At 44.9% G+C, this 72,089-nt stretch overlaps 1 protein-coding gene across 2 annotated transcripts; it reads right to left on the bottom strand.

The window, feature by feature from the left end:
- Window positions 1-16,664: 16,664 nt before the first annotated feature.
- On the bottom strand, window positions 16,665-46,834 carry LOC149440781 (uncharacterized). 2 transcript variants are annotated; one of them, XM_089658153.1, is made up of 3 exons: window positions 46,782-46,834; window positions 42,449-42,522; window positions 16,665-17,281 (listed from the first exon to the last, which is right to left on the bottom strand). In XM_089658153.1, the coding sequence occupies exon 3, from the start codon at window positions 17,277-17,279 to the stop codon at window positions 16,755-16,757; it is 525 nt and encodes a 174-aa protein (XP_089514279.1). In that variant the 5' UTR covers window positions 17,280-17,281; window positions 42,449-42,522; window positions 46,782-46,834; the 3' UTR covers window positions 16,665-16,754. The 2 variants fall into 2 exon arrangements, with proteins under 2 accessions (XP_089514279.1, XP_089514280.1); XM_089658154.1 differs by having other exon boundaries at window positions 16,665-17,284; window positions 46,782-46,815.
- Between the last annotated feature and the right edge of the window lie 25,255 nt (window positions 46,835-72,089).

Raw genomic sequence — 72,089 nt, 5'->3', positions numbered from 1 at the left:
AAATGAACCAATATCCAATGAATGGAAGAGATGGTTCAGAGACTGTAAGGATGTGAAGAAAAAAGCTAGATGGTGCTGGAAGTCCTCCAGCCAGGAAATGAGGCAGGTTCCATCTCACTTTCTGAATCATCTAATGCACACTGTGAGAAGCATACAGTATGCAGTGAAATCAGATTAAGTAATTTCAGTTCAGGAGCCTGTACAACTGTGCAAAACTAAAGGTAGAAGTTGGAGTTCAGTGTTAAAGTGCGATCTCTGTTGTATGTTGTTTTATTGTAATACTCTGCCAAGTCTATGCTAAGTGGCCCAACAGTCGGACAAGAAGGGGTTCAACGTTAAACTGTGTAAGTGGTTCTTTACTGATAGAGCGGTAAGTACGCAGAACCCCCTTCCACAGTAGGTTCACTGGAGAGCGTACAAAAGTTCAAAAAAACATTTAAGTGTTTCTTAGCAAACACAATTTCCAGGAATATGAAAAATTGTAGTCTCATACAAAGACCATCAGTTTTAACTGGATGGGCCGATATTTTTATTCAACTACATAACTTTACAGAAACGCACACAGATCCAAAAGCAGATGTTCTTGATGCATTGCTGCATTGGGTTGGAGACATCACTGTATGTAGTAAACGTTCTGATTATTAAAAATACTGCAGTTGCAGTAATGAAAAACCTGCAATTGGAATGCGGCTTTTTTTTTTTTTCTATCTACATAACTATGGTTATCTGCATGTCAGGAATGTGGACGTCATGCCGAAGTTTTAGTTTCCTTTCCTCCACCTTGGAACTCTTCTGTTTTTGTCTGATGGTTTGTATTTAAAGTACGCCCTTTTACTGGAAATAGAAAAATAAACTTCAGAGGACTGATGTGATTTTTGTATGTACTACATGCAAAGCAGAGTATTTTTCATGTGAAATACTGAAAGTCACAGAATAACATGAAGCAAACTTTAATGTGACATTAAATCTTCATTTTCTTTTAAATTAAAATAACAAACATGTTATACTCACCTGCTCTGTGCAATGGTTTTGTACAGAGCATCCCCGATCCTCTCCTTCTGGGGTCCCCCGCTGGGGCTCCAGGCTCCTCCTCTTCAGCAAGTGTCTCTATGGAAAGCCGATTTCCATGTGGGCACCCGTGTGTGCTCACTTCCGAGCCACCCTGCCTGCATCTATTAACACAGACCAGGTGGCTTGACCCCCCCCCCCCCAGCTCCCTCGTCACAGCATTTGATCTCAGTGAGCAGCAAGACAGCGAAGAGAGCCATTGCTCTCTTGCACTTCCCTAGAGGAGATCCAGCTCAGGTAAGAATAAGGGGGTACGGGGGGGCTTGGGGGATCCTGCAGCACAGAAGGTTTTTTACCTTAATGCAGAGAATGCAGTAAGGCTATCAAACTCAAGGCTTTAGAACACTTTAAACACTTCCAGCCATAGATACACATACTGTACATGTGGCCTCTCAGTGGATGGCCTTTAACACCGAGAGCCCACATATATGCATCACTATGTAAACATTTTTCTGTGCAGGGCTACCGGAAAGCTCCCAATGCATACTTGTGTAGAGGTAGCCCCATAGGAGCCAGCAATTTGTAAGTCCTAAGATCTTTTTCCACTAACTCCAGGCAGCCATTCTGTCTCTCTCAAGAAACAGTCTAGGGTGTTGGGTGTTTGTGAGAAGTACAGTCAAAGCTCATTTGGCTGTACTTCCCCTGTGGCTCACAGGAGTGCAGTTTGTTCTGTACTCCCATGACCCATTTCTGACGTCACAGAGCCAATCCAGGCTGGATAATAATCCTGACAATATGCTCGGGATCCACCCAGGAGCCTGGATCAGCACTTGGCTCAGCCTTTCATTGATCCGCTGAGAGCCTGGGGCCAGCCTCTCCACAGCCCTCACTCCAGTGAACATGGAGGTGGGGGCAGAGCATCCAGCAGTGACTGACAGTCACAGCCCTCTGCTCAGAGTGGCAGGGAGAACTGAGTGATCAGCATTCTTTGATCACTCAGTTCTCACCCTTAGAGTGATGCTGTATCCACCTAGGTAATTATGATTTCTAAAAAGAAAAAAAAACATACTTCTCTTTTAAAGATTGAACTTGGATGAGGATTGGGGAAAGTAGAATGCTCCAGTAACACAAAAGGGGGTGGCAGCACTCAGTCTCTAGGATCTCTCCCTGTCTGTACTCACAGGACACCTTGGAATAAATGGTCACCTCCAACCAATATCCTACAGGCAGCTTCTCCCAGTGATAGCAGACTAAATCTCAGATGACAGCCCTCTCCATCAGCCTTCAGTGGTAAACAGTCACTTCAGGCCTTCTAGTCTCCCAGCTTAGGCCAATACAAGATCATGGCAGGATTGACAGGAAAGGCAGATGAGCCCCCAGGCGAAGATTTCCCCTTAGGAAGAAGATGAGGATCCAAAGTATTTATGCTTTCTCCCATAATCCTCTGGCTGAACCTCCTAGGGATTGGCTGGGGCTTTGTAAATATTAAGCTTCTCATTAATATCCTCCCACCTCTATTTTCCAGAAATCCTCCAGGTGAATAGGGAGAAGCAAACAATCATGCAGCCTCTGGACCTCGGAACAGACCAAATTAATCGAACCTAGCTCCATTGGTTACAGTGAGATAAACTAAATTTACCTATTCTAACACTTAACTGAAAACCCCAACAGAATTCCATCCTCACTGGGTACAGCGAGCCAAACTAAATTTACCTAACAGAACAAATGAAGCCCATTAACTACAATGGGCACAAACTAGATTTATCTATCCTAGCACCGAACTTGGAGGGTGCTTAGCTTGCAATTGGGAGCTTTCTGATCATGTGACCACTCCAATCACAGCAGTCACATGATCAATATGCCATCCTTCACCTCCATTTATAACCTCTTAAAGCGCCGAGAGGCAGTGGTGGGAATGGGTCAATACAACAAGCTGCCTTTCATTGTTTACAAGTTTGTTTTTTTTTAGTGTTACTAAACCCAGGAACTGCATTCACTATATCTGGTCTCCCCGGACCCTGCATTCACTATATCTGGTCTCCCCGGACCCTGCATTCACTATATTTGGTCTCCCCGGACCCTGCATTCACTATATTTGGTCTCCCCGGACCCCGCATTCACTATATCTGGTCTCCTACAGTACACACAACATAGAAGTGCAATAAGTTTAGTAAATTTAAAATGCTAAATACCTTTTCTCATCAGCAGTATATAGTTTTGTGACTTCTATCAGTGTCCAGCAGAGCACTGGTTAAAGCTTGTAGGAGTTTTCATTCTCCTGTAGGAGGATGCAGAACCCCTGACCTCTGTCTAGACAGCACTGATTGGTCAGCAGGGGTGCCCAGGCATCTGGGTGAGTCGGATGTGGGGAAGGAGGGTGATTGGTGTGGCAGGGGGACAATTACTGGAAACGATCCCCTGTATGGCTCTTTCTGCAGCAGCTGAAAGCTGGCCTCTCCATCCCTCCCACTGGCTTTCAGCTGCTGCAGAGAGAGCCATACAGGGGATCGGTTCCAGTAAATGCCTTCAGTCACGCCCATCACCCTCCCTATGCACCATACGTTTCTCCCTGCTGCCCAGGCCCCCCTGTGTGCCCCTACCACTGCAGTGCTTCCGGCTTCCCTCCTCTCCTTCCCACCAGCAGCTGTAAGCACACAATAGGATCCTTCAGGATGGAGAGTGGGGGAGGGGTCAAGTAAATATGTCACATTTACCAGCCCCTTCCTTTCTTCAATGCACTTACCTGCCCAGGGATCCATCAGTGTCCTCACCTCAAGCCGATTCTTCATTTGGCTGACGGGTGCTGGTGCCGCCATCTTGACTAAGGGAGACTGGCAGTGAAACCTTGTGGCTTCAGCCAGTTTCCTACTGTGCATGACCGAACTGCGCTGAGCTTTGTGAATGGCTTACAGTGTTCTGGGACCTGTGAAATGTTTTAGAGGGCTGCAGGATTCAGGAGGGGGGCCTGTCAAAACCAGGTGCCCACTCCCCCCAGAAGACAGCGAAGGGGGGGGACCAGATAAGCGAAACTTCCACATTTGGGTGGAACCCTGCTTTAAGTGTTAGGAATAGGGTGTAGGTTAAAGGATGCGTTCAACATTGGAAGATGTTACATGTTCCATTCATTTTTTGGGTGGAATATGTAACGTGTTCCAAGATCTGCAACCTCTCCCCTTCCCTGTGACAGGTATGCCATTCCTTCAGAGCACATGTGCCGGTGATGTCACCAGCTGCTGCTCCGTAGAATATCTGCTAAACGGCGCATGTCTAGGAGATATTCATTTTACCTAAATATAAGTTTTATTATAAGCTTACCTCTAGGTAAAAATAGAAATGAGAGATGACTACGACTTTAACCCTTTGGAAGCACCTGTTTACATGATGTCACTATTTGAAAACAGTACGGTACTACTTGGCTCCACCCACATGGCCTTGTCATTCCTTCACAGTTTCCTGTAAATGAATGCCTACAAGTACCATCATCCATTGTGGTTGGCAGCTTGTAGATCTTAGTCCTCATGCATACAGGACATTTTAAAAATGGACCTCCTCTTGGCATCAGAGTTTTGTCAGATAAAAAATGCCTAAAGCTTGTAAAAGTGTCTAATGCTTTTTCACGTGTTTAGGCACATTTACAGGCGTCAAGGGCTTGAGTGTTAATTCATTTAATTGGCCAGAATAATAATTTAGCTGGTCTACACAATTTCAGGCTGCAGTGGGGACAAATACTAAGAGACGGTGAACATTAGGATCAACCAGGTTTTTTGCAGAATAAAGAATCCCATAGTGACTGAGAGTGTATGAACAGCGTGTACTGACAGTTTTTAATAATGGGGGTTTAATGACAATTTAGGTGTTGGATAATGGGGGCGCTTGAGAGTTGTGGGCCCATTTTAGGGGTTAGGTTAAATGCGGACTCCGCCTGTTAAAATAGTTTTAAAAAAAATAGGTCTAGAAGGTATTGGAATACAAAAAGCTGCTGTGGTTGCCACTTTTAATCTGGAGTTATCAATTGTACTTTTTTTCTACCACAAAATGCCTCTAATCTTTTAGGATGAACGACAGCCAGTGTTAATGAACTAAGCCCAGGTTGTGGATACACCCCCTGGGGGTTTGTCATGATGTTAGTCTAAACTCTCTATGGGCAGCACCGTGGCTAAATGGTTAGCACTTCCGCCTGGCAGTACTAGGGTCGTTGGTTCGAATTCCAACCACGGCACCACCTGCCTGGAGTTTGCATGTTCTCCCTGTGCCTGCATGGGATTCCTCCCACACTCCGAAAGACATGCTGGCAGGTTAATTGGCTCCTGTCTAAATTGGCCCTAGTATGCGTATCTATGAATGTAAGTTAGGAACCTTAGATTGTATGCCCCTTTAGGGTTAGGGACTGATGTGAATGTATAATATATACATATGTAAAGCGCAGTGTAAATTGACAGAGCTATATAAAAACCTGAAATTAATAAATAAACTCAAAGTACTCCTTGACAGCATGAGGCTCATTATGTGGATGCCACACTGCCATAGGAATATACAAGGAAAAAGGTGAAAGGCCTATGATGTCAGTGGACTGTCCAGAAGACTGCAGGAGTAAAGGTATGTATAATGTGATTTTGTGATGCCAGTATTCAGGGTTAAATAACATCCAATCAACCCACTTCTTGTGAGCTTAGAGCATGGATACACCCCCATCCTAGTTTGTCACCACATCAGCCTGGGCTCACAGTACTCCTGGACAGCTTAGATGTAATCACGAGATTGCCACACTGACCAGGAATAAGGACCACCATTGTTAAGGGAGAAGTAGAAGGACACATGGGGGTTTATTTACTAAAGCTGGAGAGTCCAAAATCAGACTCCCTTCTGCATAGAAACCAATCAGGCTCCTTAAGTAGGCTCCTTAAGAATCAATTTAAAGAACTAGGCTGCAAGTTGAAGGGAAGGACCTCCAAGGTGATATTCTCTGAAATATTACCTGTGTAAGAGGGAAGGATTTGGGTTTCTAGAGCACTGGGCTGACTTTTCATTGTGGGTGCAACCTATATGCTAGAGATGGTCTGCACCTAAATGGAAGGGGGTCTGCTGTGCTGGGGGAGAGGTTTATGGGAGGGCTGGAGGAGTATTTAAACTAGGATCGAGGGGGGAGGGAGAATTAGATAATAACGTGGTAGACCGATCAGACAGGGGTCAGTACTTATTGGTGGGTGGAATGGGGAAAGATGAGGGGAAGGCTATGGCAGATGATAAGAAGGTTCCCATGTTAGAAACAACCAGTGGAATTGGTACCATTTGTATGAAAATAAAAAATATGCAACATACGTGTGAACGAGGTGTCAATCAATTCAAGTGTCTGTTCACCAATGCCAGAAGTCTGCCAAGCAAAATAGGTGAGTTGGAAGCTTTGTTGCATGAAGAGAACTATGATTTAATTGGTATTGTTGAATCTTGGCTTCATTCTTCGCATGACTGGGCCATTATAATTCCTGGCTATGTGCTCTTTCAGAGAGACAGAGTAAATAGGAAAGGTGGCGGTGTCTTGTCTCTATGTGAGAAGTGATCTCAGACCGAGTGTGAAAGAGGACCTAGTTGATGGAGAGTGTGATGAGGCTGAAGCATTTTGGGTGGAACTGCACATGGGGGTGTGTACTACAAAGGTAATCATTGGAGTTTGTTATAGGCCTCCCAGTGTTAATGAAGAGGTGGATACTCAGCTCCTTGCACAGATCGAAAGGGCTGCAAGGACTGGGACAGTGATAATAATGGGGGATTTTAACTACCCGGAATTTGACTGGAGTAATGGTACTGCAGGATCCGTTAAAGGACAACAATTTTTAAACCTACTACAGGACACTTTTATGGTACAGTTCATAGATGCCTCTACTAGGAATGATGCTCTGCTGGACCTGGTAATCTCAAACCATGCAGAGCTTATTACAAATGTCCATATAAAAGAACGTCTGGGTAGCAGTGACCATAACACGATTTCATTTATTGTTAGCTGTAAACAGCGAGCACATACGGGAAAAATAAAAATGCTCAATTTCAAGAGAGCTAATTTTCCAAGGCTGAGAGCTGCTCTCCAAGATTTAGACTGGGAGGGAATATTGGCATTGATGAACACAACACTGAAATGGGAGTTCTTCAAAAAGACCGTGAACACACTGCAAAATATATTCCCATGGGCAACAAGTTTAAAAGGCTAAAAATCAAACCTGTGTCTTACAGCCAAAGTTAAAAATGCTATAGATAATGAGAAAAGAGCTTTTATTCAATATAAAAATGAAGGAACACTATCATCACTTAAACATTACAAAGAATATGCAAAAAGGAAATAAAGACCGCCAAAATTGAAAAGGAACGACAGATTGCAAAAGATAGCAGGACCAAACAGAAAAAAATTCTTCAAATATATTAATAGTAAAAAGGTCCGGTCTGAGCACGTAGGCCCTTTACAAAATAATCTAGAGTTGGTGACTGGGGACAAAGAGAAGGCAAATTTATTTAATACCTTCTTCAGCTCTGTGTATACAAAGGAGCATGGGGGAGCTCTTGTTCATAATGGGCATGGTATTGACACAGCTCCAGATGATCCACATTGGCTCACAATTGATATGATCCAAAAATATTTAGACGGTATAAAGGTGAATAAAGCACCTGGACTGGATGGCATACACCCACGGGTCCTTAAAGAATTGAGCTCTGTCATTTCAAAGCCATTGTTTCTAATTTTTAGGGACTCTTTAATGGCTGGCATAGTACCACTGGATTGACGTAAGGCCAATGTGGTGCCAATATTTAAAAAGTGGTCAAAATCTTTACCAAGTAATTATAGACCTGTTAGTTTAACTTCTATAGTTGGGAAGATACTGGAGAGTTTAATAAAAGACCACATAGATGAGTTCTTGCTGGAAAAAAATATTTTAAGCAACAGACAGCATGGATTCATGAAAGACAGAAGCTGTCAAACAAATCTGATTTCTTTTTATGAGGGGGTGAGCAAAACCTTGGACAGAGGGGTGGTGGTGGACGTGGTACACTTGGACAGAGGGGTGGCGGTGGACGTGGTATACTTGGACAGAGGGGTGGCGGTGGACGTGGTATACTTGGACAGAGGGGTGGCGGTGGACGTGGTATACTTGGACGTGGTATACTTGGACAGAGGGGTGGCGGTGGACGTGGTATACTTGGGTTTTGCAAAAGTGTTTGACACAGTTCCCCACACACGGCTAATGTGTAAGGTAAAGTCTACAGGCTTGGAAAAATCTGTATGTAAATGGAGAGAAAACTGGCCAAAAGATCATATTCAAAGAGTAGTGGTTAATGATTCATACTCTGAATGGTCTGGGGTTGTCAGTGGTGTACCCCAAGGTTCAGTGTTGAGACCCTTACTTTTTAATATAGTTATAAACGATATAGGGCCTGAGATTAACAATCCCATTTCAGTCTTTGCAGATGACACCAAACTGTGCCGTGGAATAACGTCCTTACAGGATGTCTCCAACTTACAAGCCAACCTCAATGCTCTGTGTAATTGGGCAACTATGTGGCAAATGAGGTTTAATGTTGATAAATGTAAGGTTCTGCACTTGGGGGCTAAGAATATGCATGCATCATACATACTAGGGGGGTACAGCTGGGCGAATCAATGGTGGAGAAGGATCTGGGGGTTCTGGTAGATCACAAGCTTAATAATAGCATGCAATCCCAAGCTGCAGTTTCTAAAGCAAGCAAAATCCTCTCTTGTATTAAAAGATGTATAAACTCCAGAGATAAGAGATATCATATTACCCCGGTACAAATCATTATTAAGACCTCATCTGAAATATGCAGTTCAGTTTTGGGCACCAATTCACAAAAAAAGAACATTGGGGAACTGGAGAAAGTACAGAGAAGGGAAACCAAACTGATAAGAGGCATGGAGGAGCTCAGTTATGAGGAAAGATTAGAGGAACTGAAATTATTCTTTCTTGAGAAGAGGAGATTAAGGGGGGATATGATCTCCATGTATAATACATAAGGGGGGATATGATCTCCATGTATAATACATAAGGGGGGATATGATCTCCATGTATAATACATAAGGGGGGATATGATCTCCATGTATAATACATAAGGGGGGATATGATCAACATGTATAATACATAAGGGGGGGATATGATCTCCATGTATAATACATAAGGGGGGATATGATCAACATGTATAACACATAAGGGGGATATGATCTCCATGTATAATACATAAGGGGGGGATATGATCTCCATGTATAATACATAAGGGGGATATGATCACCATGTATAATATATAAGGGGGGATATGATCTCCATGTATAATACATAAGGGGGGATATGATCAACATGTATAAATACATCAGTGGTTCATATAGAGAACTCAGTGTAGAGCTATTCACCTTGAGGTCATCACAGAGGACAAGGGGGCACTCTTTAAGTCTGGAGGAAAAGAAATGTAATCTCCAAATACGGCAAGGTTTCTTCACAGTAAGAGCTGTGAAAATGTGGAAAAGACTCCCTCAAGAGTTGGTTCTGGCCAGCTGCGTGGATTGCTTTAAAAAAGTCCTGGATTCTTTCCTAGATACACAGAATATAACTGGATACTAACATTTATAGGTAAAGTTGATCCAGGGAATATCCTATTGCCTCTCGGGGAACCAGGAAGGAATTTTTTTCCCCTGCAGGAGCAAATTGGATCATGCTTTGCTGGAGTTTTTTGCCTTCCTCTGGATCAACTATGGGTGTAGGATTATAACATTTTTGTTATTTATTTATTTTTTTGGTTGAACTGGATGGACGTTTGTCTTTTTTCAGCCAGACTAACTATGTAACTCTGTAACTTCCACCAGGATAATGCACCATGTCACAAAGCTCAAATCGTCTCAAACTGGTTTCTTGAACATGACAATGAGTTCACTGTACTTCAATGGCCTCCACAGTCACCAGATATCAATCCAGTAGAACACCTTCGTGATGTGGCGGAAAAGGAGATTCGCATCATGGATGTGCAGCCGACAAATCTGCAGCAACTGCGTGATGATATTATGTCAATATGGACCAAAATCTCTGAGGAATGTTTCCAACACCTTGTTGAAGCTATGCAATGAAGAATTAAGGCAGTTCTGAAGGCAAAAGGGGGTCCAACCCGGTACTAGCAAGGAGTACCTAATAAAGTTGCCGGTGATCCTGATTAGAGATGAGCGAATCGAACCAGGCGAACCGGAATTCGATACGAATTTCAGGAAAAATTCAATTCGCGTCGAATCCGAAATTTTGCCTACTTCGGGTGCGCGAATCGAAATTTTCCCGATCAGCCGGCAAAAGTGTCCCTGCAGAGAGCTGCGCTATTTCTGACATTTCTCTGACAGTTCCTTCACATGTACAGCGGTTGAAACATTGTATCTATTAGTTTCCATTTAGGATACAGATGTTTCAACCGCTGTACATGTGAAGGAGCTGTCAGAGAACTGTCAGAAATAGAGGAACTCTGCACATACACTTTTTGCCGGCTTGGAATTATTCTTATTTTCATCCTACTTCTTCTTCTTCATCCTCATCCTCATCCTCTTCTTCTTCTGAGGATGAGGATGAGGATGAAGAAGAAGAAGAAGAAGAAGTAGGATGAAAATAAGAATAATTCCAAGCCGGCAAAAAGTGTATCTGCAGAGCTCCTCTAAGTGTATCTGCAGAATGTCATTTATGGAAAAAAATAGATACAATGTTTCAACCGCTGTATGGAGTGAATGTCCCAGAACTGTCAGAAATAGTCTATTTCTGACAGTTCTATGACATTCCCTCCATACAGCGGTTGAAACATTGTATCTATTTGTTTCCATAAATGGATCCGTTGAAACCGCTGTATGGAGTGAATGTCCCAGAACTGTCAGAAATAGACAGAAACTGTCACAGAACTGTCCTTCTTCTCATCCTTCTCCTTCTTCTCATCCTTCTTCTCATCCTTCTCCTTCTTCTCATCCTTCTCCTTCTTCTCATCCTTCTCCTTCTCCTTCTTCTCATCCTTCTCCTTCTTCTCATCCTTCTTCTCATCCTTCTTCTCATCCTTCTCCTTCTTCTCATCCTTCTCCTTCTTCTCATCCTTCTCCTTCTCCTTCTTCTCATCCTTCTCCTTCTTCTCATCCTTCTCCTTCTTCTCATCCTTCTCCTTCTCCTTCTTCTCATCCTTCTCCTTCTCCTTCTTCTCATCCTTCTCATTCTCCATCTTCTCATCCTTCTCCTTCTCCTTCTTCTCATCCTTCTCCTTCTGCTTCTCCTTCTCCTTCTTCTCATCCTTCTCCTTCTTCTCATCCCTCTCCTTCTTCTCATCCTTCTCCTTCTTCTCATCCTTCTCCTTCTCCTTCTTCTCATCCTTCTCCTTCTTCTCATCCTTCTTCTCATCCTTCTCCTTCTTCTCATCCTTCTTCTCATCCTTCTCCTTCTTCTCATCCTTCTCCTTCTTCTCATCCTTCTCCTTCTCCTTCTTCTCATCCTTCTCCTTCTTCTCATCCTTCTCCTTCTTCTCATCCTTCTCCTTCTCCTTCTTCTCATCCTTCTCCTTCTCCATCTTCTCATCGTTCTCCTTCTCCTTCTTCTCATCCTTCTCCTTCTCCTTCTTCTCATCCTTCTCCTTCTTCTCATCCTTCTCCTTCTCCTTCTTCTCATCCTTCTCCTTCTCCTTCTTCTCATCCTTCTCCTTCTCCTTCCTCATCTCCAAGGGCATTTAAATTAAAGGTACAGTGTTCTGCACTAATTTAAAGGCTCTCTGAAGCCTAGAAACCCTTTTTATAAGTCATCTTCGTAGCGAATAAATTCACATCGAATCAAATTTCTTCCTGAAATTCGCCGAATCAGCCGAATCGAATTTTTGAATACTTCGCTCATCTCTAATCCTGATCTTGGCAGTGTAATAATAAGACATGCCAAGACATGGGATGGCATTAGAACATCCATCCATACTAAACGATTGAATGATAGTCTGTGACTGATGTATAAACATATAACAAACTTTCACAAGTCTCCATGTTCAAGCAGTGATCAGATATACATCAAATTAAATTTAAAAAAAAGGTGAGGTGCAAACAGATATCTATGGAGATGTGAGGTTGATAGATTTAGCACAACAATAATTAAATAAATCGGGTCCTGGCAATTTGATTTTAAAACTTGTGTTGAGCCGTACTTGCAGGGTCATGCACAACTCAAATTTTGGCCGATTCAGCATTGGTCAAAAATTCAAGTTGTCTACAAGGACCTTTAGACCAGAGGCATGTAAAAAACATTTTTTTATTGAATACCTAATTGCATTTAGTTGTCTTTTATATCTGCCGGGGAATACAGGCTCATTTCCCATGTCCCTTTTCAAGTACCCCTTAAGCACCACACCTAAAACACACAAAGGAGATTACACTGCAGCACATCAAAATAGCCTTGGCAAGCTGTGCCTGATACTGCACACCCACTTGAGCCCCAGGGTCTTCTGCCTTTACCCCTTTTTATACTAGAGCACTATTTGGAGATGTCTTGTCTATGTATAATAATAATGTCTTGGTTTCACAATTATATCTTTTAGCATTTGTATTCTACCCTAAAGTTTTATATATTATTTTTTCAGGGTAGCTAGGGATTACATTTGGTAGCAGAATTGGATAAATTAGTTATTTTTCTATTTTTTTTTTTTTTTTTTTTTTTAAGAAAATTGGAAAATTAAAGGCAATACATGTCTTGTATTTTTCCCCAACACAACATTTTTGTAAATTATTATTAAACAAAAATTAAAATACTCCTGCGCAACCAAAACTGTGTCAGTGTATTCCAAACGTTCAGTGTTAAATGCACTGTTGCTGAAGTCTAACAAGTGTCCCACATGTAACACCGCAATGTAAATAAAAAGTGACTCAGCTAAAGGTCTGTTATTCAAAAAAAACTATAAATGCATATAATTACAAATCTAGGAAGTCCATAAAGCGAATGAATATCTTCTAGTACACAATCTAACCAGCAGTTCACCTGATAAAGTGCAAAGTTAGGGGTTAATTTACTAAAGTGACTGAGTGAAAAATTTGTTGCAGATCTGCATAGAATTCAATCAGCTTCCAGATTTTTGTTTTTTTTTGTCAACGCTTAATTGAACAAGCTGAATTTAGAAGCTGATTTGCTACCATGCACAGCTGCACCAGATTTTGCACTCTCCAGTTTTTTAGCAAATCAACCCTATAGTGTCCACTTATAAATTTCATATATCTTTACAATTTTCTATGATGCTACAAGCCACTATGTGATGTGCTTGATGAGCCACACTGAATGACGTAACGTGTAAGGGGTGGAGCCGGTGATGCAGAGAGTATACATGGAGATCTGGGCGGAAGATACATATACACAACGCTGTTTAAAGATTTAAGGGGACATTGGCAAGTGCATTATTGCATTACACACACCCACCAGCTGCAGCCTCTAATGACAGCACCACCTGTGGTGATCCTGACCTATATCCAAGCTCTTCACCTGCAATGCACCAGTTTTGTGCACTACAGGCATGAGCACTGCATTATGTGAGGAGGTCACATGCTCTCTCTCATTGCTGGAAGTATAGTATGGGGTATATACACAGAAGAAAAAGCAGCAAGGGGCACTGGAAGGGGTAACTAAAAAGTGCACAGGGTGGGCTTTAGCCACTAGCCTACTGGGCACTTATACCCCCTTCCTGCCCAGGCAAATTTTCAGCTTTCAGTGCTGTCGCACTTTGAATGACAATTGTTCGATCATGCATCACCCATATGAAATTTTTATCATTTTTTTGAGACAGATAGAGCTTTCTTGTGGTGGTATTTAATCACCTCTGGGGGTTTTTTATTTTTTGGTAAACAAACCAAAAACAACTGAAAATTTTGAAAAAAAAAAGTTTTTTCTTAGTTTTTGTTTTAAAATTTTGTAAATAAGTGATTTTTCTCCTTCACTGATATGCGCTAATGAGGCTTCAGTGATGGGCACTGATAGGTGGCACTGATGTGGAGGCACTGGTAGGTGGCACTGATGGGCAGTGACAGGCATCACTGATGGGCACTGAAAGGCAGTACTCATATATGGTACTGATAGGCGGCACTGACTGGCACTGTTAGGTGGCACTGACTGGCACTGATAGTCGGCACTGACTGGCACTGATAGGTGGCACTGACTGGCATTGATAGGTGGCACTGACTGGCGCTGATAGGTGACACTGAAAGGCAGCTCAGATGAGCACTGATATGTGGCATTGATGTGGCACTGATGGGCACTGGCACGTGGCACTGATGAGCACTGACAGCTGGCACTGATGGACACTGACAGCTGGCACTGCTGGGGCTACACTGATCATCAGGGCACACTGATCATCAGTGCCCTGATGATCAGTGTACATGGCTCCTCCGAGGAATGCTGATTACCGGCTCTCCTCTCGAGCTGTCAGCGTGACAGCTCGTGAGGAGAGAAATGCCAATAACCGGCATTTCCCTATTTACATGAGATCAGCTGTGATTGGACACAGCTGATCACATGACTGAGCTGAAATCTTCGTCTCTTTTCATTGATCGGTGATCCGCTGTGTCCGAGGGACACAGCGCACCTCCGATCGCCACCCTGCGCACTCCCGGAGCCGCGCATGTGCAGTTAGAATGGGAGGACGTCATATGACGTCTTTCCAGAACGAGAGAACCGCCTTGCGCCTGTCATTGCCTTATATGGTGGGCGGGAGGTGGATAACTGGGAAAGGTGACAGTATACTGTATCTATAAGGCTAAATATTATATTCTTACCTAAGTACAACCAATGAACATTATCAGTGTTATAATAAGACAAGTTGCAGTGTCTAAACTGCTTTGAGGCTTGGATAAATCTTGTAAGGTATAACAAAATTGACATTCTGTAACTACACTGCTCAATAAATTAAAGGAAGACATTTTAATCAGAGTATAGCATCAAGCCAATGAAACTCCTGGGATATTGATCTGGTCAGGTAAGTAGTAGAGGGAGTTGTTAATCAGTTTCAGCTGCTTTGGTGTTAATGAAATTAATAACAGGTGCACTAGATGGGCAACAATGCGATGATCCCCAAAACAGGAATGGTTTTACAAGTGGAGGCCACTGACATTTTTTTCCCTACTCATGTTCTCTGACTGTTTTTTTTACTAGTTTTGCATTTGGCTAGGGTCAGTGTCACCACTGGTAGCATGAGGCAATACCTGGACCCTACAGAGGTTGCACAGGCAGTCCGACTCCTCCAGGATGGAACATCAATTTGTGCCATTGCCAGAAGGTTTGCTGTGTCTCCCAGCACAGTCTCAAGAGCATGGAGGAGATTCCAGGAGACAGGCAATTACTCTAGGAGAGCTGGACAGGACTGTAGAAGGTCCTTAACCCATCAGCAGGGCCAATATCTGCTCCTTTGTGCAAGGAGGAACAGGATGAGCACTACCAGAGCCCTACAAAATGACCTCCAGCAGGCCACTGGTGTGAATGTCTCTGACCAAACAATCAGAAACAGACTTCATGAGGGTGGCCTGAGGGCCTGATGTCCTCTAGGGGGACCTGTGCTCACTGCCCGGCACCATAGAGCTCGATTGGCATTTGCCATTGAACACCAGAATTGGCAGGTCTGCCACTGGCTCCCTGTGCTTTTCACAGATGAGAGCAGGTTTACCCTGAAAACATGTGACAGACGTGAAAGGGTCTGGAGAAGACGTGGAGAACATTATGCTGCCTGTAACATCATTCTGCATGACCATTTTGGTGATGGGTCAGTGATGGTCTGGGGAGGCATATCCATGGAGGGATGCACAGACCTCTACAGGCTAGACAATAGCACCCTGACTACCATTAGGTATCGGGATAAAATCTTTGGATCCATTGTCAAAATTTAAATTTCTTTAAATTTTTTTCCATTGTCAGACCCTACACTGATGCAGTGGGTCCTGGGTTCCTCTTGGTGCATGACAATGCCCAGCCTCATGTGGCGAGAGTATGCAGGCAGTTCCTGGAGGATGAAGGAATTGATACCATTGAATGGCCCCCATGCTCGCCTGACCTAAATCCAATAGAACACCTTTGGGATATCATGTTTCAGTCCACCGAACAACACCAGGTTGCACCTCAGACTGAGCTCAGTGATGCCCTGCTCCAGGTCTGGGAGGAAATACCCCAGGACACCATCCATCATCTCATTAGGAGCATGGCCCGACATTGTCAGGCATGCATACAAGCACATGGGGGCCATACAAACTACTGAGGACCATTTTGAGTTGCTGCAATGAAATTTCAGCAAAGTGAACTAGCCTGTTGCATCATTTTTTCACTTTGATTTTCGGGGTGTCTTTGATTTCAGTCCTATGTAGGTTTAGAATTTTCATTTCCATCAAACAATGGGGCATCCTTATGTTTCTAACACATTACCCAGTCTATATCAGTATAGATATCCAGCATGAGATTTTTTCCCCATTGAGATCTGATGTGTTTTCAAAGTGTTCCTTTAATTTTTTGACCTGTGTATATTTGTAGTTCATTAGAGACATCTAAAAAAAAGTGATTTTCATGGAAGATCTGTAGTGCATATAGTTTATACAGTACATAGGAGAGAGATTTAAATGTTTTTGACAGTTTGAAGAAAACCACAAAGGATGCAGATTGAAACTGAAAAGTACATTTTAATGGCATACAATTACAAAAGAAAGCCATTACAATTGCATATCCTATATATTCTGGAAAATTAAATTTTTATTTTGCATTCTGTAGAACCAACAGCTCAAGATATGGCTTTACAGCTTTAGGGGCTTGGGCTATACCGACAACCTTGATCCTCTTGGGATCCCAAACACAATCTTCCTCCAAATCACTTTTAACCATCCCACAATATGGAGGTACCCATGCGGTATCATAGCCATAATCATGCCATGTCTTTTGCTTAGGGTGACCTTGTCTGTCAATTTTTATGACCTTCCCTACATTAACCCTCAGTTTCAAAACAACCTGATCACTTTTATCATCCAAGGGGTAACGTTGAGCTTTTTCTTTAGCTCTACTAACGTAGACACCTCTTCCAAGCATGCCATCTGCTGACTGAGAAAATCCTTTCTTGATGATGCTCTGAGCTGCAGACACTGTAGTGCCATGGTACATGACATAGATCTTTCCATCAGTTGGCTGTTGTGTGCCTTGGAGAATTATTTCTTCAAAGTAAGGCAATCTCTCCTCTTCCCATAAATCCCTAGTGTAATTTGTGGTAAATCCAAAGTAGGCCATTGCTGCTGGAAGAAAAGTAAATAAAAACATGTTTTTTAAAGCAATTACATTGTCATCAAGTGGAATGTTGCTACTCTTCATGACATTGGTTTCTCTAAAATACAATGCTGAATCTATTTATTTAGTATGTCTTGTAAAGATAATATATATAACTGAGAAGTCCAAATAGAATGTCAGGATCTATTACATATATTCCATACTTAAAGTTAAACTCAGTTTTGGATAAGGTATGAAGAGAGTAAAATTGTCTGTCAGAATTGTATTGCTTCTTGAGTTGGGTAGATTTCCTCTTAATTGCTGTCACGCTGTCATTGGGATAGTGAGTGTGGGGAAATCCCACTAAAAGGGTCACAAACACCAATAAAAACTGTTTCTTATTAGGCCAACAGTTACCAGATTTTAAAAATTAAATGCGTGGACATCTTATTGATCATGTCCACAAAACCATACCCTCATTTGTAGTCGCACCTACAAATTAACCCCCACCCATTTTTTGACACCCCATGAAACAATTGGTCACAGATTTTTGAAAAAATAGCAGGGTTTGTAGGTAAAAAAACTATTTACCTTGGGTGCCATGAGAAGATGAATAATGCAGTGGGTGCAAAGTGCCATGGGAAATTGTGAATGTGGCCACAATGTGTTGACAGCGAGCGGGGGCTTAAAAAAGTAGTCAAAAAACCCTGCAGGCTATGCTACTATGGATCAATAGAGTGTAAAGCATAGAGTTCAGGGGTCAGGATTAAGTAATACACAGAGTTCAGTTGTCAATAACAATGTACACAGTTTAGGGGTTAGGATTAAATAATGCATAGAGCAGAAATCAGGGATAAGTAAAATACAGAGTTCAGGGGTTATATTTAAGTAACTGACAGAGTCTAGGGGTCAAGAATAAGTCATTTACAGAGTCCAGGGGTCAATATTAGGTAACTGACAGTCTAGGGGTCAAGAATAAGTAACATACAGAGTTCAGGGGTCAGATTTAGGTAACTGACGGAGTCTAGGGGTTAAGAATAAGTCATTTACAGAGTTCAGGGGTCAATATTAGGTAACTGACAGTCTAGGGGTCAAGAATAAGTAACGTACAGAGTTCAGGGGTCAGATTTAAGTAACTGACAGAGTCTAGGGGTCAAGAATAAGTAACTTACAGAGTCCAGGGGTCAGGATTAAGTAACACACAGAGTGCAGGGGTCAGGAATATGTAATGCAGAGAGTTCAGGGTCAGTATTAAGTAACGAACAGAGTGCAGGGGTCAGGATTAAGTAATACATAGAGCTTGGGGTCAGTATTAAGTAACGAACAGAGTGCAGGGGTCAGGATTAAGTAATACATAGAGCTTGGGGTCAGTATTAAGTAACAATCAGAGTGCAGGGGTCAGGATTAAGTAATACATAGAGTAGGATCAAGTACCTTTGTGTGTTGCTTAATCTTGATCCCTGAACTCTGCATTGATTAATCCTGACCCCTCATGGGTCAGAATTAAATCATGCAGAAATTTCAGATGTCAGGTTTTAACAGTTCCGGGGCCATACACTTATTCACAGATTGCGGCTTGTGTCTGTCATCCCCAGGTTCCCAGCGCCTAGAATTGTTTCTGGGAGTGAGGTAGACTGTAATCCCCAGGAGATGACACTGTAACTTTTCAATGCATAGCTCAAATTCAGCAAACTGCACAAGCATCAGTTTATAAATTGCATTGGTAGATTAGAGTACCCTGTGCATGCATGGCCATTCATGCTGCCACGCATGCACAGACTACATCAGCTGAGGTGTGCAAAGCATCAGTCCAAAATGGCAAGGTTGGAGCATGAATGGCCATACACATGCAGAGTGCTCTACCGGGGCCATTTTTGATGTGATTTTTGTAAATTGTGATGATTTTGAGATAAGCACTGAGAATTTTACAACGGTAGCTCCCTGAGATAAAATCCAGGGACACCCATTTAATGGAGATAAGACCCACATAATAGGGACTATCCCTGGGAATGGCAATAATAATGTTTTCATTACATTTGCATTCCTTCAAGCCCTGATTAGAAATTAGCCTGCCTATGTAACACCCCTTGTTACCATAAAAATACAATAATATTAATGTGATACCTGCGTAATCATGTATATAAAAAACTTCAAACGCACTGATAAACAGAACAGTGATTTGGAAAGATGCTGATTGTATCTTTTTGTGTCTGTTCCCTACTGCAGTAGTTATTATAAATTTGGAACCACTAATCAATATGAGGATAGGAGTTGCCTATCTATAACATTTTCAGTATTAATGGTCAGAACTAGAGATGAGCGAAGAAATGAAAAATTCGATTCGACTGATTCGGCGAATTCGTGGACAATATTCGATTCGAGTCGAATAAATTCGCTGTGAATTTAACTTAAAAAAGGGTGTTTCTAGGCTTCAGAGAGACTTAATATTAGTGCAGAACACTGTACCTTTAATTTAAATGCCCTTGGAGTCTGCTGGGGAAGAGAAATAATACTGTCAGTCAGTATGACATGCAGATGAGTGCCGTCGATCTTAGAATCACCGCACACTTCACTCATTTGGGCAGTCACGGGGCCAAAACCAGAGTGTGGAGCCACAGTGTGGCGGTGGAGGCAGCAGCAATGGGAGGCCATACAGCACCCTATGACAAAAATGGAAACCACCAGCAGTGTGAGGAGACCTGAAAGTGGCACATGGCAGAGTGTGGCGATAGAGACAGCAGCAATGGGAGGCCGTACAGGGACCCATGACACACTCTGGACCTGGCAGCAGCATGAGGAGGCGGTACAGGGGCCCATGACAGATTACGGGCTTGGCAGCAGCATGAGGAGTCGGTACAGGGGCCCATGGCAGATTACGGGCCTGGCAGCAGCAATGGGAGGCCGTACAGGGACCCATGACACACTCTGGACCTGGCAGCAGCATGGGGAGGCGGTACAGGGGCCCATGACAGATTACGGGCCTGGCAGCAGCATGAGGAGTCGGTACGGGGGCCCATGACACACTCTGGACCTGGCAGCAGCATGAGGAGGCGGTACAGGGGCGCATGACAGATTACGAGCCTGGCAGCAGCAACTTGGACAGGAGGACGTTCAGCTTCTGCACCGTCGGGTGCGTGCTCGCAAACTGTTGTCTCTTGGAAACGGATTCCAAGAAAGACTGCTGACGGAATCCGTGAAGAGGAGTAGCAGGAGAAGGAGCATCTGAACGAGCGGAATATGCCAACAAGCGACAACAGTGGCCCATGACAGATTACGGGCCTGGCAGCAGCATGAGGAGTCGGTACGGGGGCCCATGGCAGATTACGGGCCTGGCAGCAGCTATGGGAGGCCCGTAATCTGCCAGCACCCTATGACAAAAAATGGAACCCACCAGCAGTGTGAGGAGACCTGAAAGTGGCACATGGCAGAGTGTGGCGATGGAGACAGCAGCAATGGGAGGCCGTACAGGGACCCATGAGAGACTCTGGACCTGGCAGCAGCATGAGGAGGCGGTATAGGGGCCCATGGCAGATTAGGGGCCTGGCAGCAGCTATGGGAGGCCCGTAATCTGCCAGCACCCTATGACAAAAAATGGAACACACCAGCAGTGTGAGGAGACCTGAAAGTGGCACATGGCAGAGTGTGGCGATGGAGGCAGCAGCAATGGGAGGCCGTACAGGGACCCATGAGAGACTCTGGACTTGGCAGCAGCATGAGGAGGCGGTATAGGGGCCCATGGCAGATTAGGGGCCTGGCAGCAGCTATGGGAGGCCCGTAATCTGCCAGCACCCTATGACAAAAAATGGAACACACCAGCAGTGTGAGGAGACCTGAAAGTGGCACATGTTTGGGGCATGATTCATGGCGGATTTAGTCAGTTGTGTCAGGAACTGGTGGTTTGAAATCCAGACTAATCCACGCCTGATTCATTTTCACAAACGTGAGTCTCTCCACACTTTGGGTGGACAGTCGTGTCCTCCGCGGAGTTGCAATACCTCCTGCCGCACTAAACACGCGCTCCGATGCCACGCTACTGGCCGGGCATGACAGCCTTTCAAGGGCAAATTCAGCTAGTTGGGGCCAAAGGTCAAGTTTCGTTGCCCAGTAGTCAAGGGGATTGTCTACCTCGGTTGGCAGGGTGCTGTCCAAGTAGGCCTAAGCCTGTTGTTTGAGCTCCTGCTCCAGGTCCACCTGATGCTGCTGCTGCTGCTGCGGCTGGTTAGTAGTTTCCTCACTGCGCTGGTGAAGAAAGCTACTCATCATCGACTGCAGACTGAGGCAGCCGCTGCTGGTGGAGCTGCCACTGCTCCTACCACCCCACCCCTCCCCTGCTGCCATGGCAGCGGAACACGAGCGCACAGGGCCCACAGTGTCTGAGGATGGACGTTGGCGCAGACAGGCAGAGACCAGCTGACTACATAGGTGTTTTTTATAGTACGTTATTTTGGCCTCCCTCTCAGCAGGTGTGAAAAAGGCCACCATTTTTGAACGGTAGCGAGGGTCCAACAAGGTGGACAGCCAAAAGTCATCCCTCTGTCTGATGGTTATTATTCGGCTGTCGCTACGCAAGCAACCGAGCATGCTATGGGCCATTTGTGCCAAGGAATGCGAGGGACTCCCTGCCTCCATCTCCACAGCATACTGCCACGGTGCGTCTAGGTCCTCTGTCTCCTCTTCCTCCTCCTCTACCAGATGCTCCTGCTCCTCCACTCCTGTCCGCTGAGTGGAAAAACCACCCATTTCACTCAATAATTCCTGAGCACCAATGTCCTCCTCTACCTCCTCCTCTTCTTCCAGTCCTGCCCCCACAGGGGCCATGTGGCGTTGAGATCTGTGCGCCACGTCTACCGCACCCTGACCAGCCATTGTTAACAGCATTTGTTCCAGGACGTGCAACAGAGGAATGACGTCGTTCATCCCATAGTCCTGCCGACTCACGAATAGCGTGGCCTCCTCAAAGGGCCTGAGCAAGCGCAGGTGTCACGCATGAGCTGCCAATGGCTGACATCTAAGTTACACAGGGAGTACCTTTATCTGCTTTTAACATCAGGAAATCTGTGATGGCCTTTTGCTGTTCGTAAAGGCGGTCTAACATATGTAGGGTTGAATTCCACCTTGTTGCAACGTCACAGCATGAGGAGTCGGTATAGGGGCCCATGGCAGATTAGGGGCCTGGCAGCAGTTATGGGAGGCCCATAATCTGCCAGCACCCTATGACAAAAAATGGAACACACCAGCAGTGTGAGGAGACCTGAAAGTGGCACATGGCAGAGTGTGGCGATGGAGACAGCAGCAATGGGAGGCCGTACAGGGACCCATGAGAGACTCTGGACCTGGCAGCAGCATGAGGAGGCGGTATATAGGGGCCTACGGCAGATTAGGGGCCTGGCAGCAGCTATAGGAGGCCCGTAATCTGCCAGCACCCTATGTCAAAAAATTCAACACACCAGCAGTGTGTGAGGAGACCTGAAAGTGGCACATGGCAGAGTGTGGCGATGGAGACAGCAGCAATGGGAGGCCGTACAGGGACCCATGACAGACTCTGGACTTGGCAGCAGCATGAGGAGGCGGTATATAGGGGCTTATGGCAGATTAGGGGCCTGGCAGCAGCTATAGGAGGCCCGTAATCTGCCAGCACCCTATGTCAAAAAATTCAACACACCAGCAGTGTGAGGAGACCTGAAAGTGGCACATGGCAGAGTGTGGCGATGGAGACAGCAGCAATGGGAGGCCGTACAGGGACCCATGACAGACTCTGAACTTGGCAGCAGCATGAGGAGGCGGTATATAGGGGCCCATGGCAGATTAGGGGCCTGGCAGCAGCTATAGGAGGCCCGTAATCTGCCAGCACCCTATGTCAAAAAATTCAACACACCAGCAGTGTGAGGAGACCTGAAAGTGGCACATGGCAGAGTGTGGCGATGGAGACAGCAGCAATGGGAGGCCGTACAGGGACCCATGACAGACTCTGGACTTGGCAGCAGCATGAGGAGGCGGTATATAGGGGCCCATGGCAGATTAGGGGCCTGGCAGCAGCTATGGGAGGCCCGTAATCTGCCAGCACCCTATGTCAAAAAATTCTACACACCAGCAGTGTGTGAGGAGACCTGAAAGTGGCACATGGCAGAGTGTGGCGATGGAGACAGCAGCAATGGGAGGCCGTACAGGGACCCATGACAGACTCTGGACTTGGCAGCAGCATGAGGAGGCGGTATATAGGGGCCCATGGCAGATTAGGGGCCTGGCAGCAGCTATGGGAGGCCCGTAATCTGCCAGCACCCTATGTCAAAAAATTCAACACACCAGCAGTGTGTGAGGAGACCTGAAAGTGGCACATGGCAGAGTGTGGCGATGGAGAAAGCAGCAATGGGAGGCCGTACAGGGACCCATGAGAGACTCTGGACCTGGCAGCAGCATGAGGAGGCGGTATATAGGGGCCTATGGCAGATTAGGGGCCTGGCAGCAGCTATGTGAGGCCCGTAATCTGCCTGCACCCTATGTCAAAAAATTAAACACACCAGCAGTGTGAAGAGACCTGAAAGTGGCACATGGCAGAGTGTGGCGATGGAGACAGCAGCAATGGGAGGCCGTACAGGGACCATGACAGACTCTGGACTTGGCAGCAGCATGAGGAGGCGGTATATAGGGGCCCATGGCAGATTAGGGGCCTGGCAGCAGCTATGTGAGGCCCGTAATCTGCCTGCACCCTATGTCAAAAAATTAAACACACCAGCAGTGTGAAGAGACCTGAAAGTGGCACATGGCAGAGTGTGGCGATGGAGACAGCAGCAATGGGAGGCCGTACAGGGACCATGACAGACTCTGGACTTGGCAGCAGCATGAGGAGGCGGTATATAGGGGCCCATGGCAGATTAGGGGCCTGGCAGCAGCTATGTGAGGCCCGTAATCTGCCTGCACCCTATGTCCAAAAATTTAACACACCAGCAGTGTGAAGAGACCTGAAAGTGGCACATGGCAGCAGAGTGTGGCGATGGAGACAGCAGCAATGGGAGGCCGTACAGGGACCATGACAGACTCTGGACTTGGCAGCAGCATGAGGAGGCGGTATATAGGGGCCCATGGCAGATTAGGGGCCTGGCAGCAGCTATGTGAGGCCCGTAATCTGCCTGCACCCTATGTCAAAAAATTAAACACACCAGCAGTGTGAAGAGACCTGAAAGTGGCACATGGCAGCAGAGTGTGGCGATGGAGACAGCAGCAATGGGAGGCCGTACAGGGACCCATGAGAGACTCTAGACTTGGCAGCAGCATGAGGAGGCGGTATATAGGGGCCCATGGCAGATTAGGGGCCTGGCAGCAGCTATGTGAGGCCCGTAATCTGCCTGCACCCTATGTCAAAAAATTAAACACACCAGCAGTGTGAAGAGACCTGAAAGTGGCACATGGCAGAGTGTGGCGATGGAGACAGCAGCAATGGGAGGCCGTACAGGGACCATGACAGACTCTGGACTTGGCAGCAGCATGAGGAGGCGGTATATAGGGGCCCATGGCAGATTAGGGGCCTGGCAGCAGCTATGTGAGGCCCGTAATCTGCCTGCACCCTATGTCAAAAAATTTAACACACCAGCAGTGTGAAGAGACCTGAAAGTGGCACATGGCAGCAGAGTGTGGCGATGGAGACAGCAGCAATGGGAGGCCGTACAGGGACCATGACAGACTCTGGACTTGGCAGCAGCATGAGGAGGCGGTATATAGGGGCCCATGGCAGATTAGGGGCCTGGCAGCAGCTATGGGAGGCCCGTAATCTGCCAGCACCCTATGTCAAAAAATTTAACACACCAGCAGTGTGAAGAGACCTGAAAGTGGCACATGGCATGAGAGACTCTGGACCTGGCAGCAGCAGGAGGAGGCGGTATAGGGGCCCATGGCTGATTAGGGGCCTGGCAGCAGCTATGTGAGGCCCGTTATCTTGCAGCACCCTATGTCAAAAAATTTAACACACCAGCAGTGTGAAGAGACCTGAAAGTGGCACATGGCAGCAGAGTGTGGCGATGGAGACAGCAGCAATGGGAGGCCGTACAGGGACCCATGACAGACTCTGGACCTGGCAGCAGCAGGAGGAGGTGGTATATAGGGGCCCATGGCAGATTAGGGGCCTGGCAGCAGCTATGTGAGGCCCGTAATCTGCCTGCACCCTATGTCAAAAAATTTAACACACCAGCAGTGTGAAGAGACCTGAAAGTGGCACATGGCAGCAGAGTGTGGCGATGGAGACAGCAGCAATGGGAGGCCGTACAGGGACCCATGAGAGACTCTGGACCTGGCAGCAGCAGGAGGAGGTGGTATATAGGGGCCTATGGCAGATTAGGGGCCTGGCAGCAGCTATAGGAGGCCCGTAATCTGCCAGCACCCTATGTCAAAAAATTCAACACACCAGCAGTGTGAGGAGACCTGAAAGTGGCACATGTTTGAGGCATGATTCATGGCGGATTTAGTCAGTTGTGTCAGGAACTGGTGGTTTGAAATCCAGACTAATCCACGCCTGATTCATTTTCACAAACGTGAGTCTCTCCACACTTTGGGTGGACAGTCGTGTCCTCCGCGGAGTTACAATACCTCCTGCCGCACTAAACACGCGCTCCGATGCCACGCTACTGGCCGGGCATGACAGCCTTTCAAGGGCAAATTCAGCTAGTTGGGGCCAAAGGTCAAGTTTCGTTGCCCAGTAGTCAAGGGGATTGTCTACCTCGGTTGGCAGGGTGCTGTCCAAGTAGGCCCAAGCCTGTTGTTTGAGCTCCTGCTCCAGGTCCACCTGATGCTGCTGCTGCTGCTGCGGCTGGTTAGTAGTTTCCTCACTGCGCTGGTGAAGAAAGCTACTCATCATCGACTGCAGACTGAGGCAGCCGCTGCTGGTGGAGCTGCCACTGCTCCTACCACCCCACCCCTCCCCTGCTGCCATGCCAGCGGAACGCGAGCGCACAGGGCCCACAGTGTCTGAGGATGGACGATGGCGCACAAAGGCAGAGACCAACTGACTACATAGGTGGTTTTTATAGTACGTAATTTTGGCCTCCCTCTCAGCAGGTGTGAAAAAGGCCACCATTTTGGACCGGTAGCGAGGGTCCAACAAGGTGGACAGCCAAAAGTCATCCCTCTGTCTGATGGTTATTATTCGGCTGTCGCTACGCAAGCAACCGAGCATGCTATGGGCCATTTGTGCCAAGGAATGCGAGGGACTCCCTGCCTCCATCTCCACAGCATACTGCCACGGTGCGTCTGGGTCCTCTGTCTCCTCCTCCTCCTCCTCTACCAGATGCTCCTGCTCCTCCACTCCTGTCCGCTGAGTGGAAAAACCACCCATTTCACTCAATAATTCCTGAGCACAAATGTCCTCCTCTACCTCCTCCTCTTCTTCCTGTCCTGCCCCCACAGGGGTCATGTGGCGTTGAGATCTGTGCGCCACGTCTACCGCACCCTGACCAGCCATTGTTAACAGCATTTGTTCCAGGACGTGCAACAGAGGAATGACGTCGTTCATCCCATAGTCCTGCCGACTCACGAATAGCGTGGCCTCCTCAAAGGGCCTGAGCAAGCGGCAGGTGTCACGCATGAGCTGCCAATGGCTGACATCTAAGTTACACAGGGGAGTACCTTTATCCGCTTGTAACATCAGGAAATCGGTGATGGCCTTTCGCTGCTCGTAAAGGCGGTCTAACATGTGTAGGGTTGAATTCCACCTTGTTGCAACGTCGCAGATCAGGCGATGCTGTGGAATTCCGTTCTGCCGCTGCAGCTCAATGAGGGTGTTCTTTGCGGTGTAGGAATGGCTGAAATGCATGCACAGTTTACGTGACATTTTAAGGATGTCTTGCAGTGGGATGGTGGATTTTAGGAACCGCTTGACAACCAGATTGAACACGTGAGCCATGCATGGCGCATGGCACAACCTTCCTTGACGCAGAGCAGACACCATGTTCTTTCCGTTGTCAGTCAACATGGTTCCGATTTTTAGTTTGCGCGGAGACAGCCATCTGTCGATTTCTCTGTTCATTACACTCAGCAGTTCCTCCCCTGTGTGACTACGTTCGCCAAGGCATACCAGGTGCAGCACAGCGTGACACCGTTGCGCCCTGCACATGTGATATGCCGGTCGGGTAATGGGACTTGGCACGGGGGTGGCGGCTGAGGACACGGCGGAAAAAGAGGTGGTAGAGGCGGACATGCTTGCTGGACCAAGGACGTGCAAACGTGGAGGCAAAAGCGTCGTGACCTGTCCAAGTTGCTGGTGCGGCTGTGCCGGCACCACGTTCACCCAGTGGGCCGTAAATGACATGTACTGTCCCTGACCGTAGTTACAGCTCCACACGTCGGCGCTGCCGTGCACTTTGGCAGAGACCGACATGCTCAAAGACTGGCCCACCATCTCTTCTACATGTGAATGCAGGGCTGGCACTGCCTTTTGGGCAAAGAAATGACGGCTTGGCACTCTCCACCGCGGCGCGGCACAAGCCATCATTTCTCGGAAAGGTGCTGAGTCCACCAGTTGGAAAGGGAGGGACTGCAGCACCAGCAACTTGGACAGGAGGACGTTCAGCTTTTGCACCGTCGGGTGCGTGCTCGCAAACTGTTGTCTCTTGGATACGGATTCCAAGAAAGACTGTTGACGGAATCCGAGAAGAGGAGTAGCAGGAGAAGGAGCATCTGAACGAGCGGAAGATGCCAATGAGCGACAACTCCCCTCAGCAGAGGTGTTGGAGCCTTGACTGGCTGATAGAGGGCGATTGACGACGTCGGGTGACGGAGCAAGTAACGGAGCGGGTGATGGAGCGGGGGCTGGGGCAGGCAGAACCGCCGTATGTTTATCACGGTTTTCCCAGGCCACCGAATGGTGACGCTGCATATGCTGACGCAACGCTGTAGTCCCAACATGGGCCCCCTGGCCACGCTTGCATTTCTGGCCACATAGTCGACATACGGCTACGTTTACTTCCTCGGGCGGCTTGAGGAAAAATTGCCACACCACCGAGTAGGAAACTTTGCCCCCGCTACTCTTCACTGGCTGACTGCTACTTCCTCCGTGCGCACCGGCACCACTACTGGCCGTGGTGGTAGGCTGCAGTGGAGCTGGTGCTCTACTCCGTGGACGTTTGGCTCCACTGACACTGATGCGACCCTGCTGCTGTCTCCTGGGCAACCCACCGACTGTTTTGCTCGCTGCCAAGCTGCCACCCTCTTCTCCTGATGATGCGGAAGAAATTGCCTGATGACGACGAGGCTGCCAAGTGCGATCAACCTCCTCATCATCAAGTAGGGTCTCCGCCTCACTACTAGCCCCCTCGGCTGCGTCTGGGTCAGGAGACAGACCTGTCTCTAGACCGGCTACCGAGCCACTCTCCTCGCCAGTACTTGTTCGCTTGGCTGCTGAAAAGGCCGATGTCTCCCCCCGTTCCTGACCGCCCTCTGTTAGCTCTTCCTCACTGTACAGTGGGGCTGAGCCCACAGCATGCGATACTTCGCTTGGTGAGGGAACAGCAAAGGACAGGGGCAGGTAGAGGACACGTGATTTCAGTGGGCTTGGTCCCGGGCCATGCCAACTAACGGTTGTGTCTGACGTACCCACCGACCGTTGGCTGTAGGTGTCAGAGGTGACCTGGGAAGAGGAAGACGACCGAGCCAACCAATCAATGACGGCAGGGTTGTCGGTGGAGACACGACCGCTGGATGACACCGGGAGCACTGGCCTCTGGCTGCGAATACTGCTGCCTCGACCCCTTCCTCTGCTGCCACGTCTGCTCGCTCCTAAAACATTGCCTCCTCTGCCACTCCTCTGCATGTTGTCTGACATACTATTTAATTCAACGATTAGGTGTCCCTGAGTAACAATTCTCTGGCACTCAGTAACAATTCTGTCTGTCCCTGAGTAACAATTCTCTGGCACTCAGTAACAATTCTGTCTGTCCCTGAGTAACAATTCTCTGGCACTCAGTAACAATTCTGTCTGTCCCTGAGTATGAATTCTGTGGCCCTGAGTAACAATTCTGTGTCTGCGCGAGTAACAATTCTGTGTCTGTGCAAGTAACAATTTTGTGTCTGTGCGAGTAACAATTCTCTGGCACTCAGTAACAATTCTGTCTGTCCCTGAGTATGAATTCTGTGGCCCTGAGTAACAATTCTGTGTCTGTGCGAGTAACAATTCTGTGTCTGTGCGAGTAACAATTCTGTGTCTGTGCAAGTAACAATTTTGTGTCTGTGCGAGTAACAATTCTCTGGCACTCAGTAACAATTCTGTCTGTCCCTGAGTAACAATTCTCTGGCACTCAGTAACAATTCTGTCTGTCCCTGAGTAACAATTCTCTGGCACTCAGTAACAATTCTGTCTGTCCCTGAGTAACAATTCTCTGGCACTCAGTAACAATTCTGTCTGTCCCTGAGTAACAATTCTCTGGCACTCAGTAACAATTCTGTCTGTCCCTGAGTATGAATTCTGTGGCCCTGAGTAACAATTCTGTGTCTGTGCGAGTAACAATTCTGTGTCTGTGCAAGTAACAATTTTGTGTCTGTGCGAGTAACAATTCTCTGGCACTCAGTAACAATTCTGTCTGTCCCTGAGTAACAATTCTCTGGCACTCAGTAACAATTCTGTCTGTCCCTGAGTAACAATTCTCTGGCACTCAGTAACAATTCTGTCTGTCCCTGAGTATGAATTCTGTGGCCCTGAGTAACAATTCTGTCTCTGTGCGAGTAACAATTCTGTGTCTGTGCAAGTAACAATTTTGTGTCTGTGAGAGTAACAATTCTCTGGCACTCAGTAACAATTCTGTCTGTCCCTGAGTAAGAATTCTCTGGCACTCAGTAACAATTCTGTCTGTCCCTGAGTAACAATTCTCTGGCACTCAGTAACAATTCTGTCTGTCCCTGAGTAACAATTCTGTCTGTCCCTGAGTATGAATTCTGTGGCCCTGAGTAAGAATTCTCTGGCACTCAGTAACAATTCTGTCTGTCCCTGAGTATGAATTCTGTGGCCCTGAGTAACAATTGTGTGTCTGTGCAAGTAACAATTCTGTGTCTGTGCAAGTAACAATTTTGTGTCTGTGAGAGTAACAATTCTCTGGCACTCAGTAACAATTCTGTCTGTCCCTGAGTAACAATTCTCTGGCACTCAGTAACAATTCTGTCTGTCCCTGAGTATGAATTCTGTGGCCCTGAGTAACAATTCTGTCTCTGTGCGAGTAACAATTCTGTGTCTGTGCAAGTAACAATTTTGTGTCTGTGAGAGTAACAATTCTCTGGCACTCAGTAACAATTCTGTCTGTCCCTGAGTAAGAATTCTCTGGCACTCAGTAACAATTCTGTCTGTCCCTGAGTAACAATTCTCTGGCACTCAGTAACAATTCTGTCTGTCCCTGAGTATGAATTCTGTGGCCCTGAGTAACAATTCTGTGTCTGTGCGAGTAACAATTCTGTGTCTGTGCAAGTAACAATTTTGTGTCTGTGAGAGTAACAATTCTCTGGCACTCAGTAACAATTCTGTCTGTCCCTGAGTAAGAATTCTCTGGCACTCAGTAACAATTCTGTCTGTCCCTGAGTAACAATTCTCTGGCACTCAGTAACAATTCTGTCTGTCCCTGAGTAACAATTCTGTCTGTCCCTGAGTATGAATTCTGTGGCCCTGAGTAAGAATTCTCTGGCACTCAGTAACAATTCTGTCTGTCCCTGAGTATGAATTCTGTGGCCCTGAGTAACAATTGTGTGTCTGTGCAAGTAACAATTCTGTGTCTGTGCAAGTAACAATTTTGTGTCTGTGAGAGTAACAATTCTCTGGCACTCAGTAACAATTCTGTCTGTCCCTGAGTAACAATTCTCTGGCACTCAGTAACAATTCTGTCTGTCCCTGAGTATGAATTCTGTGGCCCTGAGTAACAATTCTGTCTCTGTGCGAGTAACAATTCTGTGTCTGTGCAAGTAACAATTTTGTGTCTGTGAGAGTAACAATTCTCTGGCACTCAGTAACAATTCTGTCTGTCCCTGAGTAAGAATTCTCTGGCACTCAGTAACAATTCTGTCTGTCCCTGAGTAACAATTCTCTGGCACTCAGTAACAATTCTGTCTGTCCCTGAGTATGAATTCTGTGGCCCTGAGTAACAATTCTGTGTCTGTGCGAGTAACAATTCTGTGTCTGTGCAAGTAACAATTTTGTGTCTGTGCGAGTAACAATTCTCTGGCACTCAGTAACAATTCTGTCTGTCCCTGAGTAACAATTCTCTGGCACTCAGTAACAATTCTGTCTGTCCCTGAGTATGAATTCTGTGGCCCTGAGTAACAATTCTGTGTCTGTGCGAGTAACAATTCTGTGTCTGTGCAAGTAACAATTTTGTGTCTGTGCGAGTAACAATTCTCTGGCACTCAGTAACAATTCTGTCTGTCCCTGAGTAACAATTCTCTGGCACTCAGTAACAATTCTGTCTGTCCCTGAGTAACAATTCTCTGGCACTCAGTAACAATTCTGTCTGTCCCTGAGTAACAATTCTCTGGCACTCAGTAACAATTCTGTCTGTCCCTGAGTAACAATTCTCTGGCGCTCAGTAACAATTCTGTCTGTCCCTGAGTATGAATTCTGTGGCCCTGAGTAACAATTCTGTGTCTGTGCGAGTAACAATTCTGTGTCTGTGCAAGTAACAATTTTGTGTCTGTGCGAGTAACAATTCTCTGGCACTCAGTAACAATTCTGTCTGTCCCTGAGTAACAATTCTCTGGCACTCAGTAACAATTCTGTCTGTCCCTGAGTAACAATTCTCTGGCACTCAGTAACAATTCTGTCTGTCCCTGAGTATGAATTCTGTGGCCCTGAGTAACAATTCTGTGTCTGCGCGAGTAACAATTCTGTGTCTGTGCAAGTAACAATTTTGTGTCTGTGCGAGTAACAATTCTCTGGCACTCAGTAACAATTCTGTCTGTCCCTGAGTAACAATTCTCTGGCACTCAGTAACAATTCTGTCTGTCCCTGAGTAACAATTCTCTGGCACTCAGTAACAATTCTGTCTGTCCCTGAGTAACAATTCTCTGGCACTCAGTAACAATTCTGTCTGTCCCTGAGTAACAATTCTCTGGCACTCAGTAACAATTCTGTCTGTCCCTGAGTAACAATTCTCTGGCACTCAGTAACAATTCTGTCTGTCCCTGAGTAACAATTCTCTGGCACTCAGTAACAATTCTGTCTGTCCCTGAGTAACAATTCTGTCTGTCCCTGAGAATGAATTCTGTGGCCCTGAGTAAGAATTCTCTGGCACTCAGTAACAATTCTGTCTGTCCCTGAGTAACAATTCTCTGGCACTCAGTAACAATTCTGTCTGTCCCTGAGTAAAAATTCTGTGGCCCTAATAACGTTTCTGTGGCCCTAAGTAACAATTCTCTGGCACTGAGTAACAATTCTGTCTGTCCCTGAGTATGAATTCTGTGGCCCTAACTAGCGTTTCTTTGTCCCTAAATAACGATTCTGTGGCCCTCATTAACAAGTCTGTGTCCCTGAGTAATGGTTCTCTGTCCCTAAGTAACTTCTCTCTGTCCCCAATTCTCGTTTCTGTGGCCCTAACTCTGTCCCTGTCCCTAGTACAGAGCGGTCTGCCTCTGTTCAATGACTGCAGGCAAATGAAGATTTCCAAAATGGCCGCTATATATACCTCGACCATTACACAGTGCTGGCTGGCTGGCTGCTGATTGGCTGATGCGATCACATGTCGTTGAGGAATGCATTATGGGGCAGCGCGCCTTGTCTGCGCGCCTTCCCCGACATCCCCGCTCCGTCGCCGCACATGTCAGCCGCCATTTTCGGAAAAATTTCGATTCGCGCGTCCGAATTAGGCTGTTTTTCGGATTCGGCACGAATCGAAATTTTTCCGATATTCGACTCGAATTCCACTTCGGATACTTCGATTCGCTCATCTCTAGTCAGAACAGATGGTGAGGTTTGCCTTGGAGGGGATTTAAAGGTGAGAATCCGAAACGAGGAGCCTGAGATGATCTGGGAATTTCTGATCACAAGCCAGCTGAGGTAAGCCCTTGCTTACATTGAGATATCGGAATTCCTTGATTGGTAAGGCATTTTCGGAACAAAGAGTACCTATTTTACTTCCCTGTATTGATTGGTGGTTGTATGTTATGTTGTCACTATGTACTGTCCATCGAGTGTTATACAGTAGATAAGAAAAGGAGGAATAGTGGTTGACAGGTTATATGAAGCACACATCTGCTGTATTAGATCTAGAGGCATGAGGGTATAGGCACATGTAGAGAAGACAAAATAAGCCTGGTCAGGCATTATGGGCATTATATTAAGTTTTAAAGGAATGAAAGGTAAGAGGATACCCTAAGAAAATGCCCAGCGCAAGAGGAGCGCTAGAGAACTGAAGGAGCGGTTCCTCCTATACTGAGCCCCTATTATTATTATTATTATACAGTATTTATATAGCGCCAAAGGGTTTGCTCAGTGCTGTACAAAGCAAGGGGGACAGAACATGAGACAGGACAGAAACAATACAATACACGAGGGGTTCGAGGGCCCTGCTCTTTCGAGCTTACAATCTAGGAGGAAGGGGAAAGTGGTACAGGAGGAAATGGCTGTGGGGAATGAAGTGGTGGAAGGAGTGGAGGAGGTCAGTTGCTAGGTGAGGGTGGGGTAGGCTTCCCTGAAGAGGTGGGTCTTCAGGGTGTGCCTGAAGGTGATGAGGGTAGGTGACAGTATGATGGATTGGGGTAGGGAATTCCAGAGGATGGGGGAGGTCCTGGAGAAATCCTGCAATCGGGCGTGGGAGGAGGAGACCAGGGAGCTAGAGAGTAAGTGGTCCTGTGAGGAGCGAAGGGCACGGGTAGGGTAGTATTTGGGTATCAGGTCGGTTATGTAGTTTGGAACAGCGTTGTGAATGGCTTTGTAGGTCAGAGTTAGCAGTTTGAATTTGATGCGTTGGGCAATTGGGAGCCAGTGAAGGGATTGGCAGAGGGGGGTGGCGGATGTGGAGCAGTTGGTGAGGTGGATGAGTCTCGCCGCTGAGTTCAGGATCGACTGGAGTGGGGATAGTGTTCGTTTGGGTAGGCCAGTGAGAAGGGAGTTGCAATAGTCCAGGCGTGAGATGATGAGGGAGTGTATGAGTTGTTTGGTGGTGTCTGGGGTGAGGAATGTACGTATCTTGGAGATGTTTCAGAGGTGGAGCCTGCATGATCTTGATAGCAATTGGACGTGGGGTAGGAAGGAGAGGTGGGAGTCCAGGGTGACACCCAGGACTTTGGCATGTGGGGTGGGAGTGATGGTGGCGTTGTTAGTAGTGATGGAGAGGATGGTGGGGGGGGGCACGGGGTGGGGGGAAGACCAGGAGCTCGGTTTTGCACAGGTTAAGTTTGAGGAAATGGAGCGACATCCAGTCTGATATGTCGTTTAGGAGGTGGGCGATGCGGGCGGAGAGTGAGGGGGTGAGGTGGGGGGTGGAGAGGTAAATTTGTGTGTCATCGGCATAGCCCCTAGATAAATGGTGAAAGTGGACAGTGATACACAATAGGTAACAGGGTTACCAAGTCCACAGGGACTAAGAATCATGCAGATTAAACAGCTAGAGGAACAGTTATCTATTTGGGCAGGATGGATGAAGGGTGACAGATATTGTAAGATTAAACATAAGAGGAAATTTTGATGTTAGGTTGTGGAATTCATTTAGAGTAAGGCACCACAAGTAGTACATGAAGATGAAAAAAAAGCTAAAACAGAGAAATGAGAGTCAAATTGTATAGAAACATAACATTTTTGACCCTGGCCCAAACAGAATACTTTATATGTGGTCAGAGAAGGAAGATGGGATGAGCACTATGGCTGCCCATCTGATCTTAAGAGCTGGAGTAAGTTGAGTATGGGAATACAGTAAATGGGATGAAGGGATATCAGAGAACAAAATAAGAAAAGCAGAATTTAGAGAAAAGTAAAACGAAATTAAAGAAGGGATGTTTCGAAGAGAGTTAAAAGAAGGTGAGAGAATGATAATACTGTATTTTTCGCTCCATAAGACGCACTTTTTTACCCCCAAAAAAGGGGGGAAAATGTCAGTGCGTCTTATGGAGTGAATATAAAGCGGCCGGTCCGGTATTTCTGCCGTCACCATGTCAGAATACCGGGCCGGCCGCTAAGCTGTTCTCTCCTGCAGGGCCTTACCTGTTCCTCGCTCCAGCGCTGCACAGTCTTCCCGCGCTGGCTTCTGTGACAGCCGGGTGCCCACTGCGCATGTGCTGCGCTTTGTAAATGATTCGGTGTCTTCTGGGACACATGAGAGGTCCCAGAAGGCGCCGGGCCATTCACAAAGCGCAGCGCTTCTCGCGCATGCGCAGTGGGCACCCGGCTGTCACAGAAGCCGGCGCGGGAAGAAGAGGGAAAGACAACGCCGCGGGAGTGGGAGCGGGTACCTGTCAAATTCAGGTACCCGCTCCCCCTCCCTCCCCAAAGGTCAGCAGTCTCTGGTCATTCCCTGCACTGTCTACAGTCTCTGGTCATTCCCTGCACTGTCTGCAGTCTCTGGTCATTCCCTGCACTGTCTGCAGTCTCTGGTCATCCCCTGCACTGTCTGCAGTCTCTGGTCATCCCCTGCACTGTCTGCAGTCTCTGGTCATTCCCTGCACTGTCTGCAGTCTCTGGTCATCCCCTGCACTGTCTGCAGTCTCTGGTCATCCCCTGCACTGTCTACATTCTCTGGTCATTCCCTGCACTGTGTCCGCAGTCTCTGGTCATCCCCTGCACTGTGTCCGCAGTTTCTGGTCATCCCCTGCACTGTGTCCACAGTCTCTGGTCATCCCCTGCACTGTGTCCGCAGTCTCTGGTCATCCCCTGCACTGTGTCTGCAGTCTCTGGTCATCCCCTGCACTGTGTCCGCAGTCTCTGGTCATTCCCTGCACTGTGTCCGCAGTCTCTGGTCATCCCCTGCACTGTGTTTGCATTCTCTGGTCATCCCCTGCACTGTGTCCGCAGTCTCTGGCCATCTCCTGCACTGTGTCCGCAGTCTCTGGTCATCTCCTGCACTGTGTCCGCAGACTCTGGTCATCTCCTGTACTGTGTCCGCAGTCTCTGGTCATCTCCTGTACCGTGTCCGCAGTCTCTGGTCATCTCCTGTACTGTGTCCGCAGTCTCTGGTCATCTCCTGCACTGTGTCCGCTGTCTCTGGTCATCTCCTGTACTGTGTCCGCAGTCTCTGGTCATCTCCTGTACTGTGTTCGCAGTCTCTGGTCATCTGCTGTATTGTGTCCACAGTCTCTGGTCATTCCCTGTACTGTGTCTGCAGTCCATTGGTTCAGAATATTTTTTTTCTTGTTTTTAGCCTCTAAAACCTGGGTGCGTCTTATGGTCAGGTGCGTCTTATGGAGCGAAAAATACGGTAAGTTGGGAAATCATATTGGTTCTAGTAATGATGGTTCATTCTTCCATTTTCAGGATTTCCGAAGACATAGGTAGTAGAGGAACTGGCTCGGTTAAGATTGATAAAGCAATGGGCCCTGATGGTATTCATCCCAGAGTCCTAAGAGAACTGTGAGGTCTAGTTGTTTGACCAATAACTGATCTTTTTAATCAATCTCTTCTAACCGAAGTTTCCATGACTGGCGGACAGCTAATATTGTACCTATCCACAAGAAGGGCAGCAAGGTAGAAGCTGGCAATTAAAGGCCACTGAGTTTAATATCGGTTGTAGTCAAGTTAATGGGATCACTCCTGAAAATAAGGATTATCTTTGGAAAGATGCTGAGTGTATCTTTTTGTGTCTGTTCCCTACTGCAGTAGTTAATAATTTGGAACCACTAATCAATATGAGGATAGGAGTTGCCTATCTATAACATTTTCAGTATCATGTCCAGAACAATAGCCAGGAAGAGGTCAGGCCGAAGCTATATATTTACCTATCTATATAGTAGCTGGGTTCTGGTGTGCAAAGTTTCTACCTTCTGTCTTCTGATATGAAAATAAACTGTTTTTAAAAAAAAGTTACGAGTGCTGCTGTTATATAATTTTCTGTTAGAGGGTGGCTACGTTCATTCTCCATGGTATGTAGGAACAAACCATCTTCTTTTGCTTGCTCCCAAGATGGACTATGGGATTTGTAGTGTACATAGAGCAGTGCACATGACCGTAACTAATGTTACCTGCTCCTTCCAAATAAACAAAAGTCATGGGGAAAGGAGAGGTTTGGGAGTTCATGAATAACACTACCAAGAGGCAAAAAAACTCAGTAAGAAATTATTTCATGAAAAATAGATTGCAGGGCCAATAAGTAGTGCATATGTATAGATAATTTTTGGAGAATACGGATATTGTTAGTGTCATTTACGCCTGAACTAGGAAGATTTCGTATTGGTCAGTTTTTTTATACTTAGGTTATAAGTAGAGATGAGCGAATCGAACCAGGCGAACCGGAATTCGATACGAATTTCAGGAAAAATTCGATTCGCGGCGAATCCGAATATTTGCCTCTAATTTTTCCCGATCAGCCGGCAAAAGTGTCCCTGCAGAGAGCTCCGCTATTTCTGACATTTCTCTGACAGTTCCTTCACATGTACAGCGGTTGAAACATTGTATCTATTAGTTTCCATTTAGGATACAGATGTTTCAACCGCTGTACATGTGAAGAAGCTGTCAGAGAACTGTCAGAAATAGAGGAACTCTGCACATACACTTTTTGCCGGTTTGGAATTCTTATTTTCATCCTACTTCTTCTTCTTCTTCTTCATCCTCATCCTCAGAAGAAGAAGATGAGGATGAGGATGAAGAAGAAGAAGAAGAAGTAGGATGAAAATAAGAATAATTCCAAGCCGGCAAAAAGTGTATGTGCAGAGTTCCTCTATTTCTGACAGTTCTCTGACAGCTTCTTCACATGTACAGCGGTTGAAACATCTGTATCCTAAATGGAAACTAATAGATACAAATTGTATCTATTAGTTTCCATTTAGGATACAGATGTTTCAACCGCTGTACATGTGAAGAAGCTGTCAGAGAACTGTCAGAAATAGAGGAACTCTGCACATACACTTTTTGCCGGTTTGGAATTCTTATTTTCATCCTACTTCTTCTTCTTCTTCTTCTTCATCCTCATCCTCATCCTCAGAAGAAGAAGAGGATGAGGATGAGGATGAAGAAGAAGAAGAAGAAGAAGAAGTAGGATGAAAATAAGAATAATTCCAAGCCGGCAAAAAGTGTATGTGCAGAGTTCCTCTATTTCTGACAGTTCTCTGACAGCTTCTTCACATGTACAGCGGTTGAAACATCTGTATCCTAAATGGAAACTAATAGATACAAATTGTATCTATTAGTTTCCATTTAGGATACAGATGTTTCAACCGCTGTACATGTGAAGAAGCTGTCAGAGAACTGTCAGAAATAGAGGAACTCTGCACATACACTTTTTGACGGTTTGGAATTCTTATTTTCATCCTACTTCTTCTTCTTCTTCTTCTTCTTCTTCTTCATCCTCATCCTCATCCTCTTCTTCTTCTGAGGATGAGGATGAGGATGAAGAAGAAGAAGAAGAAGAAGAAGTAGGATGAAAATAAGAATAATTCCAAGCCGGCAAAAAGTGTATCTGCAGAGCTCCTCTATTCTGCAGATACACTTAGAGGAGCTCTGCAGATACACTTTTTGCCGGCTTGGAATTAATCTTATTTTCATCCTACTTCTTATTCTTCTTCTTCTTCTTCATCCTCATCCTCATAAGAAGAAGAAGAGGATGAGGATGAGGATGAAGAAGAAGAAGAAGTAGGATGAAAATAAGAATAATTCCAAGCGGGCAAAAAGTGTATCTGCAGAGCTCCTCTAAGTGTATTTGCAGAATGTCATTTATGGAAAAAATTAGATACAATGTTTCAACCGCTGTATGGAGTGAATGTCCCAGAACTGTCAGAAATAGTCTATTTCTGACAGTTCTGGGACACTCACTCCATACAGCGGTTGAAACATTGTATCTATTTGTTTCCATAAATGGATCCATTTATGGAAACAAATAGATACAATGTTTCAACCGCTGTATGGAGTGAGTGTCCCAGAACTGTCAGAAATAGACTATTTCTGACAGTTCTGTGACATTCACTCCATACAGCGGTTGAAACCGCTGTATGGAGTGAATGTCACAGAACTGTCAGAAATAGCCTATTTCTGACAGTTCTGGGACATTCACTCCATACAGCGGTTGAAACCGCTGTATGGAGTGAATGTCACAGAACTGTCAGAAATAGCTTATTTTTGACAGTTCTGGGACATTCACTCCATACAGCGGTTGAAACATTGTATCTATTTGTTTCCATAAATGGATCCATTTATGGAAACAAATAGATACAATGTTTCAACCGCTGTATGGAGTGAGTGTCCCAGAACTGTCAGAAATAGGCTATTTCTGACAGTTCTGGGACACTCACTCCATACAGCGGTTGAAACCGCTGTATGGAGTGAATGTCACAGAACTGTCAGAAATAGACAGAAACTGTCACAGAACTGTCCTTCTTTCTCATCCTTCTCCTTCTTCTCATCCTTCTCCTTCTTCTCATCCTTCTCCTTCTTCTCATCCTTCTCCTTCTTCTCATCCTTCTCCTTCTTCTCATCCTTCTTCTCATCCTTCTCCTTCTTCTCATCCTTCTTCTCATCCTTCTCCTTCTTCTCATCCTTCTCCTTCTTCTCATCCTTCTCCTTCTCCTTCTTCTCATCCTTCTCCTTCTTCTCATCCTTCTCCTTCTCCTTCTTCTCATCCTTCTCCTTCTCCTTCTTCTCATCCTTCTCCTTCTTCTCATCCTTCTCCTTCTTCTCATCCTTCTTCTCATCCTTCTCCTTCTTCTCATCCTTCTCCTTCTTCTCATCCTTCTCCTTCTCCTTCTTCTCATCCTTCTCCTTCTTCTCATCCTTCTTCTTCTCATCCTTCTCCTTCTTCTCATCCTTCTTCTCATCCTTCTCCTTCTTCTCATCCTTCTCCTTCTTCTCATCCTTCTCCTTCTTCTCATCCTTCTTCTCATCCTTCTCCTTCTTCTCATCCTTCTTTTCATCCTTCTCCTTCTTCTCATCCTTCTCCTTCTTCTCATCCTTCTTCTCATCCTTCTCCTTCTTCTCATCCTTCTTCTCATCCTTCTCCTTCTTCTCATCCTTCTTCTCATCCTTCTTCTCATCCTTCTTCTCATCCTTCTCCTTCTTCTCATCCTTCTCCTTCTTCTCATCCTTCTCCTTCTCCTTCTTCTCATCCTTCTCCTTCTCCTTCTCCTTCCTCATCTCCAAGGGCATTTAAATTAAAGGTACAGTGTTCTGCACTAATTTAAAGGCTCTCTGAAGCCTAGAAACCCTTTTTATAAGTTAACTTCGTATTAATTCGCATCGAATCGAATTTCTTCCTGAAATTCGCCGAATCAGCCGAATCGAATTTTTGAAAAATTCGCTCATCTCTAGTTATAAGTAAAAAAAAAACACAAGCAAAAACAAAAAAGTAAAAAACAACTTTAATAAACTTCTAATAATATATATTTTCCATAAGCAGGATTTGATTTTTTGGCACCTCATTTTGTATTCTTTACCTGTTATGTACTCTTGTATGATGAGTTTTTGTATGTAAAAGCTATTCAGCCACCACAAAATATTTGTAAATGAAAAAAAAAATCTGGATTTTTTTTTACACCAGGTTTTATTTTCATTCATTCCCTTGTACTTTACATCTGTCTGCAACAGTGACATACTGTGTGTAAGGTTGTGACAAAGAATCACTGGGACAAGATGTGAAAGTGAATGTTTCCAAAGGGCACATGGTAATAACGTTCGACAGCGTTCCTAGCCCTTCCCCAATAGGTCCAAAATGGAAAAAATGGCTGGAGTTGGGCTTTAATGGTATTGTACAGAGAAATCCTTTACCACCTCTTCTGGAGTTCCCTGCCAGCGCTCTCCGCTCTTCTTTCTGCAGGTGCCCCTTCAGAAAGCCATGTGCTGAGGGGCCATCTGTGTGGACATGCTTCCAATTCAGGCTGTGTGAGTCCATAGACACACACATCACCAGTTACAGGAGTTTGACTGACAGCAGTGATTATGGCTCCCACTGGCCTCAGTATCTCTTGAGAGAGCAGGAAATGAGGGGAATGAGGAGAATGTGGTTGCAGCTGGGACAGTGCTGGATCGGTGGAGAAAAGTGACATTAAAGGCACGTTTTTTTAAGCTAACAAACATGTCATACTTACCTGCTCTCAGCAGCCCTGATTCTCCTCATCTCGGGTCCCTTGTCGGCGCTCCTGGCCCTTCCTTCCAGCCATGTGACCCTACAGCAAGCAGCTTGCTATGGGGGCACCCAAGCAGTCCATTCACACACAGAGATGTGGCTTGGCTCAGACCCCTCTCTCTCTTCATTGGCTTCCACTGCTGTCTCTGCCAGTGAGGAATGGGGCTCAAGTAAGTATTGGGGGGGGGGGGGGGGCTGGGGGGGGGGGCTGGGAGTACTGCTGCATGCAGAAGGTTTTTTTACCTTCATGCATTGGATTTAGTTAAAGGGGACATCGGCTGGTGTCCTGAAGAGTTTTGTCCAGATAATCTTCTACAACTACTACTATCTTAAAGCTGAAGTCTACTGCTTGCTACAAGCACGGACCTTTATATACCTCAAGTTCTGAACAAGTCCTCAAGTTGTACATAGTTCTTGTTTTTGGAGTATCCCACCTAATTCTCTCAACCTAATCCAAGTTCTCTAGAAATAAAAACAACAAAAACACCTGGACAGTATTCCTGCGGCTTCTACGGGAGTAGAGCTACATTGAATTCACAACACTGCTCCTTGTAATCAACAGAAGTACCTTTTCTGGCCTTAGTTTATAGAGGACCAATGTATAAGAATGAATGGGGCTGTACAGGGAATATTGCTGAATCAAGGAAGAAGGTGAGTATATTACCAGACAGGCTGCACTCAACTGTGGGACTGAATTCTTTAAATGATTGCTATTACCAAGGGTACAGTAGTCCTTTAAGTCACCCCAGAACCAGGACACCTACCTGTGGGTAAGATATTCACTTACAGACCTGCCATGTAAGCCATGGAATTACCCAGAAGAAGCATTGCCTGAAAGTGTCACTACCTGTTCTTTCTACTCCAGTTAACATATCCCCAAATATATCACAGCTGAAAAAATCATGCAACCTTGCATGCTTATTTCCTAAAACAGAGTAAATAATATATTTTGATAAATATATTGAATTCTGATAATTACTTTACCTAGGTTTTGGAGTAGAAATCAGTATATGACAGCACCGTTCTTCACTACAGTAGTGATTTCCTTTGGTAAAAGCCTAGAATACATAATAAAAAGAACAAGATGGGAACAGTGAAACAGCACAAACAAAGAAAACTCCAAAAAGAAACACAAATCAAATTACTAGATATTATTGCATGCACTCTTCCATAATTGCACTACAGAAACTAATAATAAAATGTTTATAATTAAAAAAAAATTATATGAATATGTAGCACCCTCCTAGATGCTAGGATTAGTTAGAATTAGTGCTGGCTCACTGTGTTCAGTGGAGCTGTGTGTATTTTGGCAGGTAAATTTAGCTTGCCTCACTGTAATCAGTGTGGCTACAATTGATTAGTTAGGTCTGTTCAGTGTTATCAGCTGCTGCCAGTCTGATAGCTCCCTCTACATTTTAGAAAGCTGTGAGAACTTTCTGGATTATAGGTGTGGAGCTATGCACATGGCAGCATGAATATTTTTACAGCCCTGGCCAATCCCATGGAGCATAGAACTGAAGAATGCTGGGAGACTGTAAATATTCTCTGAGGACACCGAGCTCTGTTTTTTTTCCTGCATTGGATCAATCCAGACTGGAGGGTAGCTGCCCTCCAAGGCAACACTGCCATGTGTTTGTTGTTCAAGAGGCCTTAGGTGGGTGACCTGAGGGCCTAGATGCTGAAGAGAAGTCACTGAGGGGTGGGGTCTGCTGAAGATCTGGTCTGGTTTCATTGGAGGAAAGTGTTGCTTTGGAAATTGAAATTGAAATTGGAAGGAGGCAACCAGCTGTCCCTGGACCTTTCATGAGTACAGACTGCTGAGAGATCTCAGAGACTTTTGGGCTGCTGCCACACCACCCCTCTGGTGTTAGAGATTCAGCTGTGTGTTTGCTAAAGGGGACATCAGCTGGTGTACTCAAGAGCTTAGTCTGCCTAGTTCTCTGTGAAGGGACTCTAAAGAAAGGAGTCTGATTGCTTTTACTGTTCTACTACAAGCTAAGTCCACAGTTTGCTATATGCAAGGACTTCTGCCTCAGCCTTACAGAAAGGACTTCGCTGTCCTCAATTTGTACATAGTTTCTGTTTTTGGAGTATCCTACTCCATTCCTTCATCTGTATCCAAGTTCTCCAAAAATAAAAACAACCAAAACAAAACCCCTAGATTGGTTACAGAGGAAACAAGTGAATGCGTTTGTGTGCCTGGCTGTGGAACAATCCACCGGGGAAGAACCTTGGCAAATTTCCAGCGGCTCCTATGGGAGTAAGCAGTACACATAAATGTCAGGGACATCCTAATTCAACCAGTTTGAGAGTTTAGTAGCCTAAAGGTGCCTACAGAAATTAAATTATCTTTGCTCAATCCCGCTAGTTGCACTTTTGTGTGTCTGTCAGTACTTCAAGTCTGCAGGAGCTTGTGGAATCTGGATGTGTGATGAATGTGATGACAGCACCTCTTATTTCAAAAAGCAGCATTGTACAGCAAACATGTCTTGTTTTCAGAAGGCAATGCTGACCGGTATTTCATTGGATTTATTTTCTTTTTGTATCTTTTGCTTAACAATAACCTGCCTAGCTGTACTGATACATAGCATATAAAACACCTCCGTCCTTAAAACTTCACATCCTCTGCCACATCCTCCTTTCCAGGAAATGAGTAGTACTCACAAACAGGACAGAACAAGGCAGAATGCCTCCGCAGAACATTGTTCATGAGACCATGTCCCTCTGTTTAGGGTTGTGAAAGCTTAACCATAACTTGCAGCTATCCTTTATTCTGTAATTTGTCTGTTTTTACTCCGGTGCACAAAAAAATGGATCTTTGCAACAATTCAATACTCAAACAAGACTGCTGGGCAACCGTTTTATTAATTATTAATTTTTTTATTTTATTTATTTCATATTATGAAGAATGGAGCAGAAGATTTTGAAATAGGCAAAGTGGGTGAAGAAACACCCAGGATGTCCAGGTTAGGTCTAGAACTATGCCAGAGAGAACTTAGTGTAGCCAAGGCATTAAACAGTAGAAAGACTTGGCTTGCCGTGCTCCACCTATAACAGAATATCACTATTGCAGTGGTTCCCAATCTATGGCCCATGAGCTGGATGCAGCCCTTTGATTGCCTTTATCCAGCCCTTGTAGCATTATTCCCCTTACTGTCAGCAACAGTGGGGAATTGTTCCTGCCACTGACACTGAAAATGGGGCACTATTCCTTCCACTGACACCAATGGTGGGGTGCTATTCCTCCCACTGACACCAATGGTGGGGTGCTATTCCTCCCACTGACACTGATTGTGGGGCATTATTCTTCCCACCGACATCAATGAGGGGGCACTACTCTGCACACTAATATCACTGATGGGCATTCCTCCCACTGATACTAATGATGGGGCACTATTCCTCCCACGAACTCAAATTATGGGGCACTATCCCTTCCACTGATACCAATGATGGGGCACTATTCCTTCCACTGATACCAATGATGGGGCACAATTCCTCCCACGGACACCAAAGATGCAGCATGATTCCTCCCGCTGATACCAATGATGGTGCACTACTCCTCCTACTGATACCAATGATGGGGCACAATTCCTCCCACTGATACAAATGATTGGGCATTCTTCCCACTGAAACGAATGATGGGCCACTATTCCTCCTACTGACACCAATGATGGGGCACTATTCCTCCCACTGATACCAATGATGGGGCACTATTCCTCCCACTGATACCAAACAAGGGGCACTATTTTGTTTACTGATACCAATGATGGGGCATTATTCCTTCTACTGATACCAATGATGGGGCACTATTCCTCCCACTGATACCAATGATGGGGCACTATTCCTCCCACTGATACAAATGATGGGGCATTATTCATCCCACTAAAACCAATGATAAGGCACTATTCCTCCCACTGATACCAAGGATGGGGCACTATTCCTCCCACTAAAACCAATGATGGGGCACTATTACGCTTCTTAATACCAATGATGGGACATTGTTTACTCCCACTGATGCCAGGATATTTTCTACTCCCACTGGCCACAGTGCAGCCCCCCTAATGTTTGAAGGACAGTAAACTGGCCCTTTGTTTAGAAAGTTTGGAGAACCCGGCATTATTGGTTGAAGTGACACTTTAATTAGTAAATTATACTAATCTATAATTTTCTACTACTGCAGTGCTGTATCATAACTGCATTTTTCTGTGGATATATTTCTATGGAAAAGTATTTATTTAGCTATTATGTAATAATTATTTGAAATGTTCCTTACACACCAGTCACACAGATCTTGACTTTGAAATCGTGCGAATTACCGTGAAGTTGCACAAATGTCAAAGTCGGATGTCATGCTGATTTGATGTGTGATTTGCAAGACATCTGACACAGAAAAAAGGAAAAGGTCTGTGTCCTTTTCCATTTTTGTGGACATAAAATTCTGCTCCATTTCTGTCCTTTTTTTTTTTTTTGTCACCTATGAGTAATTGCTTCTACAATTAAAAAAACAGACATGTAAAAAAGTAAAAACAAATGTACACTGAATTCAACAGAAGAGGCATATACAAACTGTAAGGCTGCTTTCACACTAATCTTTTTTTTTGCTTTTACGTTATAAAAGGCAGAAGAAAAATGTGTGACAATGTAATCCTTATCCTGTAAACTCTTAACACTGATCTGTTGTGGGTCCGCTGCATTTTTTAAAATTCTGCTCGTTGCATTTTTGGTGCAGGTTTGGTGTGGTAAAAAAATGCACCAAAACACACCTCCTCATTGAAATGAATGAAAATGCAGCAAAAACATATAAAAAATGCACTGGCGTTTTTGGTGTGGTTTTTCAGTCACAAAAAATGCACCACAAACGCAGTAAAAAGTGACAAAAAATGCATATGCTTTTTTAACGTGTTTTTGCTATGGATTAGTGTGAAAGTAGCTTTACTGCAACAGGGCTGAAGGTAAAAAGAGTTCATTTAGGTGCCACTAAGTATAATATAACTTTTTTTTAAGAACACTTTTACACCATTACAGCAGTCATTACCAAAAAAACAGAATGCAGGGAATGGTTCTTCCCTACATTTACAGCCAAGGGCATGTGCCTGCCAGGGAAGGACTGTAGGACATCCGTGGTACATTTTGAATTAACAATATACAGTATACCCCATTGTACTTAAAAATTAAGAGCTAAATAGCTAATGAACAAAACTAATAAACACAAGAATGGTGTAAAGGATACTCTGGTGGTCACAAAAGTCTGCAAAGATTAATTCTCAAAAAGTCTCCAAATAAAGTTAAACTCAGGTTGTTTCAAGTAGAGACTTACCAGGCGGTTGAAGAGTCTAGAGTATGCATACATTCCAGATGTCTCTGGCTTTTATAAGGTCTCTAAAAAGTTTCAGTTTTGTTTTTTACATCTGTCGTGTTATATGTTTTTATAGTACCTTTTTTTTCCTTAAAGAAAAACACAGCAATAAAGTGTGTGGTTATCTTTTAATAATTAGCGTATATAAGAAGATGAATGGAAAAAGCAAAAAACTAAACTTGTAGCCAGTCAATCTTGGTTACCTATTATCTAGGGCAGGGGTCTCCACACTTTCTGAACAAGTTTACTGTCCTTTAGACTATAGGGGGGCAGCAGAATGTGGCCAGTGAGAGTAAAAAATTCTGTGGATTCAATGGGAGTAAAGAATTTCTTAGCTTTGATGGCCAGTGGGATTAGTAAATTACACAATGCCTGTGATCAGTAGGAGAAGAAATAGTACCCCATCATAGGTGTTAGTGAGAGGAATAGTGCCCCATCACGGTATTAGTGGGAAGAATAGTGCCCCATCATTGGTATTAGTGGGAAGAATAGTGCCCCATAATTGGTATTAGTTGGAAGAATAGTGCCCCATCATTGGCATTAGTGGGAAGAAGAGTGCCACATCATTGGCATTAGTGGGAAGAATAGTACCCCATCATTGGTATAAGTGGGCAGACTAGTGCCCCATCATTGGCATTAGTGGGAAGAATAGTACCCCATCATTGGTATAAGTGGGCAGACTAGTGCCCCATCATTGGCATTAGTGGGAAGAATAGTGCCCCATCATTGGTATAAGTGGGCAGACTAGTGCCCCATCATTGGCATTAGTGGGAGGAATAGTGCCCCATCATTGGTATTAGTTGGAAGAACAGTGCGGAATAGTGCCCCATCATTGGTATTAGTGGGAAGAATAGTGCCCCATCATTGGCATTAGTGAGAAGAAGAGTGCCCCATCATTGGTATTAGTGGGAAGAATAGTGCCCCATCATTAGTATTAGTGGGAAGAATAGTGCCCCATCATTGGCATTAGTGGGAAGAATAGTGCCCCATCATTGGATCATTGGTATTAGTGGGAGGAATAGTGTCTCATCATTGGTATTAGTGGGCGGAATAGTGCCCCATCATTGGTATTAGTGGGAAGAATAGTGCCCCATCATTGGTATTAGTGGGAAGAATAGTGCCCCATCATTGGTATTAGTGGGCGGAATAGTGCCCCATCATTGGTATTAGTGGGAAGAATAGTGCCCCATCATTGGTATTAGTGGGAAGAATAGTGCCTCATCATTGGTATAAGTGGGCAGAATAGTGCCACATCATTGGCATTAGTGGGAAGAATAGTGCCCCATCATTGGCATTAGTGAGAAGAAGAGTGCCCCATAATTGGCATTAGTGGGAAGAATAGTGCCCCATCATTGTTATTAGTGGGAAGAATAGTGCCCTATCATTGGCATTAATTGGAAGAAGAGTGCCCCATCATTAGTATAAGTGGGAAGAATAGTGCCTGATCATTGGTAATAGTGGAAAGAATAGTGCCTGATCATTGGCATTAGTGGGCAGAATAGTGCCCCATCATTGGTATTAGTGGTAAGAATAGGGCCCCATCATTGGTAGCAATGGGAGGAATAGTGCCTCGTTGTTGGTGTCAGGGGCAGGAGTTGTGCCCCACTGTTGGTGTCAGTGGGAAGAAAAGTGCCTCATATCGGTTGGAGGAATAGCACCCCAAAGGCCAGACAAAGGCTAGCAAAGGACCGCATCCAGCCACAGGGCCACAGTTTGGAGACCACTGGTATAGAGAATTAAAATTAATTATATATAACCTAAATACACCCGTATAGTTATAGTAAAGCAACAATGTAAAAGTGTTAAGCCACTGCTATAGCAGCCATTGTGTGCACAGCTGATTCATCACACCCAGGTGAAAATAAGTTATGTACAGTATCTGAGCAGGAGAACCCAAAAGTGGATGGCATTATTTCTATCCAAGGATGATACTTTTTTCAGTGTACCTATGTATCGTCCTCCTTGACTTAAATAAAGAATATTTTAAAATTGTTTTATTCTCTTTTCAATAGTTAGAGATAGATTTTATCTATGGATTATTGAACCATGTAAATGTTATCTTTACATCTTATTCAATTGTAACATATTAATAAAAATATGTAATATAGTGTGCACACTTGTCTCTGGTGTCCCAAGGGTGCCTTGGCAAAATGCCCAAAAATTGTATGCAAGCCAGCAGGGGGATCGATCCTGCCTTTTAGTGCACAAAGTTACAGGTTTTTATTGTGCAATTTTATGACCTTCTAGCTGCCAGCATCCTAACAACCAATGACATCATCAGTTGATAAGGAGGATATCGGGTGCATGCACATCATGCTTGTTTGGCCCTCCCCTTCCCGTCTCCATCAGCACTGGGGTCACATTAGTAGAGTGAGGGAGAGAAAATGAGAGACACATTGGAATACTAGTCAGTACCAGTGTGCAAAGGTGTATTTGCTTTGGAAGAATAAATCACCTGTAATGTTGGGTGTACTGGATGTGTGTAGAATAGTTTTTACATTTTAGATTGGGGTGCCTTGAGATTGTGCAGAATTTTAAAGGGTGCCTTGAGGTTATCCATAATTTTAAAGTATGCCTTGACTGAAAAAAGGTTGAGAAACATTGCTCTACCCCAGGCATGTCCAAAGTCCGGCCCGCGGGCCATTTACGGCCCGGGGGTCGGTTTAATACGGCCCTCCAACAGCCCTCCCTGCTCTGTGTAATGTGGCCCTCCCACGGCCCTCCCTTCTATGGCAGACAGTCTTCTGCTTGAGAGCAGAGGGCAGTGCGCATGCCTGACTGCGGCGCGTTCTCCCTGGTCTGTGTAAATGCGGCTGTCGCACGGCCCTCCCTTCTGTGGCAGACAGTCTTCTGCTTGATAGCAGTGCGCATGCGTGACTGCGCCGCGCTGGGAGCGACAGAGGGCGGTGACGTCAGGGCCAGGCTTCCAGCGTGAAGTGTGTTTCTCTTCCCCTCCCGGCTGCCGAGCAGAGACTTCAGCTCCAGCTACCTTTTTCACCCTTCACATTAGTGCAGGTAAGTTTTTTTTTAATTTATTTTCAATACATTGTGAAAACTCAGCTGTCAGGTGATCTTAATGTTATGAAATGAAAAGTATGTCGTTTGCAATTAACTTAGCATAAAATAATTTATTTGCATTTAATTGTAATGGTTCAAAGAATGTTCGGAAAAATGTTCGGCCCTCCACCATGTTCACTTCATCCAATCTGGCCCTCTTTGAAAAAAGTTTGGACACCCCTGCTCTACCCCATACTCATTCATGTGGGGGCGGTATCTGGGGGCCACCTTATTATTAAAAGGGGCTTTCAGATTCTGATAAGTCCTCTGCCTGCAGACCCCCAAAACCACTGTGCAAAGGTTGTGGGGATAACATTAACATGGCAACAATACACCTAAGGTGACCCTCCCATATTGAGGGCACATGGTCCTGAAAGGGTCTAATATCAGAAAACAAACTCCCAAATGTCCTCAAAATACATAGCAGACCCTTGCAGAGGTATGTGCTTTTTGTTTTTTTGTTTTTTTTTAAACAACAACAATTATAACTGGCAAAGTCCTTTACCAGCAATCTTAAAAAGTTTTTCCTTTGTAAATGTCACTGCTGCAGCACTTTCCATACATCACAGAGATGCACCCTTCAGAGGCAGGATTAGGACGCTCTCTAAGCCCATTATTTAAAGGTATTGAAAATGTTTAATGTTTAACTTTATGCTTTTAAAAATTTCACTCTTCCCGGCCAAATGACCATTATTATTTTTTTTCATTGTATTTGATTGCATTGGCACAAGATCCCCATGGCAGTGCATATTATTTCCTCCTATTCAAATATACGTATTATTCAAATATAAAACTGTCTTGATGGGTGGGCCATTCTGAAGCAGTGGGTGTTTCTACGCAGGCTTAGTTTAAACACAGACTTCTCTAGGTGATGCCCATATGTGATGCTATGTCCCCATAATCAAATGAACCAATATCCAATGAATGGAAGAGATGGTTCAGAGACTGTAAGGATGTGAAGAAAAAAACTAGATGGTGCTGGAAGTCCTCCAGCCAGGAAATGAGGCAGGTTCCATCTGACTTTCTGAATCATCTAATGCACACTGTGAGAAGCATACAGTATGCAGTGAAATCAGATTAAGTAATTTCAGTTCAGGAGCCTGTACAACTGTGCAAAACTAAAAGTAGAAGTTGGAGTTCAGTGTTAAAGTGAGATCTCTGTTGTATGTTGTTTTATTGTAATACTCTGCCAAGTCTATGCTAAGTGGCCCAACAGTCGGACAAGAAGGGGTTCAACGTTAAACTGCGTAAGTGGTTCTTTACTGATAGAGCGGTAAGTACGCAGAACCCCCTTCCACAGTAGGTTCACTGGAGAGTGTACAAAAGTTCAAAAAAACATTTAAGTGTTTCTTAGCAAACACAATTTCCAGGAATATGAAAAATTGTAGTCTCATACAAAGACCATCAGTTTTAACTGGATGGGCCGATATTTTTATTCAACTACATAACTTTACAGAAACGCACACAGATCCAAAAGCAGATGTTCTTGATGCATTGCTGCATTGGGTTGGAGACATCACTGTATGTAGTAAACGCTCTGATTATTAAAAATACTGCAGTTGCAGTTGTCATGCCTTTAGCAATTTGTTCTTTGTTAATTAGGCATTATTAGTATGCCTTATCAGTTTGTAATTCTCTGTTCATTGTGTAACTGCTCCATCTAGTGGCTGTTTGTATACACTGCATCTTTTCACAGTAGAAGTTTGACCCATTTCAGCTTCCATAGCTTGTAGCCTATGAACTCTGATTACATCATCAGCTCTGCTCATAGCAGCCATTTCCTCATCACAGACTCCATTCCTGTGGTAACCACGCTGCTGGTAGGATCCAACCCTCACATTCAGGTTCACAATAGCATCGTCGGTACGTCTACACACATGTCTATATCTTATGCATCTGTGTTTTATGTAACCTACATGTCTTACATGTGTTTATATGTGCATTGCCTTACTGTAATGTATAATATGCTTTGTCACATGGCAGACAGTGTTACTAAGCGCCTTATTTTCTGTTCCTCAGTTTCACCTCTTATATCTTTGCAATAAAGACAAAGTTGGACGTTGCTTCTTTGTCAACTCATTGCCGAGAAAGGTTTAGCTGTCTGTCAAGCTATGTACCTTCACACATAAGGAGGACAGAACAGTGAAACGACGGCTTCTTACAAGCTGGATACGAGGATTGCGACTCCTGAAGTCCTGACTGCAGTGAAACGACGGCTTCTTACAAGCTGGATACGAGGACTGCGACTCCTGAAGTCCTGACTGCAGTGAAACGACGGCTTCTTACAAGCTGGATACGAGGACTGCGACTCCTGAAGTCCTGACTGCAGTGAAACCACGGCTTCTTACAAGCTGGATACGAGGACTGCGACTCCTGAAGTCCTGACTGCAGTGAAACGGTGGCTTCTCACAAGCTGGATAAGAGGAACTACGCAGCATCGCCACCCGCAGTGGTTGCAAGTGTGCTAACCCGTTCACAGCATCATCATGTCAGCAAGGGAATCCGGACAGTTCGAGACAAGGTCTCGCATCTCAGTTAACTCCAGAGGCTCAGGGAGATCTTTGAGCAGCTCCACCGTAGCCATTGCCCGCGCGAAGGCCGAGGCCGCCAAAACCCGCGCGACATTTGCCGAACAAGAAAGACAATTAAAAATAGAGAAAGCATGCATGGAAGAAGCTCTAGAAAAGCTAACTGTGGAAAAAGAAGCTGCAGCTGCTGTAGCAGAAGCAGAGGCTTTAGAGGAAGCAGCAAACTTCACAAGCGATAGACTCAGCTACATAAGGAGGCCCGAACCCAGTCTTCACAATAACTTGCAACGCACTTCAGATTACGTACTGCAACATGCTAAGTCAGAAGACGGCCTAAATCCAGGTCCAAGAGCGACATCAACCCCTGCTAAGGAGCTCCAACAGACTCCAGTCATACAACAAGCGACCTCAGTTAACCAAAGACCCTGCATGGAACAAGTCGACGGTTCCATAGAACATCAACCCTCAATGCAACCTGCATTCAAACCCACAAATGATCGCAGTATGGTCAAACCCTTTAAGGAAGAACAAGTAGATGGTGCCTATTACAGCAACAATCTGTCAAACAGAGATACAGGTATGTCAGATTTTCTAAAATTCTTTGCCCGACGTGAGTTAATAACCAAGGGACTCTCCAAGTTTAATGACAGACCTGAAAGCTATAGGTCATGGCGATCATCATTCAGGAATAATATCAGAGATCTGGATCTGTCTGCATGTGAAGAAGTAGATCTTCTTGTCAAGTGGCTAGGAAATGAGTCGACAGAGCATGCAAGGCGGATTAGAGACATTAATATTAACTACCCAATCAGAGGGTTAAACATGATATGGGAGAGACTTGAGGAGTGTTACGGCTCACCAGAAGTGATAGAGAACGCACTTTTCAAAAGAATTGAGGATTTTCCTAAGATCCAAAACAAAGATTCCCAGAAGCTAAGAGAACTGAGTGATCTGTTAACAGAGCTACAAGTTGCCAAAACTGAAGGAGACTTACAAGGTCTGGCATTCTTAGATACTGCACGTGGTGTAAACCCCATAGTACAAAAATTACCATACAACCTGCAAGAGAAGTGGATTGCTCAAGGCTCCAGGTACAAGCAACAGTACGATGTCTCGTTCCCTCCATTCTCTTTCTTTATGGACTTCGTGCACCAACAAGCAAAAACTAGGAATGATCCCAGCTTTAACTTCTCGATGTTTGACACCGCTTACCCCAAATCAGGTAAACCTATCTCACTTCGTAACATGAAAGGTACACCGGTTGCAGTACACAAAACCAGTGTGTCTCTTAAAGACTCCTTAAACAAAACCTACAGTACTACAGAGCCTGAGACGATCTCCACAAAGGACCCATGCAGAGAATGTCCTCTACATAAGAAACCACACTCATTGTTGAAATGCAGAGGATTTAGAGGAAAACTTCTCAGGGATCGCAGAACTTTCCTCAAGGAAAACCACATTTGCTACAGGTGTTGTGCCTCAACCTCTCATCTTGCAAAGGACTGCACAGCGAACATCAAATGCTCGGAATGCAACAGTGAAGCGCACAATACAGCTTTACACCCTGGGCCAGCCCCATGGACTCTCACACCCCCAGACCAGGCTGTAGAGCACGGCGGGGAGGAGGGAGACACAGTACCTCCTGAAGTGACACCCCAGTGCACCCAAGTCTGTGGAGAAGGTCTTAGTAACAAATCTTGCTCCAAGATTTGTCTTGTTACAGTTTACCCCATCGGTCATAAAGAGAAGGCGGTAAGGTTGTATGCCATCCTTGATGACCAAAGCAATAGATCTCTTGCAAACTCAGCCTTCTTTGATATCTTCAGTATTAAAGGACACTGCTCTTCATATTCACTTAAAACTTGCGCTGGTGTGAGTGAAGAAAAAGGCAGAAGAGCTACTGGTTTCCAAGTTGAATCCATAAATAGTGAAGCATCCCTGCAACTACCTACCTTGATTGAATGCAATCAGATCCCAAACAATAGAGAAGAGATTCCTACACCTGAGGCAGCATTACATCATGAACATTTAAAGACCATAGCGCATCTCATACCTGCACTCGACCCAAAGGCCCAAATAGTACTTCTCCTTGGGAGAGATATCATAAGAGTCCACAAGGTAAGAAAACAAATAAATGGTCCTCATAGTTCTCCATATGCTCAGAAGCTTGACCTGGGGTGGCTCATCATAGGTGATGTTTGCCTAGGAAATGTTCACAAGCCAACCACAGTGAATTCTCTTTACACAAATACCTTGGAGAATGGACGTCCATCCCTCTTTCAGCCTTGTCCTAACAGATTCCTTCTAAGAGAGAAGCCGGCAAGTGTGCTATATCCTGACTTTACAGAAACCGAGAACCACTCTTGCAGTGAAGACCAAGATCACTTAGGGTGCACGGTGTTCCAGAGGACAAAGGAAGACCACAAGATAGCTCCCTCTATTGAAGATGAGGCCTTCTTGGGCATAATGGAACAAGGATTCTTCAAGGATAAAACAAACACCTGGGCTGCACCACTACCTTTCAAAACACAGAGACGTCATCTTCCCAACAACAGGTATCAGGCCTTAAAACGCTTCTGTTCACTTAGACGCAACTTTCAGAAAAGTCCAGAGATGATGGAACATTTCTTCTTATTCATGAAAAAGATGTTTGAGAACAATCATGCAGAAGTAGCTCCACCCCTAAAAGAAAAAGAAGAATGCTGGTATCTACCAATCTTCGGCGTTTACCACCCTAAGAAGCCAGGACAAATCCGAGTGGTATTTGACTCCAGTTCACAGTGTGAGGGAGTCTCTCTCAATGATGTCCTTTTGACAGGACCAGACCTCAATAACACACTTCTCGGTGTCCTCATCAGATTCCGTAAAGAACCCATCGCTATAGTTGCCGACATACAACAAATGTTCTATTGTTTCCTAGTAAAAGAAGAGCACAGGAACTTCTTGAGATTTCTTTGGTTCAAGGACAATGACCCTACTCAAGACATCATAGAATATCGCATGAAGGTGCATATTTTTGGCAACAGCCCATCTCCAGCTGTTGCTATTTATGGACTCAGACTCTCTGCTCAAGAAGGTGAAAAAGACTATGGGAAAGACGTTAAGAAGTTTGTTGAAAGAGACTTCTATGTAGATGATGGCTTAAAGTCGCTTCCCTCACCAGAGGCTGCAATCAGTCTACTCAAAAGGACCCAGAGTATGCTTTCCTGTTCAAACCTCAGACTTCATAAGATAGCTTCAAACAGCAAAGTTGTTATGGAAGCCTTCTCTACTCAAGATCATGCCAGTGATTTGAAAGATCTAGACTTAGCGACAGACCCGATACCCATGCAGCGCAGCCTAGGGCTCAGCTGGGACCTCAAATCTGACACCTTTACCTTTCAGGTCGACCAAGAGCAAAAGCCTTTCACACGACGTGTTATCTACCATTAACAGTCTATATGATCCACTTGGATTTGCAGCTCCTGTGATCATCCAAGGTAAGACTCTGCTCAGAGAGTTAACCACAGATACGTGTGATTGGGATTCGCCACTTCCCTCAGAGAAAGAAGCACTATGGATAGCATGGAGAAACTCTCTACAGGCATTATCTAACTTACATATCTATAGGCCATATGCCCACTTCTCCCCTGCAGAAGTTCAGTCTAGGCAGCTGTGCATATTTTGTGATGCTTCGGTAAAAGCAATCGCTGCAGTCGCTTACCTTAAAACTATAAACATTAAAGGTCAAGTCCAAATTGGCTTTGTAATGGGCAAGGCAAAACTGGCACCAAGCCCTGAGATTACCATACCAAGACTGGAACTTTGTGCTGCTGTTCTGGCAGTAGAGCTGGCAGATCTCATTGTGTCAGAAATAGATATAAAACTTGTCAGTACAATGTTTCATACAGACAGCAAAGTAGTATTGGGCTACATTTACAATGAGACTAGGAGATTCTATGTCTATGTTCATAACAGAGTTCAAAGAATTAGGAGGTCAACACAGCCTACCCAGTGGTGCTATGTACCAACTGACCTCAACCCAGCAGACCATGCTACAAGAGCTGTTCCAGCAGCTCACCTTAAAGATACTACGTGGTTCACAGGGCCACCATTCCTCTACAAACCTGTACTTGACACCCTGGAGAAATACTCATTTCAGCTATTAGAACCAAATGCTGATGCAGAGATTCGTCCTCATATTTCTGTACTCACCACAAGAGTTTCTCACAAAGAGCTTGGATCCAAACGATTCAACAAGTTTTCTACGTGGAAATCACTGAACAGAGCTATAGCCGGCTTGATCCACATAGCCAGATCCTTTAGAGCCACACCTACAGGATCAGATCACTGCAAAGGTTGGCATTACTGTCACAAGGCCCATGCAGTGGATGAGCTCACACAGGCCAGAGACGTTATCATCCGTTGTATCCAACAAGAGGTTTATACTCAAGAATTTGAACTCATCCAAAATCAAAAGAGTGTTCCTAAAGACAGTTCCCTCAAGAGGCTTGACCCCTTCATAGATGCTAATGGACTGTTGAGAGTTGGGGGACGTATTTCAAATGCAAAGTTTGAGAGTAAAGAATGTAATCCCATAATAATTCCAAGCAATCACATTGCATCTTTACTTGTGCAACACTACCATGAGAAGACTAAACATCAGGGACGTTTGTTCACTGAAGGAGCTTTACGTACAGCTGGATTTTGGGTAGTGGGAGCGAAAAGACTTGTGAGTTGTCTTATTTTCAAATGTGTCACTTGCAAAAAACTACGTGGTATGTTTCAGTCACAGAAGATGGCTAACCTCCCTGTGGACCGACTCAGTATAGAACCTCCCTTTACTAATGTTGGTCTTGACGTGTTTGGTCCCTGGTCTGTCACCACACGGCACACTAGAGGAGGCCAGGCAAACAGCAAACGCTGGGCAGTTATATTTACATGCATGAGTATCAGGGCTGTGCATATAGAAGTTATCGAGTCTTTAGACACATCCAGCTTTATAAATGCTCTCAGACGTTTCATCTCCATCAGAGGCCCGGTTAAACTAATCCGCTCTGATAGAGGTACCAACTTCGTTGGGGCCTGCAAAGAACTGCATATCCCCTCAAACATTGACAGTGACCATGTAGAGAGATATCTTGCCGCCCAAGACTGTAAATGGACATTCAACCCCCCACATGCGTCTCACATGGGAGGCTCTTGGGAGCGTATGATTGGCATAGCTCGCCGGATCCTTGATTCTGTCTTTCTACAGCTGGGAACTTCGAGGCTCACCCATGAAACCCTCTCAACCTTCATGGCCGAAGTAGTGGCGATCATGAACGCCAGACCTTTGACTTCAATATCCAGTGATCCAGAAGATCCCTTCTTGCTCACCCCTTCCACTCTTCTCACCCAAAAAGTCGGTACAGCATCGGCTCCTCCTGGCGAATTTAGTGCTAAAGACTTGTACAAGTGTCAGTGGAGACGAGTGCAAACTCTAGCAGATACCTTCTGGGATAAATGGAGAAAACAATACATCTCTACTCTACATGTCCGGAATAAATGGCAAACCAGCAAACCCAACATGGAGGTTGGTAATGTTGTTCTTGTCAAAGACTCTCAGTCAAGAAGAAATGACTGGCCTTTGGGACTGATAACCAAGGTGTTCCCATGTGAAGATGGGAAAGTCAGAAAAGTGGAGGTCAAGGTCTGCAGACAACAGGAGCCCAAACTCTTCCTCAGACCCGTTACTGAACTGGTTTTGTTGCTCTCTCCAGGGGTGATTTAATGTGGTATCCTTTAGATACCAGACGGGGAGTGTCATGCCTTTAGCAATTTGTTCTTTGTTAATTAGGCATTATTAGTGTGCCTTATCAGTTTGTAATTCTCTGTTCATTGTGTAACTGCTCCATCTAGTGGCTGTTTGTATACACTGCATCTTTTCACAGTAGAAGTTTGACCCATTTCAGCTTCCATAGCTTGTAGCCTATGAACTCTGATTACATCATCAGCTCTGCTCATAGCAGCCATTTCCTCATCACAGACTCCATTCCTGTGGTAACCATGCTGCTGGTAGGATCCAACCCTCACATTCAGGTTCACAATAGCATCGTCGGTACGTCTACACACATGTCTATATCTTATGCATCTGTGTTTTATGTAACCTACATGTCTTACATGTGTTTATATGTGCATTGCCTTACTGTAATGTATAATATGCTTTGTCACATGGCAGACAGTGTTACTAAGCGCCTTATTTTCTGTTCCTCAGTTTCACCTCTTATATCTTTGCAATAAAGACAAAGTTGGACGTTGCTTCTTTGTCAATTCATTGCCGAGAAAGGTTTAGCTGTCTTTCAAGCTATGTACCTTCACACATAAGGAGGACAGAACAGCAGTAATGAAAAACCTGCAATTGGAATGCGGCTGATTTTTTTTTTCTATCTACATAACTATGGTTATCTGCATGTCAGGAATGTGGACGTCATGCCGAAGTTTTAGTTTCCTTTCCTCCACCTTGGAACTCTTCTGTTTTTGTCTGATGTTTGTATTTAAAGTACGACCTTTTACTGGAAATAGAAAAAGAAACTTCAGAGGACTGATGTGATTTTTGTATGTACTACATGCAAAGCAGAGTATTTTTCATGTGAAATACTGCAAGTCACAGAATAACATGAAGCAAACTTTAATGTGACATTAAATCTTCATTTTCTTTTAAATTAAAATAACAAACATGTTATACTCACCTGCTCTGTGCAATGGTTTTGTACCAGGGGCAGACTGACCATTCGAGCACTCGGGCACTGCCCGAGGGCCCGGGGTCAGTAGGGGGCCCCATGAGATGCCCCTGGTACCTTTCATAGGCTTTTTTTGAGTGTGGTTTGAGTTTGGGCAAGGACACAGGGGCCCCATGATCCCCTATTGCCCGGGGGCCCCATGAGTTGTCAGTCCGCCCCTGTTTTGTACAGAGCAGCCCCGATCCTCTCCATCTGGGGTCCCCCGCTGGGGCTCCAGGCTGCTCCTCTTCAGCAAGTGTCTCTATGGAAAGCCGAATTCCATGTGGGCATCCGTGCGTGCTCACTCCCAAGCCACCCTGCCAGCATCTATTAACACAGACCAGGTGGCTCGACCCCCCCCCAGCTCCCTCGTTACAGCATTTGATTGACAGCAGTGGGAGCCAATGGCTCCCACTGCTATCAATCTGCTCAGTGAGCAGCAAGACAGCGAAGAGAGCCACTGCTCTCATGCACTTCCCTAGATGAGATCTGGCTCAGGTAAGAATAAAGGGGTACGGGGGGGGGCTTGGGGGATCCTGCAGCACAGAAGGTTTTTTACCTTAATGCAGAGAATGCAGTAAGGTGATCAAACTCAAGGCTTTAGAACACTTTAAACACTTCCAGCCGTAGACACACATACTGTACATGTGGCCTCTCAGTGGGTGGCCTTTAACACCGAGAGGCCACATATATGCATCACTATGTAAACATTTTTCTGTGCAGGGCTACCGGAAAGCTCCCAATGCATACTTGTGTAGAGGTACCCCCGTAGGAGCCAGCAATTTGTAAGTCCTAAGATATTTTTCCACTAACTCCAGGCAGCCATTCTGTCTCTCTCAAGAAACAGTCTAGGGTGCTGGGTGTTTGTGAGAAGTACAGTCAAAGCTCATTTGGCTGTACTTCCCCTGTGGCTCACAGGAGTGCAGTTCGTTCTGTACTCCCATGACCCATTTCTGACATCACAGAGCCAATCCAGGCTGGATAATAATCCTGACAATATGCTCGGGATCCACCCAAGAGCCTGGATCAGCACTTGGCTCAGCCTTTCATTGATCCCCTGAGAGCCTGGGGCCAGCCTCTCCACAGCCCTCACTCCAGTGAACATGGAGGTGGGGGCAGAGCATCCAGCAGTGACTGACAGTCACAGCTCTTTGCTCAGAGTGGCAGGGAGAACTGAGTGATCAGCATTCTTTGATCACTCAGTTCTCACCCTTAGAGTGATGCTGTATCAACCTAGGTAATTATGATTTCTAAAAAGAAAAAAAAAACATGCTTCTCTTTTAAAGATTGAACTTGGATGAGGATTGGGGAAAGTAGAATGCTCCAGTAACACAAAAGAGGGTGGCAGCACTTAGTCTCTAGGATCTCTCCCTGTCTGTACTCACAGGACACCTTGGAATAAATGGTCACCTCCAACCAATATCCTACAGGCAGCTTCTCCCAGTGATAGCAGACTAGATCTCAGATGACAGCCCTCTTCATCGGCCTTCAGTGGTAAACAGTCACTTCAGGCCTTCTAGTCTCCCAGCTTAGGCCTCTACAAGCTCATGGCAGGATTGACTGGAAAGGCAGATGAGCCCCCAGGAGAAGATTTCCCCTTAGGACGAAGATGAGGATCCAAAGTATTTATGCTTTCTCCCATAATCCTCTGGGATTGGCTGGGGCTTTGTAAATATTAAGCTTCTCATTAATATCCTCCCACCTCTATTTTCCAGAACTCCTCCAGGTGAATAGGGAGAAGCAAAAAATCATGCAGCCTCTGGACCTCAGAACAGACCAAATTAATCAAACCTAGCTCCATTGGTTACAGTGAGATAAACTAAATTTACCTATTCTAACACTTAACTGAAAACCCCAACAGAATTCCATCCTCACTGGGTACAGCGAGCCAAACTAAATTTACCTAACAGAACAAATGAAGCCCATTAACTACAATAGGCACAAACTAGATTTATCTATCCTAGCACCTAACTTGGAGGGTGCTTAGCTTGCAATTGGGAGCTTTCCGATCATGTGACCACTCCAATCACAGCAGTCACATGATCAATATGCCATCCTTCACCTCCATTTATAACCTCTTAAAGGGCCGAGAGGCAGTGGTGGGAAGGGGTCAATACAACAAGCTGCCTTTCATGTTTTACAAGTTTGGTTTTTTTTAAGTGTTACTCAACCCAGGACCCTACATTCACTATATCTGGTCTCCCCGGACCCTGCATTCACTATATCTGGTCTCCCCGCACCCTGCATTCACTATATCTGGTCTCCCCGGACCCTGCATTCACTATATTTGGTCTCCCCGGACCCTGCATTCACTATATCTGGTCTCCCTGGACCCTGCAGTCACTATATTTTGTCTCCCCGGACCCTGCATTCACTAGATCTGGTCTCCCCGGACCCTGCATTCACTATATTTGGTCTCCCCGGACCCTGCATTCACTATATCTGGTCTCCCCGGACTCTGCATTCACTATATCTGGTCTCCCCGAATCCTGCATTCACTAGATCTGGTCTCCCCGGACCCTGCATTCACTATATCTTGTCTCCCCGGACCTTGCATTCACTAGATCTGGTCTTCCCGGACCCAGCATTCACTATATCTGGTCACCCCAGACTCTGCATTCACTATATCTGGTCTCCCAGGACCCTGCATTTACTATATCTGGTCTCCCCGGACCCTGCATTCACTAGATCTGGTCTCCACGGACCCTGCATTCACTATATTTGGTCACCCCGGACTCTGCATTCACTATATCTGGTCACCTCGGACTCTGCATTCACTATATCTGGTCTCCCAGGACCCTGCATTCACTAGATCTGGTCTCCCCGGACCCTGCATTCACTATATTTGGTCTCCCCGGACCCCGCATTCAATATATCTGGTCTCCCACAGTACACACAACATAGAAGTGCAATAAGTTTAGTAAATATAAAATGCTAAATACCTTTTCTCATCAGCAGTATATAGTCTTGTGACTTCTATCAGTGTCCAGCAGAGCACTGGTTAAAGCTTGAAGGAGTTTTCATTCTGCTGTAGGAGGATGCAGAACCCCTGACCTCTGTCTAGACAGCGCTGATTGGCCAGCAGGGGTGCCCAGGCATCTGGGTGAGTCGGATGTGGGGAAGGAGGGTGATTGGTGTGGGGGACAATTACTTGAAACGATCCCCTGTATGGCTCTTTCTGCAGCAGCTGAAAGCTGGCCTCTCCCTCCCGCTGGCTTTCAGCTGCTGCAGAGAGAGCCATACAGGGGATCGATTCCAGTAAATACCTTCAGTCACGCCCATCACCCTCCCTATGCACCATACGTTTCTCCCTGCTGCCCAGGCCCCCCTGTGTGCCCCTACCACTGCAGTGCTTCCGGCTTCCCTCCTCTCCTTCCCACCAGCAGCTGTAAGCACACAATAGGATCCTCCAGGATGGAGAGTGGGGGAGGGGTCAAGTAAATATGTCTAATTTATCAGCCACTTCCTTTCCTCAATGCACTTACCTGCCCAGGGATCCAGCAGTGTCCTCACCCCAAGCCGATTCTTCATTTGGCTGACGGGTGCTGGTGCCGCCATCTTGACTTAGAGAGACTGGCAGTGAAACCTTGTGGCTTCAGCCAGTTTCCTACTGTGCATGACCGAACTGCGCTGAGCTTTGTGAATGGCTTGCAGTGCTCTGGGACCTGTAAAATGTTCTAGAGGGCTGCAGGAGTCAGAAGGGGGGCTTGCCAAAACCAGATGCCCACTCCCTCCCAGAAGGCAGCGAAGGGGGAGGGACCAGATAAGCGAAACTTCCACATTTGGGTGGAACCCTGCTTTAAGTGTTAGGAATAGGGTGTAGGTTAAAGAATGTGTTCAACATTGGAAGATGTTACATGTTCCATTCATTTTTTGGGTGGAATATGTAACGTGTTCCAAGATCTGCAACCTCTCCCCTTCCCTGTGACAGGTATGCCATTCCTTCAGAGCACATGTGCCGGTGATGTCACCAGCTGCTGCTCTGTAGAATATCTGCTAAATGGCGCATGTCTAGGAGATATTCATTTTACCTAAATATAAGTTTTATTATAAGCTTACCTCTAGGTAAAAATAGAAATGAGAGTTTACTACGACTTTAACCCTTTGGAAGAACCTGTTTACATGATGTCACTATTTGAAAACAGTACTTGGCTCCACCCACATGGCCTTGTCATTCCTTCACAGTTTCCTGTAAATGAATGCCTACAAGTACCATCAGCCATTGTGGTTGGCAGCTTGTAGATCTTAGGCCTCATGCATACAGGACATTTTAAAAATGGACCTCCTCTTGGCATCAGAGTTTTGTCAGATAAAAAATGCCTAAAGCTTGTAAAAGTGTCTAATGCTTTTTCAAGTGTTTAGGCACATTTACAGGCGTCAAGGGCTTGAGTGTTAATTCATTTAATTGGCCAGAATATTAATTTAGCTGGTCTACACAATTTCAGGCTGCAGTGGGGACAAATACTAAAAGAGAGGGACAGTGAACATTAGGATCAACCTGTTTTTTTGCAGAATAAAGAATCCCATAGTGACTGAGAGTGTATGAACAGCGTGTACTGACAGTTTTTCATGATGGGGGTTTAATGACAATTTAAGTGTTGGATAATGGGGGAGCTTGAGAGTTGTGGGCCCACTTTAGGGGTTAGGTTAAATGCGGACTCCGCCTGTTAAAATAGTTTAAAAAAAATAGGTCTAGAAGGTATTGGAATAAAAAAAGCTGCTGTGGTTGCCACCTTTAATCTGGAGTTATCAATTGTACTTTTTTTCTACCACAAAATGCCTCTAATCTTTTAGGATGAACGACATCCAGTGTTAATGAACTAAGCCCAGGTTGTGGATACACCCCCTGGGGGTTTGTCATGATGTTAGTCTAAACTCTGTATGGGCAGCACAGTGGCTAAATGGTTAGCACTTCCGCCTGGCAGTACTAGGGTCGTTGGTTTGAATCCCAACCACGGCACCACCTGCATGGAGTTTGCATGTTCTCCCTGTGCCTGCATGGGTTTCCTCCCACACTCCAAAAAACATGCTGGTAGGTTAATTGGCTCCTGTCTAATATGTGTATCTATGAACGTAAGTTAGGAACCTTAGATTGTATGCCCCTTTAGGGTTAGGGACTGATGTGAATGTACAATATATATATATACAGTGGGGCAAAAAAGTATTTAGTCAGCCACCAATTGTGTCTGTAATTGGCATCATAGGTAGACCTCAACTATGAGAGACAAAATGAGAAAAAAATCACATTGGCTGATTTGGAAAGAATTTATTTGCAAATTATGGTGGAAAATAAGTATTTGGTCAATATGAAAAGTTAATCTCAATACTTTGTTATATATCCTTTGTTGGCAATGACAGAGGTCAAATGTTTCCTGTAAGTCTTCACAAGGTTGGCACACACTGTTGCTGGTATGTTGGCCCATCCTCCATGCAGATCTCCTCTAGAGCAGTGATGTTTTGGGGCTGTCGCTGGGCAACACGGACTTTCAACTCCCTCCAAAGGTTTTCTATGGGGTTGAGATCTGGAGACTGGCTAGGCCACTCCAGGACCTTGAAATGCTTCTTACGAAGCCACTCCTTCGTTGCCCGGGCGGTATGTTTGGGATCATTCTCATGTTGGAAGACCCAGCCATGTTTCATCTTCAATGCCCTTGCTAATGGCAGGAGGTTTGCACTCAAAATCTCACGATACATGGCCCCATTCATTCTGTCCTGTACATGGATCAGGCGTCCTGGTCCCTTTGCGGAGAAACAGCCCCAAAGCATGATGTTGCCACCCCCATGCTTCACGGTAGGTATGGTGTTCTTTGGATGCAACTCAGCATTCTCTCTCCTCCAAACACGACGAGTTGTGTTTCTACCAAACAGTTCTATTTTGGTTTCATCTGACCATATGACATTCTCCCAATCCTCTTCTGGATCATCCAAAGGCTCTCTAGCAAACTTCAATCTCAACCGATCTTCAATAGAAATCACTTCCAGAGCAATCAAAGACGCTTCTCCACATTATAATAATAGCAAACATGGTAAAGATAGAAGCGATCCTGGAGACTGTCATTAGGAATTCCATCCATTCAGCGCCATCTTCACCCGATCACAGCCAACAGACAGGCCGGAGCCGTGCTCTGGAAGTGACTTCTATTGAGGACTGGTGGCAGTATAAGCTGGATATATTACACTGCTCATGCTGGTCGACCCTTTTGGGCGGTCAGACCTTCTGGTAAGAGGCCAGTTTATTTGGCTGGAAGGTGACGGTCTTCTTTTTGGACTGGAATTCTCTTTCTTATGCACCAATTTCTATCTATATATGGGAATCCTACATGGACTTTGCTGTCATCTGTGTATAATTATTATTCATCTTTTGGATCTTCAAGTTATATGTACAATTAGCGCTGCAATTGTTTTATGAATGTAACTATTGGCCTATTTAATGTGCAAGCTGCTTTAGCATTTTGAGGTTTCATTTCTGAGCGCAGGTTTGTCTTATATATTTTTCGCTGCATACTTTAGAAGCCTAACATGAATGGTCAGTGCGAGAGGCTGTATTTATTCGTCCTCCGACATCGATCCTGCTCTTGTGCAGTCATTTTTCAGAAGAATCCAAGCGAGGTGGTTAAAAATGATCCTTCACATACCATCAGCGTGTTAAACTGGGATTATTTTCACATTTGGAAATCCCCCTTGACATACCACTAACTAAAAAACCCTTCATACAATGTATGGTTTCTTTAAACATCAGCTATCTGGACATCATCTGGCAGGTTTAGTTTCCTTTTCTTGACACCAGCACTCTTCTGTTTGTTCTGTATATTTACACTACGCCCTTTTACTGAAAACAGAAACTTTAGAGGATTAATGTGATTTTTTTATGCACAGCACCACATCTAAGTCTAGGTTCACACCTAAGCGTTTTCTGCTGCGTTTTGCAGAAACACACAGCAGTCCATTTAACATGATTTCCTATGGGACAGGTTCACATCTCTGCGTTTTCACCCCTGTGCGACTTTTGGAAATGTTTTTTTAAATGTGCAAAACTTTGCGTTTTTGGTTCTATAGACCTAAATGGAGACGCTGCAGAAAAGCATGTAGTGTGCTTTTGATGCATTTTGCGTTTTAATCTGCCCAGCAACAAGTAAAAAAAAGCAAAACACATAAAAAATTTGTCAAAAACACACTGTAGAATAAGATCAAATGCAAAATGCATAGGTGTGCACCTAGCATTAAGTAGAGTATTTTAATGTGAACTACTGAATGGCAAAGTATAACAAAGAAATAGCAAACAAACACGGCAAGCTGCCTTTCATGATTTACATTCTGTTTTTCTGTTATGTGATTTTGCATAGAGAGGCCCGGAACCTGCTCTCCTGTGGTCCCCCTCCGGCGTTCCTGGATCTTCTTCTCTGTTTTTCCCCCCATAGTAAGCCACTTGCTATGGGGGCGCATAGTGCCCCTTAGTTCCAGTGAAGGGAACTCTTAAGGCATCAGCATACAAAGACATTTTGGACAATTTGATGCTCACAAATTTGTGGGAACAGTTTGGGGATGGCTTGGCCCCAACCCTGCTTCCTCCTCCCAGCATTTAATTGACAGCAGCTGGAACCAATGGCTCCTACTGCTGCCCGAGTCCCTGTGTGAAGAGGAAAAAAGGGGAGAGAAGAAATGAGATGCAAGCATGCACATGAAAGTCCATGTAGGATTCCCATATATAGATGGAAATTGGTGCATAAGAAAGAGAATTCCAGTCCAAAAAAAAGACCGTCACCTTCCAGCCAAATAAATTGGCCTCTTACCAGAAGGTCTGACCGCCCAAAAGGTTGGCCAGCATGAGCAGTGTAATATATCCAGCTGTTACTGCAACCGGTCTTAATTAGAAATCACTTCCAGAGCAATCAAAGATGCTTCTCCACATTAAAATTCTGAGTAGCAAACATGGTACAGATAGAAGCCATCCTGGAGACTGTCATTAGGATTTCTTTCCATTCAGTGCCATCTTCACCAGATAACCACCAACAGACAGGCCGGAGCCGTGCTCTGGAAGTGATTTCTATTGAGGACTCGTTGCAGTATCAGCTGGATATATTACACTGCTCATGCTCATGACCCTTTGGGCGGTGAGACCTTCTGGTAAGAGGCCAATTTATTTGGCTGGAAGGTGACGGTCTTCTTTTCCACTGGAATTCTTTCTTATGCACCAATTTCTAGCTATATATGGGAATCCTACATGGACTTTGCTGTCATCTGTGTATAATTATTATTCATCTCTTGGATCTTCAAGTTATATGTACAATTAGCGCTGCAATTGTTTTATGAATGTAACTATTGGCCTATTTAATGTGCAAGCTGCTTTATCATTTTGAGGTTTCGTTTCCGAGCGCAAGTTTGTCTTATACATCTTTTGCTGCATACTTTAGAAGCCTAACATGAATGGCCAGTGCGAGAGGCTGTATTTATTCGTCCTCCGGCATCGATCCTGCTCTTGTGCAGTCATTTTTCAGAAGAATCCAAGTGAGATGGTGAAAAATGATTCTTTACATACCATCAGCATGTTAAATTGGGATTATTTTCAAATTTGGAAATCCCCCTTGACATACCACTAACTAAAAAACCCTTCATACAATGTATGGATTTCTTTACACGTCAGCTATCTGGACATCATCTGGCAGGTTTAGTTTCATTTCCTTGACACCAGCACTCTTCTCTTTGTTCTGTATATATAGACTACGCCCTTTTACTGAAAACAGAAAGAAACTTTAGAGGACTGATGTGATTTTGTTGTGCACAGCACCACATCTAAGTCTAGGTTCACACCTAAGCGTTTTCCGTAGCGTTTTGCAGATACACACAGCAGTCCATTTAACATGATTTCCTATGGGACGGGTTCACATCTCCCGTTTTTACCCTGTGCGATTTTTGGAAAGGGTCAGAAACGTTTTTTAAGTGCAAAACATTGTGTTTTTGTTCTATAGACTTAAATGGAGACACTGCAGAAAAGCATGTAGTGCGCTTTTGATGCATTTTGCGCTTTAATCTGCCCAGCAACTAGGAAAAAAAAAAAAGCCAAAAAGGTACTGTAGAAACGGATCAAACGCAAACTGCATAGATGTGAAACTAGCCTTAAGCAGAGTATTTTCATGTGAACTACTGAATGGCAAAGAGTAACAAACAAATAGCACAGAAACACGGCAAGCTGCCTTTCATGATTTACATTCTGTTTTCCTGTTATGTGATTTTGCACAGAGAGGCCCCCAAACCTGCTCTCCTGTGGTCCCCCACCGGCGTTCCTGGATCCTCTTCTCTGTTTTTTCCCCCCATAACAAGCCACTTGCTATGGGGGCGAACAGTGCGTGTACTCTCCCGAGCTGTGTGTGTCTATGGATCTGCTTGGCCACAACCCTGCTTCCTCCTCCCAGCATTTAATTGACAGCAGCTGGAACCAATGACTCCTGCTGCTGCCCCAGTCCCTGTGTGAAAAGGAAGAAAGGGGAGAGAAGAAATGAGATGCAAGCATGCACAGCAAAGTACATGTAGTTTTTCCATATATAGATAGAAATTGGTGCATAAGAAGGAGAATTCCAGTCCAAAAAAAAAGACCGTCACCTTCAAGCATGCACAGTGCTGGATTGATTCAAGACGAAGGTAAGTATATAGGGAGGAGGGGGAGGACAGAAAGCTATAAAACTTTTTTTACCTTAATGCACGGAATGCATTAAAGGGTAAGTTCACCTTTAAATAAAATTATAAATGCAAATTTTTTGGCAGGACAAAAGTCCTCAGATACTCTGTTGCCCCAGTGACGACATCCTATTGGATGAAACGCGTCAAGCAGAGCTGCAATGGTAACATCACCAAGCCCTTCATGGCATTGGTCAGGACCAGGAGAGATTGTAATGCCATTTTCTGAATTACACTTGTGAGTAAACTCTATATTTTAATATGAGAGACTTTCTTCTCCTTTGGTTTGGTATTAACAGAGCCGGTTCATCCCATTGGAGTACCGATGTTGGTTTGATCCATCCATCCATTTGGGTTTTATCTCTCCATGCGCAGCCAGACCTATGTTCTTTGAGGTCTGAGAATCTGGTAACAGGGTGCGATTGTGTATGCACACAGGTAGTGAAGATTTTGTTTACTTCCGGGATCTTGCAGGCTGTTTCATTCACACTGGATTTTCTTGGCTACAAACTACGAACTCAGCACTTTTTGAACACAATAGACTGTTATCTTAGGTTCACAGTTAAGCGTTTTCTGCAGCATTTTTCGTTTTGCAGAAATGCAGTACAGTCCATTTAGCATGATTTCCTATGGGACACATTCACATTTCCGCTATTTCACCTGGTGCGTTTTTTGGAAAGGGTCAGGGACTTTTTGTAACGCAAAAGTTGCATTTTTGTTTCTATAGACTTCAATGAAAGTGCTGCAGAAAAGCATGTCTTGCGTTCTTGCTATGTTTTTGCCGCATTTTTGATGTGCTTTGCATTTTAAATCTGCCTTACAACAAGAAAAATTGAAAAAAATGGAAAAAAAAGCAAAATGCATCAAATACGCATCAAAAATGCAAAACGCAAAACACAATACAGAAACAGCTCAAACACAACCTGCATAGGTGTGAACCTAGTCTTGGAACCACTTTAAGGCTTGGTTCAAATCTGTGCAGGTGGTGCCACTGTGGGACCTGCACAAATACCTGCAGCTACACCACCTGCACAGAGGAATGCGGGACCCGCAGGCAGCTGCCATTAATTATTTTTTCTTTTTTTACAGTTGATGCAACTTTACAGTTGAACATGAACATTGGAAATATACCTCTCCTAACTATCTCTCCTAGACTACCCAGGCATACATCAACAAGGTGGTAGTCCATGCTTGTTGTTTTCCAGGGGCTGGCAGATCTCCGGACTCTTGGTGCCTAAGATGAACTGCAAGGTGCAGCCGTCCTCTTCTCATTCCTGCAGCAATCACAGCATCCTCTCCAGCGGGTCCGCTTTTTGAACCCATCCTTCCCCCTTTTTAATATTATAGAATGAATAGGCTGGGTCCAAAAAGCCTGGGAACAGAAGTGTGCACCATTAACCCTTTCCTCAGCCTGGGTTAGCCTAGCTAACATTCCGTAGGAAACTTGACTACAAGTGGACCATGAAGTAAATGTGAAAGGGCCACTTATTTAGAGAGCCCTTCCCATTTCAAAAATCTGCAAAAAAAAAAAAAAAACTGTAGGAGGAAAAAAAAAAGTTTGTTAACTTTTTATTTATTTATTTAAATTACAATCTCCATCCCAATATTTACCCTCCCACCCCCTCCCCTCTGTCCGCTTACTCCTTCCATTCACTTCTTGTTCTTCATTTCTTGATCTATCTCACTGTTTCCCCTCCTCTTTTCCTCTATCTTTCCTTTCTTTTCCAGGTTCCTTGTTTATTTTCTTTTTTCCTTTATCCTTCAACTGCTTCTAGAAATGTTTTTGATTTTTTTAAATTGTACCATCCCTCCCAGATATTCTTGAATTTTTCCATTTTATCCTCATCTATATGATACAGTTCTTCCATTCTATATATATATATATATATATATACTCCACCCTACCGATCCAGTCTTTAATTTTTGGAGATTCTGATGTTTGCCAATATTTAGGGATAAGGCTTTTAGCTGTTTTTAAAAGATTTAATTTTATATTTCTATCTCACCGCACATTCAGTGTCACTTACAACTCTACTTCCTCCTCTCCTACTCCTCTTACTGTTGGGGTCCCCCAAGGTTCTGTCCTTGGACCTCTCCTATTCTCGATCTACACTTCTTCCATGGGTCAGCTGATAGCTTCCCATGGTTTCCAATACCTTTTATATGCTGATGACACACAAATCCATCTCTCTACTCCTCAGCTCACCCCATCAGTTTCCTCACATATCACCAATTTACTAACAGACATATCAGACTGGATGTCACACCACTTCCTAAAACTCAATCTATCCAAAACTGAGCTCATAATATTTCCTCCCCCATGTGCCTCTTCCCCTGATTACTCTGTCAGGATCAATAGCACCACTATCAACCCATTCCTGCATGCCAGGGTGCTAGGTGTAACCCTGGATTCTGAACTATCCTTTCAGGCCCACATCCAATCCCAGTCCAAATCATGCCGCCTCAACCTCCACAACATCTCCAGAATATGCTCCTTTTTAACCAATGATACCACAAAGCTCCTAATTCACTCCCTGGTTATCTCTCGCCTCGACTACTGCAACTCCCTCCTCATTGGCTTACCTTTACATAAGCTATCCCCCCTCCAGTCCATCATGAATACTGCTGCCAGGCCCATCCACCATACCAACCATTCAGTGTCTGCTACCCCTCTCTGCCAATCCCTCCACTGGCTTCCACTCGCCCAACGAATAAAATTCAAAATACTAACAACTTACAAAGCCATCCACAACTCTGCCCACAGTTACATCACCAACCTGGTCTCAAAATATCAACCAAACCGCTATCTTCAATCCTCCCAAGACTTTCTGATCTCTACTTCCAGTGTCTCCTATGCCCATGCTCGCCTCCAGGACTTCTCCCATCCTATGGAACTCCCTACCCCAATCTGTTCTGCTATCTCCTAATCTATCCACCTTTAGACAATCCCTGAAAACCCTTCTCTTTAAAGAAGCGTATCCTACTTCTACCTAGTAAACCGCCATTTATTTCCTCCATCACCTCATCCCCCCACAGCTATTACCTCTTGTATCCCTCAACCCTCCCTCCTAGATTGTAAACTCTAATGAGCAGGGTCTCCTGTTTTCTCTTGTACCAAATTGTATTGTAACTGTAATGTCTACCTTCATTTTGTAAAGTGCTGCTCAAACTGTTGGCACTATATAAATCCTGTATAATAATATATTGCTTCACCAAGAGCTCTGATTTATAAAATAAACAATCCCACAGGTCTATCGGTATACTAATCTTCT

This window comes from Staurois parvus, unplaced genomic scaffold, assembly GCF_062004578.1.
Source record: "Staurois parvus isolate SC_StPar_1 unplaced genomic scaffold, SC_StPar_1.0 ptg001053l, whole genome shotgun sequence".
NCBI classification, from domain to species: Eukaryota; Metazoa; Chordata; class Amphibia; order Anura; family Ranidae; genus Staurois; species Staurois parvus.
The sequence above is the reverse complement of the archived record's forward strand: the minus strand, read 5'-3'. Positions and strand labels throughout refer to the sequence as shown.

Excerpts from the sequence above, each read along its gene's own strand:
- LOC149440781 (XM_089658153.1), bottom strand. The coding sequence starts at position 17,279 with ATGGCCTACTTTGGATTTACCACAAATTACACTAGGGATTTATGGGAA.